General features: G+C 36.1%; 4 protein-coding genes across 5 annotated transcripts; 2 read left to right on the forward strand and 2 right to left on the reverse strand.

Annotated features, from left to right (window-relative positions):
* Nucleotides 1-12669: 12669 nt before the first annotated feature.
* Nucleotides 12670-14022, forward strand: LOC146167400 (uncharacterized). Its single transcript, XM_083385552.1, has one exon. The coding sequence runs from the start codon at nt 12670-12672 to the stop codon at nt 14020-14022; it is 1353 nt and encodes a 450-aa protein (XP_083241678.1).
* Nucleotides 14023-32902: 18880 nt separating this feature from the next.
* Nucleotides 32903-36696, reverse strand: LOC146167401 (selenoprotein S-like). Of its 2 annotated transcripts, XM_083389359.1 has the most exons (6): nt 36549-36696; nt 35911-36051; nt 35418-35524; nt 34530-34632; nt 33890-33937; nt 32903-33365 (listed from the first exon to the last, which is right to left on the reverse strand). In XM_083389359.1, exons 1-6 carry the CDS (start codon nt 36670-36672, stop codon nt 33274-33276), a joined length of 615 nt encoding a protein of 204 aa, XP_083245485.1. In that variant the 5' UTR covers nt 36673-36696; the 3' UTR covers nt 32903-33273. The 2 variants fall into 2 exon arrangements, with proteins under 2 accessions (XP_083245485.1, XP_083245484.1); XM_083389358.1 differs by lacking the exon at nt 32903-33365 and having other exon boundaries at nt 33797-33962; nt 34534-34632.
* Nucleotides 36697-40291: 3595 nt separating this feature from the next.
* Nucleotides 40292-46136, reverse strand: LOC146167402 (ras-related protein Rab-4B-like). The gene is made up of 7 exons (XM_083390738.1): nt 45999-46136; nt 45819-45899; nt 45390-45504; nt 45015-45077; nt 44716-44870; nt 43560-43655; nt 40292-42501 (listed from the first exon to the last, which is right to left on the reverse strand). The coding sequence occupies exons 1-7, from the start codon at nt 46012-46014 to the stop codon at nt 42374-42376; spliced, it is 654 nt and encodes a 217-aa protein (XP_083246864.1). The 5' UTR covers nt 46015-46136; the 3' UTR covers nt 40292-42373.
* Nucleotides 46137-52034: 5898 nt separating this feature from the next.
* On the forward strand, nt 52035-68834 carry LOC146167403 (ubiquitin-conjugating enzyme E2 Q2-like). Its single transcript, XM_083395058.1, has 9 exons — nt 52035-52291; nt 53466-53573; nt 54545-54646; nt 55487-55534; nt 57845-57976; nt 59529-59613; nt 60247-60457; nt 65066-65210; nt 65900-68834. Exons 1-9 carry the CDS (start codon nt 52115-52117, stop codon nt 65996-65998), a joined length of 1107 nt encoding a protein of 368 aa, XP_083251184.1. The 5' UTR covers nt 52035-52114; the 3' UTR covers nt 65999-68834.
* Nucleotides 68835-72089: the final 3255 nt, after the last annotated feature.

Genomic DNA, 72089 nt, shown 5'->3' on the forward strand with positions numbered 1-72089 from the left:
TAGGCTAATAAGGCTATAAACTTAGGCCCTGGAAAAATTCGGCCCTCAATTTATTAAGGTTAAATTCTTGTAAGGCTGATAGTGATACAGATCCAGCATCAGTACAGTACAGTTTTTGCTTAAAAACTAATACCTGAGTCAAGTCAATATGTGCCTTGTGTGTGAGTAGGTAAATAGATCGTATACGAGTTAAGAACTATTTACGTTCCGTGCTATCACTTTTAAGAGGAACACACAGTAAAACCTAAAAAGCAACAATACCTAAAGCAGAAAAAATTATAAACCCATAGAATAGAGACCAATGGCATAAAGCTTAAATACGCAGATTACTGCCCAGTACAGAATGAGATCAAAATCGTCTGAACAAGACCTAAATCTGTCAAAATACGAAATTCATCGTAACATTGCCCTAAATGGGCAAAATAACGCCTGAAACTGTAGGGAGAGAGTATGGGTCGATCGGGCGCTGTGTTAGGTCTGGCATGGGTCGTTTTGGTGTCGACGTTCGGACGCCCTAGTTTGACCTGAGCCATTAGGGCGCCGCTGTATGGCATTAAATTTTTGGCCCTGTTTGGGGTTAGAAAATGAATAGGGGTTAAAATTATTAGGGGAGTTAGTGGTGTACTTATGGGTAAGGTTTTAGGATAGATAAAGGCTGAAGTCCCTTTTAAGCATAGATAGTGATGTTCTTAGAGATTTGAATGTCGATGACATCATTCATAAGGTTGGTTTACACTAGACGCGTCTGGCGTTAACTTAAAACGTTTTCAAAAATTTCGGTTGCGGAAGTTGAAACAGACTTTGACGCTTTTGGTTCGGAACGAGGAAATTTGCCGTTAACGTATTTCCATATAAGCTATAACAGGGGAGATGTGGGACCAGTGACTCGAGAGCTGTTTTCCTCTTTCTATTTAAACTAGTTTTTGAGGTTTTAAGACAATTAAACGATTTTTGAGGAAAAAAAGTAAAATTATATCATGTAATAAAATTTGTATTTTGTTCTAGAATCAAGAACAGGCTTTCTCAACCGTGGCCCTCGGTCCGCTTGGGGGGCCACGGGCATAACTCTCTAGCTAGTTCGTAAGTTTGCAAAACCCAACTACACAAGTGTCTTTATTTATAAAATTTGTTAACTTAAATTTGTGATTTTAGTTATGGCCTTTCTTGTAAACGTATTGTTACTCATTTTTCTGACACGTTCTTAGATTTACTCGTAGGGATGTTCAGAGTAGAATGTTGTATCCTTTCATTGCGTTTTTTCGCAAAGTTTTACGCCTAATCGTACGTTTGCGAGTGGCAAGATTGGGGGATAAAGGTCTGTCCATTACTGTGCTGCTTTATATGTAGCCATGTGTCAGCGTTTTTTCGGGAAGCCAATTACTTGACGATAACTTTCGCCTAATCTTTAAGTTTCCATCAAATGCTGTTGGACAAGCAACTAACTTGTAATGCCTGGTGCAGAGATCTCCCAATTTGCTTAAAGCATGCAAAAGAACATTATATCGTGAAACGCGCAAGGTATGCTACGGGGTTACTCAATGACAATTTTTATGCCAATATTCAGCTAGGTCATGGGTCAGCAACCTACGGCCCGCCAATGTAATTGATCCGGCCGGCCGCCTCTTACTAGACATGAGTTCTGTTCAAATAGGCCTTTTTTGGACTTGACTATACGTAAATGCAAAAAATGTTCGCGAATTTGACTATACGTAAGTGCAAAAAATGTTCGCGAATGTTCTTTCTACGTCCGGTTTGTTTACGTTTTGATGCTGTCTTTTCAAGTAGATCTGCGCTTAAAAAAGGTTAACAAACGCTGAATAGATTAACTATTAAGGTTACTGCCTTTGCTGAAAATAGTTCTATCACATTTTTCATAAGTAGTATGGATAACGAGGTTTGGAGTCGAATTTTAATTTGCGTCAACACTTTACTTACTCCGTAAACGTAATTAAACACATCTTTAGGTGCAAAAAAAACCCGAGACCCGTCTGATTTACAGTTGTTCTAACATCTTAATAACACAATTCTTAGTTAACATTTTGTGCGGCCCGCGGAGGACTTTCCGAGTTTGCTGCCCCTGAGCTAGCTTATGCACAGCGTATTTGCCAAACAATAGTAACGCATTATTAGAATAAAAATCTAGGAATCATCTCGGCGAATGTAAAACATTAGTCGAATACAAAAAATATCTCGGTGGAGTCCAACAACAAGCTTTGCAATGACTAACTAAGTTAGTTTAATTTAAAACGACTGATTTGTTAAATAATTAGTAAGTAGGTGCACTTATTCAACTTTTCTCTTCTTACATTTTGAGTTAAATGCTGTTGTATGTTGAAGGGTAGATTAAACTTCACGTTACGACCTCAAAATCCTATTTACGAGGTAAATAAAAAACCTGCAGATGCAAAAACGTCAAAAGTGACCCACTGGTCCCACAGCTCCCCTACAATGAGTATATGACACTTAATTACATTTATTAAATATTTTTATATAATGTCTGTGTTATTTTGCTGTAGCCTAAATAATTTCAATTTTTCATGTATGTCTTTTTACTACTTTTTGTAACCTCGTTTGTCAAATTAGGCCCTTCCCTGGTAAATAGCCTTAGGCACACAGTACCCTTAATCCGGCCCTGCTCACACCCTAGTGTTACATCTTAATTGACATTTCGTTTTGGCTTTATAAGTCATCGGGATTGGACTTAAACCAGTTCCTTTTGGGACTCACCAGTAGTTTCTTTCGGGCTCACCAGAGTTAATTACGGGCTGACTAGTATATCGTAACTTGACCCACAAAAACGCCTTCTTAGCTATCGACTTGTACTGTTAACAGCGTTGATATTTGCAAGTGGCATTTGCTTTATGCTAAGTGGCTTCGCCGATTTATAGTTTAAAACTGGTTGTTCATTCATCGACTAATACAATTCTAATCACCAGAGCGTCTTGTGGTTGGCTAGCATGTAAGATACGCAACCTTGAAATTATAGTCAGAACTAAAGTGTCAATCAGAACGCCCTTCTGTTGAATAAACAATTATAAATTCAACAATTAAACTCGTGCCCCACAGTTGAATAGCAGCCTAATCCAATACTTTTTATACAACGAAAATTGCTTTTCAAAGCGCCACAGCTGACATTGTAAGATAGCTACGTTTGGAACTTAAAGAAAGCAATATTTGGGCACACCAATTCACCAACTATTCCATTGTTTTGCCCTTGGCTGTGATATTGTTTTACTTATTTTGTTGGTGGTTCTCATGCTGCTCTCCTGCTACAACACTTGTTGGTGGTTCGGGTATGTCAATATTGAACTGCTTTCATAGTGTACCCTAAGTTTCATTATACTTTCTGTATAGTAATACACTTCTATCAACACTTTTAAGTGAATAGGAATCCTTAATTTATACCGCGTCAATGCAGTTTAACTATTTCTGGTGAAGGTCATAAGATTTACTGCCAAAATGATAACAGAAGTTACTTAAGTAAATATAGATACAAATGAATAAAAAGTTTTTACATTTTTAGATAAATCAAAACGTTGTTGCCCGGAACCTTTTTATAGGATTAATTGGCAATTAAGTTCATCTTAAAATTTTTTAGGATAAATTTACCATTCAAAAGCAGTTAAATATTTCCAAAACAAAGCGTTAAGCAACGTTTCGTGGTAGTAAGTCGTCCTTTTTTGTGATTTTTACCCGTTCTCTCGCGCGTGCGTCTTTATCGTGAGGTGTTGGCGAGGACCGTTCGTAATACCCAAATCGTTTGCAAGATTCTCGCTCGTTAATCCCTCGCTAAAACCTAAAACGAACTTGTTGATTTAGCGAGCGAGAAACTGTTCATCATGCCACCCCTAGTCTTTTTGGGTCGGTGTATGTACGGACGGGGCTGCAGCCATGATTAATCGTCTGTCTGGTTTGGCCGTTCGGATAAAGGAGGGCGCACCGGAGTGCGAGGCCACTAATTGTGATTCACAGATAAAAATGGCTAGCCGAAAATTATCAACGGAGCTTCATACCGTATTCGATGATATAGTTAAAATGATCAACCTTATCAAAGCACATATGCACTTTACACCAGACTGCTTGAGAAGCTATGTGAGAAGATGGATTCTCCACATAAATGCTTTCTTTTGCACACAGAAGTATAAGGTGGTTCTCATGAGTAAAATCATTAAACAATGTGTTTGAATTGCGTTAATCACCGCGAAGATTTAACAAACTTACTTATTTGCTAACAAACTTATAGATAAAAAATTGGTTGTAAAACTTGCCTACTTGTGTGACATATTCTGCTCAACAAACTAAATCTTTAACTTCAGAGAAAAATTGGCAGATAAAGTCGCTTCATTTAAAAACAAACTTAAATTTGGAGGAAACGCGTAAACAAAGGGTATTTTGCCATGTTTTAAACCTTAGCAAAGACTTTGAAAGAAAACGAACCTGAGCAAGCGTTCTCCGACCTTATAAGCAGTCACTTGCGTGTTATTACTAGAATTCAAGCGCAATTTGCTAAAGACCTATAGGACTGCAAATAAATGGATCTTCAATACATTTATTTTCGAAACTGGTGAATCAACCTTGACTGTGCAACAAGAGGACCAAGTGCTGGACATTGCAAATGTAGTTGCCTGAAATGTAGGCTACTTATCATGCAACTACTTTACCATTGTTTTGAATAAAGGTCTTGCCAGAATACCTTGACCTAGCCAAAAAAAAAATAAAAAATTTGCTGCCATTTTTCGACATATTACTTATGAGAGTCTGGATTTTCTGTGATTGCAGCAACAAAAGACGAAACCGCGAAACAGACTGGACGTGAGGGATACTCAGTGTTCCCTCTAAGGGGCGCAACTGCGCAATTGCGCAGCTACACAAGACAGATTGCGCAGTAAAATTTCCTTTTGCGCACTCACATCAATCTCAAATTAAAACTAAAATATCTGCACTTTTTTGCCAGAACAGTTTAAGGTTTAAGCATTTCGCATTGGCCATTTTTATGGGGTTACAAAATCATCCTGATAAATATAAATGAGTGAATAGTTCGCGATTTATGATTGTGTGCTAAAAGTATCACAATTTCTATCTTGCTAAACTGAATGTTTTGTCAATTTAATCCAAATATTGGGATATTTTTCACGATCGCTTTGTTGCCTATCTTTGAATGTTTTGAAACCCTATTACAGTTGCACATACAAGTTTCTTTAAAATGATTCTTTCGTGACGTCACGCTTTTTGACTTCATCTTCAAAATTTTCACGACTCGCCCCCATACAAAAAACATTGATCTGCCGCGGGCCCTGCCAACGCAGCCTTAAAATGTTCTTGCGCACCACAAAAAATATTTGCGCAGTAGAAAATTTTCTTAGGAGGTACACTGTTTACGGTTTTCATTAAGTTAAATATTACCTAGGTGGGAGTATATCAAGCTCAAAGTTCTGATTGAGCTTAAAGTTCGTAAAATGTTGTAATGCATTTCCTAGTGTAGGGGGCACGGGCAATGTTTTTTAACCGTAACGCTGATACGAACACTTCTGGCTTACTTTTACCACTGTGTACGACTTAAAAACGTTGTCTATAAGTGCAACTATGGTTTGTTTTATGCTCCAATGAGGTTACCTGCTTCTCTGTGTGCAACCAGAAAGGCGTTTTTGTCATCCGAATTCCTTTGGTAGTCGGTTCAATCGAGTTTCTGCAGTCGAATACGTTTTCAAAAATTCGATGACCTGCTTCTCCTTCATTCTGCGGGACACCATTTATAAAGGGCGATAAAGTTTACTAGATTTAATTGTCATCATACGGGCTTTAAGGCCTGTTTACCCTGCAGCTACACTAAGCTGAGCAAAGCGTAATTTGCATTTAAATTCTATTGTTTTAAGCTTTTCACGCTTTGCTAAACTAAAGCCCAGTGCAGCTTTAGAAAAACGTCACGTTTTGGGAGCGATTTTTACGCCCAGCTCAGCTTAAAGCAGCTGTAGTGTAAACGGACCTTTACTGTCATAAGCCTGCGTAAATTAATTAGTGATGACCCTTTGGTTCAATGCTTTTCAACCGGATGTATCGTACACCCCGGGATGTACCATAATTTTTTAAGGGTGTACTACTTTGATGGGGGTGTACACACTGTACAGGGGTGAACCAGATAACGCATGACAATAGGCCAATGACTATAATTATCTGAGAGTATAGTGCTTCTTAAACTTTTTTAGTTTTGTTCACCCCAAGCATCTATCTCCAGATTTCATTCACCCTTATCTCATGATATGATAAAACTATCTCGTCTATATATAACAGCACACCATGACATTTGGAAGAGTAACTTGGGGTACTTAAGTAACTTATTGAACTACGATCAAATTTGGTTCAAAGGGCAGAGTTTAAACAGTGTAAAAACTGCACTGAATTTTTGGTATCGCTTTTCAACATTCCTAAATACCTAAATCTCAGTGAAAAAGCGATTTCCATCCTTGTTCGCATGCCAATCACGACATAACTTTGCGAGCAACGGTGTTCTGCTCTTGTTAAAATTAAAACCACTATAGAAGTTATCAAGGATGTTTATACGCTTATAAGAGAAGCACTCGAAACAAGGCTACTGCCTTGGTTAGCTCAACTGACTGAAAAAATTCAACAGCAACGCTTGCATTTACTTTTACAGTCCCGCTTATCCTTATTTCGATTAGGATTACCACAGATTCGGTGTATTGGGTGGACTGGGGTGTATAAGTTTTGAGTAAACGCAAAAAAGGTGTAGCACACCGAAAAAGTTTGACAAGAACTACTTTAGTTAACACGGTTTCTTTAGCATAATGCAACTTACTCTTGATTCAGTGGAATGGCTTTGTAGCATGAAATGAGAAAATATATTGAAAAGAAACGATTTGCCGTTGCCAGAATGACCACAAACAGAGTAGACTGCAATCGGACTGTCCTTGACGGATTTTTGGGTGAGGATTTGTTTTAAAACTTCGTAATTATAGATGTATTTTCCATCCTTTTTTCCCACGATATCAACAACATCCGGCACAGGGTTTGTTGTTGCCATTATATTCAGGTGTTTTAACACAACAGGGCAGTAAACTTTTATAGGTGTGGATTAATTCGTGGCACAAACTTAGTTATCGCACTTCATTTGTGCGGAAACAACAGGTAGAGGATGTAACACAAAAACATGTTGTGTAAAAGGTTTAGTGTAGAAGTGTTTTCGATAATCATTTGTTTATTTAATAGTTAATATACATGTATAGTATGGAGTTACATGAATTCTACAATGCAGATACAATATCAACAACAACGTTATTGAAATCACTCTAAAACCTTTTTTTTACGTAGATTCATGACTACAGGTTACGTCACTCATAATCACCCATGTGTGACCCGAACCTGAGCCAGGCAGTATAGAAGCTGCAACATCTAAAACCCAAGATTTACCGAAAAGGGGCAAAACAACTCGCGAAAAATTTTTTCGACACTTATATCGTGGCCTTTAAATCCACCCCTGGCAATGACGTCATTTTTTATCGGATAAACCACTTTCTGTATAATTGGCTGTAATTAAGTGTAAAGTATCAGACATTCCTAGAGCCCAGTGCTCCGCGACCGGCATGGTGTACCGCAAGACCTTGATTGCTATGCCTAGGTGAAAGTGAAAGTTTTTTTTACATGGGTTTCCCAAAAGTCCTGTGCAAAAGTAAGAAAAATCAACTAAAAAAATGTACACCTCGCTAACCTTTTGGCCTATTTATATATTCCAATCGAAACTTTATAAGTGGAAATACATGTCATGTTTAGTCGTGGAAGTCGAAATTTTGAAACAACTTTGGAACAAATATACACAAAAGGGACATTCCGGAAACACTATATCCATATATTTCTCAAAATCGACGAGACATTTTTGTCCTAACTATATCATTTCGTTAAAACGCCTCAATCTACGCCGTTTTGATTATTTTATTTATAACAAAATGACTATGGTTTAGGAAAGGGATGTTCGATACATTTTTACTGATAACGACACCCGATATTTTGGAATAAAAGTATTAAGATCTAATCAAATGCTAAACAACGTAGCCTAATCGCTCTGCTCAAACAAGCAAAATAAATTAAATAAAAACGTTCAAAGCGATTTTTATACCAGGTTAATAAACCAAAATTTGCTTAAGTGTTAAGAAATTTAGTTACCTCCAGTTGTTAACCATAAAAAATGTATGTTAAATAGCATTTCCAGGAGTTTTTATGCAACACACACAACGAACCATTCTAACAACCCTGGGTGACTAATTCTTATCAAATGAGCCAAAAGTTTCCCTGATAAAAAACATCGCCGCCCTGGAATACATTAAAGAATTTTTACACACACCTAAAAGCCATTTTTTATAAATAAAAGCATGAAATAAGGTAAGATTTAAAGTTATATTTTAGCGAGTTCGGGCCAATTTTTTGAAATAGTTAGGTCGCAAAACACGCTACTTTTGTCACAACGAAACATTTTAAGGAATTAATTCCAATAGCAAGTATGATAAACCATGTGCAAAACTTTTTTTCGTTGGTTCTCTGTCTTTATAGTTCATTGCGCGTTTTACGACCTTATGAATTAGGCGTCCTGACAACATATGTGAAATAACCAATTCAATTTCTTATTCACTTATGCGAAACACAACACTAAAACTCTGTCATCATTCTAAAATAGATTAGAACTAAAGCTTTAACTCATTCTTGATTAGGTTAGTATTACAAAGAAAAGGTTATAGAATGTTTGTTAACTACCAAATCTTGTCGTGTAACTTCTAACAGAACACTATATATATTCCATAAAAGTTCGACAATCTATATAAAGCAAATATTATCATTCTTCTAAAGACTTAAAATGGTTTAACGCCTATGGTTTGCTATACTTTTGCAAACTTTTACTCGGTAATTTTTTACCATGGCTTGGGCCGAGCAATCACTGTTAAAACAAGCTTTAAATCTGTAGTTTCAAACAATATGAAAAACACTATTATGTGCCTAATACGCAAACTATTAAATCGTAAGTTTTGCTAGTTGTTTAGGCCAGATGTTGGTATGTTATTTGGAGCAACATGCACAACATGTGCTAACAGAGAGGCGTATGTACTGCCTCAAGATTTCGCATTGAAATTTGCGGCGGTAAATACAACCTATTGACACTTGATTATTAGGCGAAGCTAATCGCAAAGTAATTGGTCGCCCGAAAAAAAACTAACGCCGCATTGAAAGCAAGCATTATAAATGAGTCGCCGATATTCTGCTTTGAACATCTCTAATCGCAATGCTTCCCTCCGTTAATTGTACGGTGGGTGAAACTTTATTCACGGCCTTACCTCTTTGTGTATTACCGCGACAATACGATGAAATACGATTTGGAGAATATTGGAAAAATCGTATTTGGAGAATATTTGCTATTTGCACCTGTATAGTATGTTACTCCAATCCAACATATCAACACACAATTTTAAATTGTGTAGGCCTGGTGTTGATATGTTGGATTAGAGTTGGCACCAGATTTCGCATTTAAATTTGCGGCGGTAAAATAAGTTGTTTCTTAACAGCATTAAGTAATTTTACTAAAGAGAAGCCTCGTTTTAAAATGCAAGTCGCACGAGCCCAGTTTAGGACGTGCCACTTCACACAATGAAAGTCTCACGCGCGGGACAATAAAGCGCAGCAGGCGGTGAGTCGCTTCGTCACTTCACAAGCTGGACAAAGCAAGCGAATATGAACGAATTCTGTATGAAAGTTTATCTGCTGCTAGATGGCTGTCGTTAGCTCCAAAGTGCTAAAACGCAATATTTCAGGTTTTTACCCCCCAAGCAAAGGCCCCTGGGGGTGCAGCCTCATAAACTTTTACAAAGCACCTACATACCACTCTACGCCATGTCTGAAAATTTGAAGGTTCTACGATGTCTACTTTTTCTATAAAGCTTCGGACAAAAATCGGTCTGAAACATACCATAGGAAACCATAGGAAACCATAGGAAACCATAGGAAACCATAGGAAACCATAGGAAACCATAGGAAACCATAGGAAACCATAGGAAACCATAGGAAACCATAGGAAACCATAGGAAACCATAGGAAACCATAGGAAACCATAGGAAACCATAGGAAACCATAGGAAACCATAGGAAACCATAGGAAACCATAGGAAACCATAGGAAACCATAGGAAACCATAGGAAACCATAGGAAACCATAGGAATCCATAGGAAACCATAGGAAACCATAGGAAACCATAGGAAACCATAGGAAACCATAGGAAACCATAGGAAACCATAGGAAACCATAGGAAACCATAGGAAACCATAGGAAACCATAGGAAACTATAGGAAACCATAGGAAACTATAGGAAACCATAGGAAACCATAGGAAACCATAGGAAACCAAAAAAGAATAACGGCAAAAACAAGATATGTCCCGAAAATAAATTTTAGGCCCATATAACTAGACGGGGGTGCGGTTGTTGTATATTTTTTCAGGGGGTATATTTTTAGGGTTTGGTGTTTTTTTTTTAATTTAAAATTTTTTTTTCAATTTTTTTATATTTTGCATTGTATATTTTATATTATACATTTTATATTTTTTCCTTAACTTGTTTCTGCAAGCAAAAACAGATATGGGCCGAAAACTTCCCCACTTAACTTATGGCTTTGAAGCGAAAGGGGTTCAAATATGGCGTAGATTTTGGGAAATGATTGAAACATATATTTGATCAATAAAAATTTACGTAGATAATGCTTACCTCCATGTTATTACATTTTGGTCAGCTAGCATGTTTAAAAAGCAAATATTTTCATTCTCTCTAACTGATTTAACGTCTATGGTTTGCTATACTTTTTCCAACTTTTGCTGTGTAAATTTTTACCATGCCTTGGTCTGAGCAATCACTGTTGAAACAGAGTTTAAATCTGTAGTTTTGAGCGAAATACAAACACGTTTATGTGCCTAATAAGCCACCTTTTATATTGAAAGTTTTGCCAATTTAAATCCAATAAACGCAATATTTATTTATGACGCCATGTTATGACGTAGCTTTGTAACGTCGTCGCTAAGAATGCGTTAAACTTAAGCTTTTTGTTGTTGCGGCCCTTGTATAATTATATTTGTTTAGGCATGTTTGAATGGTTCAACAATTACAACAGGTGCTAATAGAGATGTTTGCACTGCCTCCATGATTCGCATTTAAATTTGCGGTGTTAAAATATTTTGTGTTGTAAGAGCAATAGGTTTTTTTACTTAAAGAGGCCTCTTTATAAAAGGCAAGTCGCATGCGCCTAGTTTTACTAGGAAGCTACTTCGAACAAAAGCGTTGCACGCGCACGACTATAGGGCACAGCAGGGATGCCAGCAGCCGCCTCGTCGCGACGCGAGCTGAATAAAGCAGGTGATATGAAAGCATTCTATATTGAAGTTTTTCTGCCGCTAGATAGGAGTAGATAGCTGTTATGAACTAAACCGATGACGTAACACTTTTGTTTTTTGTCCCCCAATTGGAGGTGCCTAGGGGTGCAGCCTCATAAACCTAAAAAAAAAACATAAAAAAACCAAAAAAAATAGCGGCAAAAACAAGATATGTCCCGAAAATAAATTTTAGGCCCATATAATTCGAGCAAAAACAAGATATGTCCCGAAAATAAATTTTCGGCCATATATAATAAATTGAACTTCCGTAGATAATGCGTACGACCATGTTATTATATTTAGGCCAGCTAACATGTTTAAAAAACAAATTTTATCAAAAGATTCATTCTTTTATTAGCAAACGTTTCGGCAATTTCTTTTGCCATCATCAGTGCAGTAAGTGAGACTAAGATAAAAACGAGTCACTATATAGACGCTCGGACGTTTTAGAACGTTATATAAACAGAAAAGGAAGTCGCAAAGTAACAGAGATAAGAACTGCAACGAAAAATTACATCCGTAAGGCGAAAGTAGGGCAAAGATAAGACAATGAGGTCAATGGGAAGCAACAGATACACGTAAGAGGGAATTAGTAATAAATTAAAAATAAAATATGAACACGACGATGGAATTGCGCGAATATACCATTTAAGTATTAAACAAATACAGGGGTACTGAGACCGTGTCAACATTGAGAGCGGGCTTGTGCTGCTGTATAAGCAGCGACTCCAACAAAAGGAGGCGGTAGCGGTCTCGTGCCGAGCCCAAAATCTCTGGGGAAGTGAAGTCCACTCGGTGGTTAGGATTGCTCTGCAAATGTTTGCAAACTTCGGAGGACGCCGAACGTTGGTGTTCATGCATATGGGTTCGAAGGTTCATGCATACGGGTTCGAAGGTTCGGAAATTTTTACACAAAGTCAAGTTGGAAGCTCGACAGACTGCTTATGATACAATCAACAACAAGCTACAACGTCTTGGCGTACATACCTGGAATGATGACCTCTTTGTTGTGCACAACTTATCGGATACCAACTTAACACCACCCGACTTAACACTGCTGAACAAGGGACTAGACTTCTTGTACTTTCCTTCCAGGATTAACATTACCAACATTCAGGTTGAGTTTGAATATATATACCACGAATTACGCCTAACCCTTTCACACCTTCATTGTATCCAGTTCAAACAAAAGTTAATGAACCTTTACAGTTGCTTTCTGACGACCTTCTTCAATCAACGCAGGAACCACAATTCCGCAATGACGCCAGATGAGGTCGCCTCCGCCCGCAAGCTTAGAACCAACAAGAACATTATTATTACCAAACCTGACAAAGGCAACGGAGTGGTTATTTTGAATCGTTCCTCTTATCTCAATAAGATGGATACCTTACTTAACGACGAGACCAAGTTTCAACTCACCTCCTGCGATGACAACATCAAGAACTTAGAGAGATTACAAGGTTGCCTCCGATATTTAAAAAACAAGAAGACTCTTTCACCCGAGGATTACACGCTAATGCACCCAACCTCCGCCAGAACACCAACGCTATTCGGCCTTCCAAAAATACACAAAGCAGGCGTTCCTCTCCGTCCAATCCTTGACTCGTCAGGAAGTTTCAATTACGACTGTGCCAAATGGCTCTCCAACTCGTTATCTTCGCTGCGCAGTCATGATAACTCTGTCAAGGACACATTCGAATTCCTCACCAGGATCAAACATGACTCCTATGCCAATACATTCATGGCAACATTCGACGCACGCAGCCTGTTTACGAACGTGCCAGTCAGTTTTACGATTGAACTAATCCTATCGCAGATCTTTCGAGATGGGAATGACTCTTTTCATGGGCTAGATCGCCGTGGGCTAAAGAAATTGCTTCATTGGACCGCTGAGACCACAACATTTCAGTTCGATGACCGAATATACAAGCAGTTAGACGGAGTTGCGATGGGCTCGCCACTAGCACCCTTGATGGCCGACGTCATTATGAACTACGTCTTAGATAAGGCTTTAAAGGCCACTCCAGAGAAACACCGTCCATTGACCCTCTGTCGCTATGTAGACGATCTCTTTATGGTGTTTCCGAGTCGTAATTCTATGGAGACTTTCCATCGAGCCATTAACAACATTCACCACAACATCCAATTTACTAAGGAGATAGAGGAGAATCAACACATTACCTTCCTTGACGTCCTAGTGGAACATTCTGGTGACAAACTGAGTACAACAACCTACAGGAAACCGACGTTTAGCGGACTTTACACTAAGTGGTCCAGCTTCGTACCACGCCACAAAAAAGTTCAACTTGTGCGTACACTTATATCACGCGCGTACAAGATTGCCAGCTCGTATGCCAAGATGCACAACGAGTTCCGGAATATCACTAATATCCTACTGAAGAATGGCTACCCCATCAATTTAATTGATGCCAACATCAAGTCCTTCCTCCATCGTTTACACTGTGACACGACGGTGAAAGAACCTATGGAGAATGCTTTGCGATATATTGCCATAAAATTTGTTTATCTAGGCAATATCAACCATCGCATCAAGAAGGAATTGTCGCGGTTCGTTCTCCGGACCACGGAGGAAGAGTACGTCTCCGGGTAATCGACCTACCGCAAAAGTTGTCAGGACAGTTCTGCAGCATAAAAGACCGACAAAAGCCGTTAAATCAATGCAGTGTCGTATATCGCCTGAATTGTTCATGCGGCCATTCTTATATCGGCCAGACACGACGTAACCTTCGAACCCGTATGCATGAACACCAGCGTTCGGCGTCCTCCGAAGTTTGCAAACATTTGCAGAGCAATCCTAACCACCGAGTGGACTTCACTTCCCCAGAGATTTTGGGCTCGGCACGAGACCGCTACCGCCTCCTTCTTTTGGAGTCGCTGCTTATACAGCAGCACAAGCCCGCTCTCAATGTTGACACGGTCTCAGTCCCCCTGTATTTGTTTAATACTTAAATGGTATATTCGCGCAATTCCATCGTCGTGTTCATATTTTATTTTTAATTTATTACTAATTCCCTCTTACGTGTATCTGTTGCTTCCCATTGACCTCATTGTCTTATCTTTGCCCTACTTTCGCCTTACGGATGTAATTTTTCGTTGCAGTTCTTATCTCCGTTACTTTGCGACTTCCTTTTCTGTTTATATAACGTTCTAAAACGTCCGAGCGTCTATATAGTGACTCGTTTTTATCTTAGTCTCACTTACTGCACTGATGATGGCAAAAGAAATTGCCGAAACGTTTGCTAATAAAAGAATGAATCTTTTATCTATTATTTGGGCCACTCTCTTTCTACTGAATATAATCAACAGATCCGTGTTTAGTGTTCCCAAATTTTATCATTCTCTTAAAATGGTTTAACGCCTATGATTTGCTATAGTTTTGGCAACTTTTACTTGGTAGATTTTTACCATACCTTGGTCCGTGTAATCACTGTTAAAACTTTAAATCTGTAGTTTCGAGAAATATGCAAAACACTTTCATGTGCCTAATGCGCAACCTATTTAATCGAAAGTTTTGCTATTTGTTTAGGCCTGGTGTTGATATGTTGGTTAAGGCAACATGCACGACAGGTGTTAACAAAGAGGTCTACGTTACCACCAAATTTCGCATTTAAATTTACAGCGCGGTGAAATATGTCGTTTTGTAGCAGTAATAAGTTATTTTCCAAATGAAGCCTCTTTCTGACAGCCAAGACGCACGCGCGAGTTATTTCACCAGTGACAATAAGAGGCGCAGCATGGTGTCTGTCTTCGTGCTTCGCAAACTCAAAAAACGCTTATTGTTTTAACCTCTCCCCTTCCCCTCAAACCAAATGAAAAAACAATTTATTTTCACCCTATTAATAAAAAAAACTACCCAAACCACAAAATCTCCAAACATTTTGATCATTGTTTTTATCTAAATTCGAAGTACAACCAACAGTTTTCTTTTTAAATTGTGCCCGCATTACCTATCTCAAAATGTGCGCACATTTTGACATTTTTATTTCAAAAAATTTTAATTAAAAAATGTGCACACACTATAAAAAAGTGCGCATTGTTTTGCAGCTTTTCGCGTGCACTTTTTTGCGCACATTGTACAAAAAAACTTTTGTATCCCCGTCTCCTACATTCGGTATATTTAAATCGAGTTAACAGCAAATCGTAAATTCATTCCTGTCTTAGCTGAAATTACGGAACTAAATTTAACTTTCACAGAACATTTCCTCCTTTCATTCTCTGCCGTAGCGAAACAAAATATCACGAGGGTCGAGCGAGAGGAAAATATATCCCTCGACAAGCCCATAAAAAATAGCCTATTCTTCTTTGTTACGGTAAAGTTCACGTTTGGCTGTGCTCGGCTGCTGCACAACAACCTGATTTACACGTTACATGATTTCATCTAATAACGTCTGGCTGATTTAAGGTCACACATAAACCGCGCCCATTTAATTATTGAGAAAACTGACCTGGTCGGATTATGGTTGACTGCCGGACTATAACCCAGGGCAGAGGCGTAGCTACGGAGTCGGTTAGGTACATATATCCCCAAGCGCCACGGTATAGGGGCGCCAAAATAAGGCTTACAAATGCCAAAATAAGACTGTTCCTTCTTTAAAAACAATTGTTCGATTAAAATTTGATTTTTCCCCTATGAAGTAAGGTATATTATGTTAATGTAATAAAAAATGTGGTTAAACATGGAGGAGGGGCGAAAATTTAATAGTTTGCCCCCCAAATACCTGGCTACGCCTCTGACCCAGGGTTAATATTACCTACTTATTTGCGCTCTCCAATCAGCACTAACCCAAACAAAATAACATTTGCCAAAGACATTGCACACCGTCTGCGAATTTTCGTTCTATCATTTGTTTTTCGCCAAAGACTATAAACCTGCCTTTTTATGTCTAGCGTAGCGTTTACATAGTTATTGTATGAAACTCACAACGTTCTGACTTAACGTTTGCAAATAAAGTGTTTGCTGTTTAATTGTAACTAGAAAACATTTCGTACTAATTAAATTTACGAACAGAAATTATTTCTGTTTAGTTTAGACAAACTTCGAATATAAATAATAAGAAGAAACAAAACGTATTCTACAGCAAACTACATTCGGTATATTTAAACTGAGTTGTTCATAAATCATAAATATTTATTCTGCATAAGCTGCAAGTACGAAACACAATTAACATAAATTGAGTCAGCACACAGGCGAGTTAGGGTTGACAAATATGAAGTTTGTCTTCCGCAGAATAGCGTCTCATTTCATTCTCTGCCGAAGGGAACTAAATATCCCCCAAAAATATATCCCTTGACAAGCCCATACAAAATATATTATCCCTCTTTGTTATAGTAAGGTTCACGTGCGGCTGCGCTTGACTGCTACACAAGGCTCAGCAACTTCAATTGTAGCGTCGACTGAACAGGTCGGGTTGCGTTTGACTGCCGCACAATTACTCATGGATGATATTAAATATTAACTTGCGCTCTCCTTTTCACATGAGCGAAAAACACTAAAAACCGGGAATGGAAGTTCTTCAGAATTTTGCCATACCCTGGTCCGTGTAATCACTGTTAAAGCACAATTTAAATCTGTAGTTTCGAGCAACATGCAAAACACTTTCATGTGCCTTATGCGCAACCTACTTAATTGAAAGTTTTGCTAGTTGTTTAGGCCTGGTGTTGATATGTTGGTTAAGGCAACATGCACGACAGGTGTTAACAAGAGGTCTACGTTACCACCATATTTCGCATTTAAATTTACAGCGGTAAAATATGTCGTTTTGTAGCAGCAATAATTTATTTTCCAAATGTAGCCTCTTTATGAAAGCCAAGTCGCACGCGCGAGTTATTTCACCAGTGACAATAAGAGGTGCAGCATGGTGTCTGTCTTCGTGCTTCGCAAACTCAACAAAGCAAGCAAATATGAACGCATCCTGTCCTGACGTTTTTCAACCGCAAGATGAGAGTCGATAACTACAGAGAGCTAAAATGATGACGTCACAATATTTTAGGTTTTTTGTCAATTTTACTCGATAATGTTTTACCCTGGCTTGGTCCGCACAATTACTGTCAAAATAGACTTTAAATCTGTTGTTCGAGCAATATGCAAAACTCTTTTATGAGCCTAATACTCCACCTTTTAAATCGAAAATTTTGTCAATTTAAATCAAATAAACGCAGTGTTCTTAAGATTTATTTTTGTAGGACGCCATGTTATAACGTAGCTTTGTAACGTCTTCCCTAATAATGTATTCAACTTTGTGGTTTGCTTGCTGCGGCCCTTATATAATTTTAATTTGTTTAGGCCTGGTGTTGATATGTTTGATTAAAGGAACATGCGCAACAGGTGCAAATGGCGAGGTGTACACTGCCACCAGATTTCGCATTTATATTTGCGGCAGTAAAATATGTTGTTTTGTAAGAGTAGCAAGTTATTTTACTAAGGAAAGCCTCTTTCTTAAATGAAAGTCGCACGCGCCCAGTTTTACTAACGCAGCCAGTTCGAACAATGAACGTTGGCATCCCTGCTATACCTCATTGTCCTGCGCGTGCAACGTTTTTGTTCGAAGTGGCTTGCCTAGTAAAACTAGGCGCATGCGACTTGCCTTTCATAAAGAGGCCTATCTAAGTACAAAAACCTATTACTCTTACAACACAAAATATTTTACCACCGCAAATTTAAATGCGAATCCTGGAGGCAGTGGACACATTTCTGTTAGCACCTGTTGTAATTGTTGCACCATTTAAACATTTCAACACCAGGCCTAAACAAATATAATTATACAAGGGCCGCAACAACAAAAGCTTAAGTTTAACGCATTCTTAACGACGACGTTACAAAGCTACGTCATAACATGGCATCATAAATATATAAATATTGCGTTTATTGGATTTAAATTGGCAAAACTTTCAGTATAAAAGGTGGCTTATTAGGCACATAAACGTGTTTGCATATTGCTCATAATTACAGATTTCAACTCTGTTTCAACAGTGATTGCTCAGACCAAGGCATGGTAAAAATTTACCCAGTAAAAGTTGGAAAAAGTATAGCAAACCATAGACGTTAAATCATTTAGAGAGAATGAACAGATTTGTTTTTCAAACATGCTAGCTGACCAAAATGTAATAACATGTCCGTAAGCATTATTAACGTAAATTTTTATTGATCAAATATATGTTTCGATCATTTCCCAAAATCTACGCCATATTCCCAAAATCTACGCCATATTTTTTCCCTTTCGCTTCAAAGCCATAAGTTATATATTATTATACACAACTTATAATTGTGTGTTGATATGTTGGATTGGAGTAACATACCAGAACAGGTGTAAATAGCAAATATTCTCCAAATACGATTTTTTCAAATATTCTCCAAATTGCACTTCATCGTATTGTTGCGGTAATACACAAAGAGGTAAGGCTGTGAATAAAGTTTCACCCACCGTACAATTAACGGAGGGAAGCATTGCGAGTAGAAATGTTCAAAGCAGAATATCGGCGACTCATTTATAATGCTTGCTTTCAATGCGGCGTCAGCTTTTTTTCGGGGGACCAATTACATCGCGATAAGCTTCGCCTAATAATCAAGTGTCAATAGGGTGTATTTACTGCCGCAAATTTAAATGCGAAATCTTAAGGCAGTCTACGCCTCTCTGTTAGCACCTGTTGTAAAGTTGCTCCAACCAACATACCAACATCAGGCCTAAACAACTAGCAGAACTTTCGATTTAATAGTTTGCGTATTAGGCACATAATAGTGTTTTTCATATTGTTTGAAACTACAGATTTAAAGCCTGTTTCAACAGTGATTGCTACAAAGCCATGGGAAAAATTTACCGAGTAAAAGTTTACAAAAGTATAGCAAACCATAGGCGTTAAACCATTTTAAGTCTTTAAGAGAACGATAATATTTGCTTTTCAAACACGTAAGCTGGTCAAAATGTAATAAAATGGCCATACGCATTATCTACGTAATTTCTATTGATCAAATATATGTTTCGATCATTACCCAAAATATACGCCATATTTGAACCCCTTTCGCATCAAAGGCATAAGTTAAGTGGGGAAGTTTTCGGCCCATATCTGTTTTTGCTTGCAGAAACCTCTTTGTGCATTACCGCGACAATACGATGAAATACGATTTGGAGAATATTGGAAAAATCATATTTGGAGAATATTTGCTATTTGCACCTGTATGGTGTTTTACTCCAATCCAACATATCAACACACAATTTAAAGTTGTGTAGGCCTGGTGTTGATATGTTGGATTAGAGTTGCCACCAGATTTCGCATTTAAATTTGCGGCGGTAAAATAAGTTGTTTCTTAAGAGCATTAAGTAATTTTACTAAAGAGAAGCCTCTTTTTAAAATGCAAGTCGCACGAGCCCAGTTTCGGACGTGCCACTTCGCACAATGAAAGTCTCACGCGCGGGACAATAAAGCGCAGCAGGCGGTGAGTCGCTTCGTCACTTCACAAGCTGGACAAAGCAAGCGAATATGAACGAATTCTGTATGAAAGTTTATCTGCTGCTAGATGGCAATCGTTAGCTAGAAAGAGCTAAAACGCAATATTTCAGGTTTTTGCCTCCCAAGCAAAGGCCCCTGGTGGTGCAGCCTCATAAACTTCTACAAAGCACCTACATACCACTCTACGCCATGTCTGAAAATTTGAAGGTTCTACGATGTATACTTTTTCTATAAAGCTTTGGACAAAAATCGGTCTGAAACATACCATAGGAAACCATAGGAAACCATAGGAAACCATAGGAAACCATAGGAAACCATAAGAAACCAAAAAAGAACTAGACGGAGGTGCGGTTGTTGTATATTTTGTCAGGGGGTATATTTTCAGGGCTTAGTGTTTATTTTCAATTTTTACTTTATTTTATTTTTTTTATTTTTTTTTATTTATTTATTTTTTTTTAATATTTTGTTTTTTATTTTCCTTAACTTGTTTCTGCAAGCAAAAACAGATATGGGCCGAAAACTTCCCCACTTAAAATATGCCTTTGATGCGAAAGGGGTTCAAATATGGCGTAGAATTTGGGGAATGATCGAAACATATATTTGATAAATAGAATTTACGTAGATAATGCGTATGGTCATTTTATTAAATTTTGACCAGCTTACGTGTTTGAAAAGCAAATATTATTATTCACTTAAAGACTAAAAATGGTTTAACGCCTATGGTTTGCTATACTTTTGCAAACTTTTACTCAGTAATTTTTTACCATGGCTTGGGCCGAGCAATCACTGTTAAAACAGGCTTTAAATCTGTAGTTTTAAACAATATGAAAAACACTATTATGTTCTCAATACGCAAACTATTAAATCGAAAGTTTTGCTAGATGTTTAGGCCTGATGTTGGTAGTATGCTGGTTGGAGCAAGATGCACGACAGGTGCTAACAGAGAGGCGTAGACTGCCTTAAGATTTCGCATTTAAACTTGCGGCGGTAAATACACCCTATTGACACTCCATTATTAGGCGAAGATTATCGCGAAGTAATTGGTCGCCCGAAAAAAACTAACGCCGCATTGAAAGCAAGCATTATAAATGAGTCGCCGATATTCTGCTTTGAACATCTCTACTCGCAATGCTTCCCTCCGTTAATTGTACGGTGGGTGAAACTTTATTCACGGCCTTACCTCTTTGTGTATTACCGCGACAATACGATGAAATACGATTTGGAGAATATTGGAAAAATCGTATTTGGAGAATATTTGCTATTTGCACCTGTATAGTATGTTACTCCAATCCAACATATCAACACACAATTTTAAGTTGTGTAGGCCTGGTGTTGATATGTTGGATTAGAGTTGCCACCAGATTTCGCATTTAAATTTGCAGCGGTAAAATAAGTTGTTTCTTAACAGCATTAAGTAATTTTACTAAAGAGAAGCCTCGTTTTAAAATGCAAGTCGCACGAGCCCAGTTTAGGACGTGCCACTTCGCACAATGAAAGTCTCACGCGCGGGACAATAAAGCGCAGCAGGCGGTGAGTGCTTCGTCACTTCACAAGCTGGACAAAGCAAGCGAATATGAACGAATTCTGTATGAAAGTTTTTCTGCTGCTAGATGGCTGTCGTTAGCTACAAAGTGCTAAAACGCAATATTTCAGGTTTTTACCCCCCAAGCAAAGGCCCCTGGGAGTGCAGCCTCATAAACTTTTACAAAGCACCTACATACCACTCTACGCCATGTCTGAAAATTTGAAGGTTCTACGATGTCTACTTTTTCTATAAAGCTTCGGACAAAACTCGGTCTGAAACATACCATAGGAAACCATAGGAAACCATAGGAAACCAAAAAAGAACTAGACGGGGGTGCGGTTGTTGTATATTTTGTCAGGGGATATATTTTTAGGGCTTAGTGTTTATTTTCAATTTTTACTTTATTTTAATTTTTTTTTTTTTAATTTTTTTTTTAATATTTTGTATTGTGTACTTTATATTATATATTTTGTTTTTCATTTTCCTTAACTTGTTTCTGCAAGCAAAAACAGATATGGGCCGAAAACTTCCCCACTTAAAATATGCCTTTGATGCGAAAGGGGTTCAAATATGGTGTAGAATTTGGGGAATGATCGAAACATATATTTGATAAATAGAATTTACTTAGATAATGCATATGGCTATTTTATTAAATTTTGACCAGCTTACGTGTTTGAAAATCAAATATTATCATTATCTTAAAGACTAAAAATGGTTTAACGCCTATGGTTTGCTATACTTTTGCAAACTTTCACTAGGTATTTTTTTACCATAGCTTGGTCCGAGCAATCACTGTTAAAACAGGCTTTAAATCTGTCGTTTCAAACAATATGAAAAACACTATTACGTGCCTAATACGCAAACTATTAAATCGAAAGTTTTGCTAGATAAGTTTAGGCCTGATGTTGGTATGCTGGTTGGAGCAAGATGCACAACAGGTGCTAACAGAGAGGCGTAGACTGCCTTAAGATTTCGCATTTAAACTTGCGGCGGTAAATACACCCTATTGACACTTGATTATTAGGCGAAGCTTATCGCGAAGTAATTGGTCGCCCCAAAAAATGCTGACGCCGCATTTAAAGCAAGCATTATAAATGTGTCGCCGATATTCTGCCTTGAACATCCCTACTCGAAATGCTTCCCTCCGTTAATTGTACGGTGGGTGAAACTTTATTCACGGCCTTACCTCTTTGTGTATTACCGCGACAATACGATGAAATACGATTTGGAGAATATTGGAAACATCGTATTTGGAGAATATTTGCTATTTGCACCTGTTCTGTATGTTACTCCAATCCAACATATCTACACACAATTATAAGTTGTGTATAATAATATAATAACTTATGGCTTTGAAGCGAAGGGGGTTCAAATATGGCGTAGATTTTGGCAAATGATCGAAACATACATTTGATCAATAAAAATTTACGTAGATAATGCTTACGGCCATGTTATTACATTTTGGTCAGCTAGCATGTTTAAAAAGTCAATATTTTCATTCTCTCTAAATGATTTAACGTCTATGGTTTGCTATACTTTTTCCAACTTTTACTGTGTAAATTTTTACCATGCCTTGGTCTGAGCAATCACTGTTGAAACAGAGTTTAAATCTGTAGTTTTGAGCAATATGCAAACACGTTTATGTGCCTAATAAGCCACGTTTTATATTGAAAGTTTTGCCAATTTAAATCCAATAAACGCAAGATTTATTTATTTATGACGCCATGTTATGACGTAGCTTTGTAACGTCGTCGTTAAGAATGCGTTAAACTTAAGCTTTTTGTTGTTGCGGCCCTTGTATAATTATATTTGCTTAGACCTGGTGTTGATATGTTTGAATGGTGCAACAATTACAACATGTGCTAACAGAGATGTGTACACTGCCTGTAGGATTCGATTCGCATTTAAATGTGCGGTGGTAAAATATTTTGTGTTGTAAGAGCAATAGTTTTTTTTACTTAGAGAGGCCTCTTTATGAAAGGCAAGTCGCATGTGCATAGTTTTACTAGGCAAGCCACTTCCAACACAAATGTTGCACGCGCGGGACAATAGGGCGCAGAAGGGATGCCAGCAGCCGCCTCGTCGCGACGCGAGCTGGACAAAGCAAGCGAATATGAACGAATTCTGTATGAAAGTTTTTCTGCTGCTAGATGGCTGTCGTTAGCTACAAAGTGCTAAAACGCAATATTTCAGGTTTTTACCCCCCAAGCAAAGGCCCCTGGGAGTGCAGCCTCATAAACTTTTACAAAGCACCTACATACCACTCTACGCCATGTCTGAAAATTTGAAGGTTCTACGATGTCTACTTTTTTCTATAAAGCTTCGGACAAAACTCGATCTGAAACATACCGTAGGAAACCATAGGAAACCATAGGAAACCAAAAAAGAACTAGACGGGGGTGCGGTTGTTGTATATTTTGTCAGGGGATATATTTTCAGGGCTTAGTGTTTATTTTCAATTTTTACTTTATTTTAATTTTTTTTTTTTTTAATTTTTTTTTTAATATTTTGTATTGTGTACTTTATATTATATATTTTGTTTTTTCCTTAACTTGTTTCTGCAAGCAAAAACAGATATGGGCCGAAAACTTCCCCACTTAAAATATGCCTTTGATGCGAAAGGGGTTCAAATATGGCGTAGAATTTGGGGAATGATCGAAACATATATTTGATAAATAGAATTTACTTAGATAATGCATATGGCTGTTTTATTAAATTTTGACCAGCTTACGTGTTTGAAAATCAAATATTATCATTCTCTTAAAGACTAAAAATGGTTTAACGCCTATGGTTTGCTATACTTTTGCAAACTTTCACTAGGTAATTTTTTACCATAGCTTGGTCCGAGCAATCACTGTTAAAACAGGCTTTAAATCTGTCGTTTCAAACAATATGAAAAACACTATTACGTGCCTAATACGCAAACTATTAAATCGAAAGTTTTGCTAGATAAGTTTAGGCCTGATGTTGGTATGCTGGTTGGAGCAAGATGCACAACAGGTGCTAACAGAGAGGCGTAGACTGCCTTAAGATTTCGCATTTAAACTTGCGGCGGTAAATACACCCTATTGACACTTAATTATTACGCGAAGCTTATCGCGAAGTAATTGGTCGCCCCAAAAAATGCTGACGCCGCATTTAAAGCAAGCATTATAAATGTGTCGCCGATATTCTGCCTTGAACATCCCTACTCGAAATGCTTCCCTCCGTTAATTGTACGGTGGGTGAAACTTTATTCACGGCCTTACCTCTTTGTGTATTACCGCGACAATACGATGAAATACGATTTGGAGAATATTGGAAACATCGTATTTGGAGAATATTTGCTATTTGCACCTGTTCTGTATGTTACTCCAATCCAACATATCTACACACAATTATAAGTTGTGTATAATAATATAATAACTTATGGCTTTGAAGCGAAGGGGGGGGAACTTATGGCTTTGAAGCGAAGGGGGGGAAAATATGGCGTAGATTTTGGCAAATGATCGAAACATACATTTGATCAATAAAAATTTACGTAGATAATGCTTACGGCCATGTTATTACATTTTGGTCAGCTAGCATGTTTAAAAAGTCAATATTTTCATTCTCTCTAAATGATTTAACGTCTATGGTTTGCTATACTTTTTCCAACTTTTACTGTGTAAATTTTTACCATGCCTTGGTCTGAGCAATCACTCTTGAAACAGAGTTTAAATCTGTAGTTTTGAGCAATATGCAAACACGTTTATGTGCCTAATAAGCCACGTTTTATATTGAAAGTTTTGCCAATTTAAATCCAATAAACGCAAGATTTATTTATTTATGACGCCATGTTATGACGTAGCTTTGTAACGTCGTCGTTAAGAATGCGTTAAACTTAAGCTTTTTGTTGTTGCGGCCCTTGTATAATTATATTTGCTTAGACCTGGTGTTGATATGTTTGAATGGTGCAACAATTACAACATGTGCTAACAGAGATGTGTACACTGCCTGTAGGATTCGCATTTAAATTTGCGGTGGTAAAATATTTTGTGTTGTAAGAGCAATAGGTTTTTTTACTTAGAGAGGCCTCTTTATGAAAGGCAAGTCGCATGTGCATAGTTTTACTAGGCAAGCCACTTCCAACACAAATGTTGCACGCGCGGGACAATAGGGCGCAGCAGGGATGCCAGCAGCCGCCTCGTCGCGACGCGAGCTGGACAAAGCAAGCGAATATGAACGAATTCTGTATGAAAGTTTTTCTGCTGCTAGATGGCTGTCGTTAGCTACAAAGTGCTAAAACGCAATATTTCAGGTTTTTACCCCCCAAGCAAAGGCCCCTGGGAGTGCAGCCTCATAAACTTTTACAAAGCATCTTCATACCACTCTACGCCATGTCTGAAAATTTGAAGGTTCTACGATGTCTACTTTTTCTATAAAGCTTCGGACAAAACTCGGTCTGAAACATACCATAGGAAACCAAAAAAGAACTAGACGGGGGTGCGGTTGTTGTATATTTTGTCAGGGGGTATATTTTCAGGGCTTAATGTTGATTTTTATTTTTTTTTTAAATTGATTTTATTTATTTATTTTTTTCGTTTTATTTTTTATTTTATATTTTTTCTTTTTTATTTTTTGTTTTTGTTTTTGTTTTTTATTTTTTATTTTTTATTTTTTATTTTTTATTTTTTATTTTTTATTTTTTACTTTTCATTTTTTATTTTTTATTTTTTATTTTTTATTTTTTATTTTTTATTTTTTATTTTTTATTTTTTATTTTTTATTTTTTATTTTTTATTTTTTATTTTTTATTTTTCATTTTTTATTTTTTATTTTTTATTTTTTATTTTTTATTTTTTATTTTTTATTTTTTATTTTTTATTTTTTATTTTTTATTTTTTATTTTTTATTTTTTATTTTTTAATATTTTGTATTTTGTATTGTGTATTTTCTATTATATATTTTGTTTTTCATTTTCCTTAACTTGTTTCTGCAAGCAAAAACAAATATGGGCCGAAAACTTCCCCACTTTGATGCGAAAGGGGTTCAAATATGGCGTAGTATTTGGGGAATGATCGAAACATATATTTGATAGAATTTACGTAGATAATGTGTATGGCCATTTTATTACATTTTGTCCAGCTTACGTGTTTGAAAAGCAAATTTTATCATTCTCCTAAAGACTTAAATGGTTAACGCCTATGGTTTGCAATACTTTTGCAAACTTTTACTCGGTAAATTTTTAACATGACTTGGTCCGAGCAATCACTGTTAAAACAGACTTTAAATCTGTAGTTTTAAACAATATGAAAAACACTATTATGTTCTCAATACGCAAACTATTAAATCGAAAGTTTTGCTAGATGTTTAGGCCTGATGTTGGTAGTATGCTGGTTGGAGCAAGATGCACGACAGGTGCTAACAGAGAGGCGTAGACTGCCTTAAGATTTCGCATTTAAACTTGCGGCGGTAAATACACCCTATTGACACTTAATTATTAGGCGAAGATTATCGCGAAGTAATTGGTCGCCCCCCCAAAAAATAACGCCGCATTGAAAGCAAGCACTATAAATGAGTCGCTGATATTCTGCTTTGAACATCCCTACTCGAAATGCTTCCCTGCGTTAATTGTACGGTGGGTGAAACTTTATTCACGGCCTTACCTCTTTTTGTATTACCGCGACAATACGATGAAATACGATTTGAAGAATATTTAAAAAAATCGTATTTGGAGAATATTTGCTATTTGCACCTGTATAGGATGTTACTCCAATCCAACATATCAACACACAATTTTAAGTTGTGTAGGCCTGGTGTTGATATGTTGGATTAGAGTTGCCACCAGATTTCGCATTTAAATTTGCGGCTGTAAAATAAGTTGTTTCTTAACAGCATTAAGTAATTTTACTAAAGAGAAGCCTCGTTTTAAAATGCAAGTCGCACGAGCCCAGTTGGACGTGCAACTTCGCACAATGAAAGTCTCACGCGCGAGACAATAAAGCCCAGCAGGCGGTAAGTCGCTTCGTCACTTCACAAGCTGGACAAAGCAAGCGAATATGAATGAATTCTGTATGAAAGTTTTTCTGCTGCTAGATGGCTGTCGTTAGCTACAAAGTGCTGAAACGCAATATTTCAGGTTTTTACCCCCCAAGCAAAGGCCCCTGGGGGTGCAGCCTCATAAACTTTTACAAAGCACCTACATACCACTCTACGCCATGTCTGAAAATTTGAAGGTTCTACGATGTCTACTTTTTCTATAAAGCTTCGGACAAAACTCGGTCTGAAACATACCATAGGAAACCATAGGAAACCAAAAAAGAACTAGACGGGGGTGCGGTTGTTGTTTATTTTGTCAGGGAGTATACTTTCAAGGTTTAGTGTTATTTTTTTTTAATTTTTAATTTTTTTTTTTTTCAATTTTTTTTTTAATATTTTTGATTGACTTAATTATTTATTTTTATTTTTTAATTTTTTTATTTTTTAATGTTTTTATTTTTATTATTTATTTTTTTTATTTAGTTTTTTTTTATTTTTGTTTTAATTTTTCATTTTTTATGTTTTATTTTTATTTTCATTTTTTTTTTTATTTAATACTTTTTATTTTTTAATATTTTGTATTGTGTATTTTATATTATATATTTTGTTTTTCATTTTCCTTAACTTGTTTCTGCAAGCAAAAACAGATATGGGCCGAAAAATTCCCCACTTAATCCTTTGATGCGAAAGGGATTCAAATATGGCGTAGATTTTGGGAAATGATCGAAACATATATTTGATAAATAGAATTTACGTAGATAGTGTGTATGGCCATTTTATTACATTTTGGCCAGCTTACGTGTTTGAAAAACAAATATTATCATTCTCCCAAAGACTTAAAATGGTTTAACGCCTATGGTTTGCTATACTTTTGCAAACTTTTACTCGGTAAATTTTTACCATGGCTTGGTCCGAGCAATCACTGTTAAAACAGACTTTAAATCTGTAGTTTTAAACAATATGAAACACACTATTATGTTCTCAATACGCAAACTAATAAATCGAAAGTTTTGCTAGTTGTTTAGGCCTGATGTTGGTAGGTTGGTTGGAGCAACATGCACAACAGGTGCTAACAGAGAGGCGTACACTGCCTTAAGATTTCGCATTTAAATTTGCAGCGGACACTTGATTATTAGGCGAAGCTTATCGCAAAGTAATTGGTCGCCCGAAAAAATGCTGACGCTGCATTTAAAGCAAGCATTATAAATGTGTCGCCGATATTCTGCTGTGAACATCTCTACTCACAATGCTTCCCTCCGTTAATTGTACGCTGGGTGAAACTTTATTCACGGCCTTACCTCTTTATGTATTACCGCGACAATACGATGAAATACGATTTGGAGAATATTGGAAACATCGTATTTGGAGAATATTTGCTATTTGCACCTGTTCTGTATGTTACTCCAATCCAACATATCTACACACAATTATAAGTTGTGTATAATAATATAATAAATTATGGCTTTGAAGCGAAGGGGGTTCAAATATGGCGTAGATTTTGGCAAATGATCGAAACATACATTTGATCAATAAAAATTTACGTAGATAATGCTTACGGCCATGTTATTACATTTTGGTCAGCTAGCATGTTTAAAAAGTCAATATTTTTATTCTCTCTAAATGATTTAACGTCTATGGTTTGCTATACTTTTTCCAACTTTTACTGTGTAAATTTTTACCATGCCTTGGTCTGAGCAATCACTGTTGAAACAGAGTTTAAATCTGTAGTTTTGAGCAATATGCAAACACGTTTATGTGCCTAATAAGCCACGTTTTATATTGAAAGTTTTGCCAATTTAAATCCAATAAACGCAAGATTTATTTATTTATGACGCCATGTTATGACGTAGCTTTGTAACGTCGTCGTTAAGAATGCGTTAAACTTAAGCTTTTTGTTGTTGCGGCCCTTGTATAATTATATTTGCTTAGACCTGGTGTTGATATGTTTGAATGGTGCAACAATTACAACATGTGCTAACAGAGATGTGTACACTGCCTGTAGGATTCGCATTTAAATTTGCGGTGGTAAAATATTTTGTGTTGTAAGAGCAATAGGTTTTTTTACTTAGAGAGGCCTCTTTATGAAAGGCAAGTCGCATGTGCATAGTTTTACTAGGCAAGCCACTTCCAACACAAATGTTGCACGCGCGGGACAATAGGGCGCAGCAGGGATGCCAGCAGCCGCCTCGTCGCGACGCGAGCTGGACAAAGCAAGCGAATATGAACGAATTCTGTATGAAAGTTTTTCTGCTGCTAGATGGCTGTCGTTAGCTACAAAGTGCTAAAACGCAATATTTCAGGTTTTTACCCCCCAAGCAAAGGCCCCTGGGAGTGCAGCCTCATAAACTTTTACAAAGCACCTACATACCACTCTACGCCATGTCTGAAAATTTGAAGGTTCTACGATGTCTACTTTTTCTATAAAGCTTCGGACAAAAGTCGGTCTGAAACAAACCATAGGAAACCATAGGAAACCATAGGAAACCAAAAAAGAACTAGACGGGGGTGCGGTTGTTGTATATTTTGTCAGGGGATATATTTTCAGGGCTTAGTGTTTATTTTCAATTTTTACTTTATATTAATTTTTTTTTTTTTAATTTTTTTTTTAATATTTTGTATTGTGTACTTTATATTATATATTTTGTTTTTCATTTTCCTTAACTTGTTTCTGCAAGCAAAAACAGATATGGGCCGAAAACCTCCCCACTTAAAATATGCCTTTGATGCGAAAGGGGTTCAAATATGGCGTAGAATTTGGGGAATGATCGAAACATATATTTGATAAATAGAATTTACTTAGATAATGCATATGGCTATTTTATTAAATTTTGACCAGCTTACGTGTTTGAAAATCAAATATTATCATTCTCTTAGAGACTAAAAATGGTTTAACGCCTATGGTTTGCTATACTTTTGCAAACTTTCACTAGGTAATTTTTTACCATAGCTTGGTCCGAGCAATCACTGTTAAAACAGGCTTTAAATCTGTCGTTTCAAACAATATGAAAAACACTATTACGTGCCTAATACGCAAACTATTAAATCGAAAGTTTTGCTAGATAAGTTGAGGCCTGATGTTGGTATGCTGGTTGGAGCAAGATGCACAACAGGTGCTAACAGAGAGGCGTAGACTGCCTTAAGATTTCGCATTTAAACTTGCGGCGGTAAATACACCCTTTTGACACTTAATTATTAGGCGAAGCTTATCGCGAAGTAGTTGGTCGCCCCAAAAAATGCTGACGCCGCATTTAAAGCAAGCATTATAAATGTGTCGCCGATATTCTGCCTTGAACATCCCTACTCGAAATGCTTCCCTCCGTTAATTGTACGGTGGGTGAAACTTTATTCACGGCCTTACCTCTTTGTGTATTACCGCGACAATACGATGAAATACGATTTGGAGAATATTGGAAACATCGTATTTGGAGAATATTTGCTATTTGCACCTGTTCTGTATGTTACTCCAATCCAACATATCTACACACAATTATAGGTTGTGTATAATAATATAATAACTTATGGCTTTGAAGCGAAGGGGGTTCAAATATGGCGTAGATTTTGGCAAATGATCGAAACATACATTTGATCAATAAAAATTTACGTAGATAATGCTTACGGCCATGTTATTACATTTTGGTCAGCTAGCATGTTTAAAAAGTCAATATTTTCATTCTCTCTAAATGATTTAACGTCTATGGTTTGCTATACTTTTTCCAACTTTTACTGTGTAAATTTTTACCATGCCTTGGTCTGAGCAATCACTGTTGAAACAGAGTTTAAATCTGTAGTTTTGAGCAATATGCAAACACGTTTATGTGCCTAATAAGCCACGTTTTATATTGAAAGTTTTGCCAATTTAAATCCAATAAACGCAAGATTTATTTATTTATGACGCCATGTTATGACGTAGCTTTGTAACGTCGTCGTTAAGAATGCGTTAAACTTAAGCTTTTTGTTGTTGCGGCCCTTGTATAATTATATTTGCTTAGACCTGGTGTTGATATGTTTGAATGGTGCAACAATTACAACATGTGCTAACAGAGATGTGTACACTGCCTGTAGGATTCGCATTTAAATTTGCGGTGGTAAAATATTTTGTGTTGTAAGAGCAATAGGTTTTTTTACTTAGAGAGGCCTCTTTATGAAAGGCAAGTCGCATGTGCATAGTTTTACTAGGCAAGCCACTTCCAACACAAATGTTGCACGCGCGGGACAATAGGGCGCAGCAGGGATGCCAGCAGCCGCCTCGTCGCGACGCGAGCTGGACAAAGCAAGCGAATATGAGCGAATTCTGTATGAAAGTTTTTCTGCTGCTAGATGGCTGTCGTTAGCTACAAAGTGCTAAAACGCAATATTTTAGGTTTTTACCCCCCAAGCAAAGGCCCCTGGGAGTGCAGCCTCATAAACTTTTACAAAGCACCTACATACCACTCTACGCCATGTCTGAAAATTTGAAGGTTCTACGATGTCTACTTTTTCTATAAAGCTTCGGACAAAACTCGGTCTGAAACATACCATAGGAAACCAAAAAAGAATAGCGGCAAAAACAAGATATGTCCCGAAAATAAATTTTCGGCCCATATAATAACGGCAAAAACAAGATATGTCCCGAAAATAAATTTTCGGCCCATATAATAACGGCAAAAACAAGATATGTCCCAAAAATAAATTTTCGGCCCATATAATAACGGCAAAAACAAGATATGTCCCGAAAATAAATTTTCGGCCCATATAATAACGGCAAAAACAAGATATGTCCCGAAAATAAATTTTCGGCCCATATAATAACGGCAAAAACAAGATATGTCCCGAAAATAAATTTTCGGCCCATATAAATAGCGGCAAAAACAAGATATGTCCCGAAAATAAATTTTCGGCCCATATAATAACGGCAAAAACAAGATATGTCCCCAAAAGAACTTTTCGGCCCATATAAGAATAAGAGCAAAAACAAGGTATGTCCCGAAAATAAATTTTCGGCCGATATAAATACGAGGAAAAACAATATATCTGAATCCACCCCTTATCAACCGTTATATTTCAAAGTTGTTATTAATTCGATTGACGAGTGGGCTACCACCACCATTTGTTTCTATAAATAGTTAAAAACACATCTCGCCAGTTTTTCGGTTTTATTTCGAAGAGTAAGTGCACAAAATGCGGGCAAGTAAACAAAAGTACGAAGACGGCAAACTTCGGTTGCGACTGTCACCAGAGGGTGTTTAGAGTCGCAACGTCATAATTAGGTCGGTCACGCGTGAGTAATCTGGCATTAAACAACGGCAAAAATGTCTGCTTTGTTTGGTTTGATAAGCGGTACACATTTACAATGATATTTTAAGAAATTATTAAACGAAAACCGAAACTCTAGGGAGATTAATGATTGCAGGCTGACGTAAACGTATATAAAAGTGCCATGAAGCTTGTACAAAGTAGGTAACATTATTTGGCCGATCGATATATGCATTTTTAGCAACGTGCCCTATGTACAGGGCTGGTTATTAATGTTGTACACTCACTCCTATCCTTTAAATATTAGTACAGATAAAGTTAATTTAAAAAGAACATATTTAGCGTTTTTGTTGCGTTTGCCATTTCAAAAATAACAAAACGGTCATATTATCCTATTTTAACATAGTTCAAGCGTACGAAAAAAAAACACACAAGCAATGTCAGATCACTCACGACGCAAAGACCTATCGCCGCTTAAAAACAATAGAATTCCACGTGCGTCGAGAGTCGGGGTCGTTAAATGGAGAATAAATCTCACAGGAAAGACTAATAATCGCATGTACAACATTTACAGGTATACAGAGAGCACTCAGCACTGTACAGTTGACCCCGACCTCACGTCACACGTGACCTTTAACCTCACCCGCCCCCACGGGCCGGACCACGCCCTGCTCCCGGGCGATATCTAGCGGATGGTGGGGCGCTGCTTGTTCCCGTCAAGGGATTGTAATCTAAAATAAAGGGAAAAAAACGTTAGATTAAATAAAAGATTTTATGGTCGGAGTTTTTATCAAGTAATACATTGTTTTGTTTTTACTTTTCTTAACACATCGGCGCAAGGTTCGGCTTTGGAGACGGTTAAAAATATTTACAGAGACCGAAGACTATATTCTGTTAAGGTTATGGAAGAAGGCTGTTTTGTTTGGTGTCATGCGCTAGTTTACAAAGACTATAATGGTTTAATCACTAACATCAAGTGATTTTTTGCAGTATTTTTTGCCATTTTCATAAAGTATAAGTAAGTAAAGTTTCAGTAAAAGTCATTAGTTGATCAAGTGCAACTGTCGTACTCCTGTAACACGAAACTGGATGTGTGTTAAAAATCATATTAAACAAGTTGTAAATGCTTTCAAAGTGGCCTTTTTAAATGCGAGTGTTTATAACACTTTGGCACATGGCGTTTATTATTAATGTTCCGTGCGTTCTGGAGTTTGGTTAAAGGTAATGAAACATATATAAAAATAGCATAACTTACCAGAAGGTCTCATCGACTTGGCGCCTTTGTTTTTCTTCAGGACGCTAGCTTTTGCTTCTTCAATTGTAATTTTCTGCCACATTTATGATGGTTTGTTAATTGCATTTCAATGAACGACAAACGAACTGTTACTTTAAGAAAACGGGAAGGTTTCAGCTGTGATCATTTAGTTATCAGTGAAAAGTTCGTAAAAAAGTAGTAATCTTTTAAATAGTGTAACAACTCAGGATCACCAGAAACGGACAAAAAACAGGCTTAACTGGAGTACAACAAACAGTGCTTGTGTTTGTTTGATTTGGTTTTAGTGTAATATATACTTTGAAGTAGGGATGTCCGTTCATAACTATAATCAAACAAGCAAAATAGTTTAAATTAAAACGTTCAAAGACAATATTTCTCCGGTTATTACGCTAAAATTTGCCTCAGTGTTAATAAGTTTAATTAACAACAGATATTAACCTAAATGTTTTTGATGAATTTACCTAATTAAGGTAGAAATAGCTGGAGGCACTGATACCAACCTAGTGTCAGCACGCATTTTCTATCAGCTCCGACCAATTTATCCCACAAACCAACTTTAAAGTGTTTCAATTCATTGATAACATGCCATTCCATAATAATAAATTGAAGTGTTGGTTACTTACACTTTGAGAATCTAATCTCCTTTGTGTGTTAGATTGAGTCTTTCCTGCCTTGAGAGCTTCATGGTCGCTTATTCTTTGCAAACGTTTTTCTTCCTCGAGCTGAACAAAATTAAAATATGGGTGTAAAAGCAATGAGTGACTTTTTTTGTATGCAAGCACTAGGGGATGTCTGATACTTGGTTTATTTCAATACAGATTCCAAAAATTATTGTGATTCGATCAGAAACTACTAGTATGCTTAAACAATTAAAAAAGATAAAAGTAAACCGTATTTAGTTATTAGGCAAAAAATTTCTCTAGCGTTAGGAAGTTTTGTTACAACCAGTTGTATTAACGTATTATTTCTGATAAATTTACATTTGAAGATAGGATACCAAATCATGATTATGACTAAAATTCCTATTTTAAAATTGTGGTTTGTAGCGGTTTAGTACCGATTATCAGACAAAAACGATAACTATCGGTTGCTACTCATAAATATGCATTACTGGGTTCCATAGGAGCACTTGACATTGTAGTTGTCTTTTTTTTAGTTGGTGCTACTAACTTGTAGTGATCTGAGTCACCCTGTTGGTTTCTTTCAAGTGTATGGCAATAATGGTGCTAATAGCGGTCTTAGGATGTTATTTTAACCCTATTGTTATATATGCATTTACATAAGATATGAAACAACTTGAATAAGCCATTGTGTGGTTAAAACATTTCGGTAAACAGAAAAAGGCCAAGTGTCAGATAGGATTCACGTGTTTTCACCAACTTTTAAGGTAGAGTAACTATATATATATCAATTGGAAACCACTATGTATAAACACAAGATTGCACATATCATATAAAGAAATATATGAATACTTTTTTAAAATTAATAAAATGTAGGCAAAATTTACCTGCTGTCGTTTTTCAGCCCGTTCTCTTGCTTGCCTGTCATAGTTTTCCTGCATTTTTTGTCTGGCTCGATCCATCGCCATCATTCGCTCTTCAACCTGTTCTGGTGCTGAAATCAAGTAAAAATCTTTTTAATTAAATATTGGATTAATTTTTGAAGAAAATTTTAGAGAATAAAATCCTCAGAATTTTGCAAACAGAAAAAGCGGTGGAATTATATGCGTCACTTTATTGTGTGATTTAAACAAAATAGGTTCCTTTTACAAGGTAATGCACTAATTGGTAAATAAAGGTTGGATGCCAGTCCTAAAAGTAGGAATGACACTATATATTAAAAGCTTGACAAAACAATACTCTAAAAAAGAAGAATGCACAGCAATAAAAGAAAAACAATTATCTTTATGTATGGGTGACTTGCAAAATACACTTTTTACCAAGAGCATACAAAAGTTTAATAAACTTATCTACAAAAATATTGCGGCAGAATAAACTTACTCATTGTGTCAACCAGATCAAATTGGCGCTTTCTCTTTTGAAAGAACTTTTTAAATGCAGGCTCAATGTTTGACCAAACGACCATAACAAAGATGAATGAAAACACCAAATACCATCCATATGCTTCCATAAAGGATATTGCTACAATTGAAAAAATAACTTGGTTAAATTTTACAACAAAATATATCCCTAATTTTGAAATAGTGTTAGGTCATGGTGATTTCCAATTAGGTTGTATCTAATAATGGGAGATACAATTTAAAAGCCTAATGATGAATCAGATAAATATTAATTTTCTTTAGAATTACATTTTTTTGCTCTATTGTTAAGCTTCTAGGAATGGTTGGGTAAATAATACTTTTCTACATTTTTATGGTCAAAGTGTGTTGTCTCAATTTCTTTACTGTGATATCAAAGTAATGCAACTATGCCAATATGGTAGTGAGGATCCCAAAATGTATTTATAATTTCTGTAGAGTGCTGTGAACCCCAAAAAGGTTAGAACCACTGTTAAAGATCGACAGCATCTACCAATGAAACAATTGAATTTTAATAAAAAAAAGTTGCCATAGATTAATATTTGCTCATATTTCATGCGAAAACCTTTGAATAAATTAGTATTCTGGTGTAGACATTACCTGTACCGAAAGCCGATACAATTGACGTCGGATTTTCATTGATGAGATTTGGATGTTCAGCTTGTGGGGGAGGTGGTGCCCCACCTGGCGGCGGATCGGCAGCCAACACGTCACCGTCACTCATTGTTTTACAATTTAACGAAACACCTAAGCAATATATTGGAAAGAATTACATTTGTTAATTTAAGCATCTGGGATTCTATAGGCTTCCATGTATTTGCAAGAATTCTATGTATCTGCAAATTAACATCCAGAACACATAAAAATATTTATCTCTTTGAAGGCCACAGTGAAAAGTGTGGCAATTTCACCTTCCGTTTTTTTGAACAGATCAAGCATTCACTCCACAAAATCCAACATGCACCCTTTCTCATGTACGTTAAGCAAGCGAACTGAATTTTGGCCTTTGTTGCAACCAGCCACTCAAATATTTCAACCTTGCATTAGCTGAGTGGTTCTCAAACTTTTTGTAAAAATTTACGCAACAGTCCCCCAGTAATTTTTTTAATTGCTCACCGTCTCTTAAAAATACACACAAATAAACACAAAGTAACCCATAGTTTTTAATGGTATCAATGGGACGAGTGCACTTGCTACGCAACAGTGTGACGTCACAATGGACAATTCAACTTGAAGCGTGCAATAACGTGAATAAAAAACTAATAATAGTCAACTTGGTTTGGTGAAGTAAGTTGCCTGAAAATTTTATTGCACAAAAAAATTCTTCTTCAGGAGCGTTGTGTTGAATCTTTGTTAAGTGCTTCCCGGTCCCAGAAAATTGTCTCGCGGACCCCAAAAGGACGGCGGACCCTAGTTTGAGAACCACTGTATTAGCTAGATATTGTCAAGATCTGCCATACTTTTCAGACAGGTCTGTAGGTCAAATAACAGTACATAGCTCTAAGACTGCTAGCCTGCATTTTATTTTCATCCGGATTTAGAGTGTACATAGCTAACTTTTCAGGTGTACAATCGGTTTATACACACTTCATATTTGAAATTCAAGATTAATTCACCAATACAAACTTGATGTATTTTTATGTATGCAAAATTACTAACGCAGGTGTGTACAAAAGTTCCCAGTAGACAGACCAATATGAATTGTATGCCCTTACAATTTAGAATTAGCGTGTAGACTGGATCCAATGTTTGATGTAATAACAATACTTGACACACCCAAACACCAACTCGCACCCTAGCCCGAATAATATTAGCAATAATAATCCCCAGAACGAAAATGTACGAGGATTCTCGACCCAAAATTTCATTCAATATCAGGCGCTCTTTCACTATTGTACGTAAATATTAATAAAAAAAAAATTTTCTTCAAATACCGCATACCACAACACATATTGTTTGGGTTAGCGTTTGGTTGAGGGTGGGTCAAGTTATTATTAATAATAAACATAATATTACTTGACCCACCCTCACCCAAACGCTAACCCGCACCCTAACCCAAACAATATGCGTTGTGGTATGCGGTATTATTATTATTTTTTTTTGCATAACTTTTCACGTACAATAGTGAAAGAGCACCCAATATCATTACAATACATAAAAGCAACAATATTCTAAATTCGGTTCTTGACGAGTTTTAACTCGGTAAACATTAGAACGAATATTTTATTAATTTTGTGTGACTCTTCTAGTCGAATTTTACAAAAACACTACTGTAGGAAATTAATTTATATTACGACTTGCTATTCCACTTTCAACTTGTTGTTTAGATTCTGCTGAGTAATCTGATTCTGATGACAAACCAAATACGTTGCACTACATAGAAACTTTATTTAAGTTCAACGTTTTGTTTGCTCCAATAAGTGGCCAAGCAGTGTTTAAAGCAGAGAGTCAAACCGTTTGACTTTTCCGGTTCAGGTTCGGTTCGGGTTCAAATATTTTTTTAAAATCCGGTCCAGTCCCGGTTTCGGTTTCGAGCAATTTAGAAGTTCCGGTTCACCTCCGGTTCGATCATCGTTATTTCAAAACCGGTTCGGATACAATATAAGTTGCGTTAAATCTCAAAATGTGGGTCGATAAATGTAGAGAGTAACGTTTGAATTATAAGTCATTTAATCTAAGTTACGTGACGTATAAAAAAACCAGCAACTCATTACTGAAATATCTAAATTAAAAAAACAACGTTTTATTTATTCAATATTCATATTCATATATTAAAAAAAAAATTCGAACACGGCGTAACTTGACTCGTTATATAGAAAGTTGTGACGTCATGCTGGAGCGAACCGCTTTTATTTACAGGTTCGGGTTCGGTTAAGGTTCAGGTTTTCAAAATATTTGGTTCGGTTCGGCTCCATAAAATCTTACAAGACCCTGTTCAGGTTCATGTACGGACCAAAATTGACCCAAAACCGGTTCATGAAGTTCCTGTTCGGTTCCGGTTCGACTCCCTGGTTTTAAGTAAATAAAATTGCAGGTATGCCGTGCAGTAAAAAATGTTTTTTTCATCAAGGCATTCACCTTATTTAAACTAAAATTCTAGTTGCATATTAATTGTGCATGACATCGAATGAAAACCTCAGGTTTCCGAAAGTAACTTGTTTTAGACGCCATTTCATTTTTTAAAGCTGACGTCATAAAATTATTTTACCACGTAACATCACAAAGTTACATTAAAACATGTCGTTATCAAGAAGTAATATGAAGACAACCACACACTCACTCAGTTCGTTTAAGCTGAAGAGGTAGGTTATACAAAAGTCGCAATAAGAATTATCAATTCGCCGAAAGCGAAAATTTAGCCAAAACTTTATTTTCGAGCGTGCGATAAGACGCAGAGCGTAGTTGGGCAAAAATTGTTTTTCAAAATGGTCTATGACATACTTACTAGAAACATAATTCATTTTCGCGCGAAGCGGAAACTTTTAGTTTGCATTAATGTAGTTAAAAATAGGCAAAAAATACAGTTTGGCTGGACTGTGGACGTGGTCGTGGCCCCTAGTTCCGTCTCTGCATATTTGTCTGCCACAATTAGTTTTCTCCACGAGGCTCCTGTTAGCAGCTCAACTTACTATATTGTCGCTACTCGGGGTGGCGGACCGCGACATCAAAATCGAGAACATTATCATCGACCAGTTGAAAACATCAAGTTGTGCGATTTCGGCTTTTCTAAACTAGTAGAAACAGCCCGACATTTTGTGGGTGGTTGGTTTTTAACCTCTTATGATAGATTGCCAAGCAAGCGTCTTAAGCTGTTCGAGTTCAACTGAAAGTTGCCACTTTTTATTTGCCAGCGCGGTCTTGGGAAACCGCGGTGCTTAACAGGGTTAATTCTGTTTAAAACGAACAAGGCACCATTGGCGGTTTTAACGTTTGTAATTGCACGAAAAATGGTACAACGGCCACCGCGACACGTGCGAAACACAACGAAAAGCGATACCATGAAACAAATAAGCCGAAAAATATGATGGACTGCAGCAGGGCTAAAAAAACGAAGCTCTACAATGCCGTTTTTAATAATTGTGGGAGACATTTAAATAGCCGGGCTGCGGTTATATGGATGTCATACAAGTCATACCATTGTTGAGGGTGAAACGTACGGCCGCCCAATTCAATGTAAATCTATTTCACAATGCTGTCAAGTATCGACTATAAATAAAATTGAAACATGCTTAAGGAGATATTAATTGTCTTGCTAGGCTGATTTTTTTCTTAGATCAAAAGAAATATTTGTTTATATACTAAATTACTCCTGAAAAAAAAACATCTTTCTATGCTGTTTTTTTGGAAAGCAAATTATTTGTGAAATGGTTACATTTAATTTGGAATCGGCTACAGCATAGGGCGATTATTTATCGTATAGATAAGTAACTGATAGTATCGGTCATTGCTGAATAAAAATCAAATAAATAGGATGTAGAAGTAAAGGATAGACCAATGAGTTGGAACCAAGCGAAAACGGTTTGCGCCGTTTTAAAAGGGTAATTAAACTTTCACAAGAAAACAATTGTACAGCGGATTCAAACACACTCGAGAACAATCAGGCAACATAAGCGAAACACTCAAGTCCACTACATTACAACTGTCAATATTAGGACTGATAGGAAAATGGGATCCCAGTGGTATTGGAAATGTTTGAAGCAAATAGAACATCTGACCAAAAGTCAGCAGAGAAATTGACGCATAATTTAGTTTCGCGTCGCATTCGAAGTCAGAAAAGATGGATAGAAAATTCCGATACCTACTAGTGCTGGAAAGGTGGTTGTTAGGTGAGAGTCGAACGTACGACCGATTATAACCGCGACCACCGCTCTACCGACGTTATCAAACAACAGAAAAAAAAAAATAACAAAAAAAACAAAAAAACTTACGCCTGTCACTTAATCCGATACCACAGTTTGTTGTTTCATTTATAAAACGAATATTTTTGATACAATGGCCGCAATATCTATATATAAATTCAATTATAAATGTTACAATAAAAATTGAAAGTAAAGGTCAAGTGACGGAATTCTAAATTATTGAACAACCATTGCCTAAGCTTTTGTTACAAAGCAAAATCGATAGCTTAGTGTAAACGACAAAAGCGGGGCGTACAAACCGACAATACACCAATAAATAAATTACAACTGTTTGATACAAACATATGCAACTTGTATGCTACAAAAGCAATAACTTTAGGAAGGGGAAGGGTTAATTTTCGTCATACCCTAAAGAATTTTTTTTTTGTAAAATGGTAATTTTTTAAAACGTTTGTGTTTTTATTTAGCTAAAGAGTTTAGTTACAGCAGACCTCGCATTTACTGCACTTCCGAAACATAGTGACAACGATGAAAATTGTTTTAGTAATGTTACCAGCACACAAGAATGCTAAAAGTGCAAAAGAAAACAAAGATATTTTTAAAGATTGATAAAACAATTAACAGCGTGGCGAAAAAAAATATATGTTTACACTTACAGTTACTCTTTTACTGTTAGCTAGGAGAACGAAACAACTAGAAAAAGTGTAATACAAGGTAAACTTAGAGCAGTGGTTCTTAACCTTTGGCAACCTGTCGAACCCCTATGCTATTCTACAAGCTTTCGTCAAACCCCAAATTTTCGCTCAGTATTCATTTGGGCATATTCAAATTATAAACTTGCATTTATATAGGTTAAATTGGCCAAATTTTCAATTAACAACTTTATATGACACCTTGGCACATAAAAAAGATTCAAATTTAGGTTGAAATAACAGCATTTATGTTTCAGAGGACGTTCTCGCCGAACCCTTGAAAAAGCTGCGTCGAACCCTAAGGGTTCGATCAAACCCCTGGTTAAGAACCACTGACTTTGGGGCTTCGGAATCTTTATTTTTGCGATGTGCTTGACAAGTTACCTTATCTATATAAAACAGTGTTCCTCAACCTTTTTTTTTCGCGGCGACCCGAATGTTAGTGAAAAAAAACTTTTTATAAGTGAACAAAATATTATTAGAGAACCATCCTAAATAAATTCGAAGTTAATTAATATCAGATTTTTTTGTGTTTCTCTTATAGTTTCCTAAAATTAAAAAAATCTTGATCTGGATGGATCTCAATATATCTAATGCTGCAGTCGGCGACCCAGCCAAATTAAACGACAAACCGGTTTTAGGTCGAGACCCATAGGCTGAGAAACACTGACATAAAAGAAAGATAAATATCTGACAATCTACTTGAAGGCCACCCTGTATATTCACACATATATAGGCTGTAACCTCCAAAAAAGCAAAATATACCGCAAGGCTTTTATTACCCGCTCATTCCACGGACTTTAAGCCAAGTGCAAGGGTGTTCGTTTTGGCGCTGTTTTCTTATTTTTATAGTTTTGTGATCATCGTCAAAGGATCAGCCGCATTTGCATTTGCTCGGGTCGGTCGAGGCCTGTGGACGGTTGTTGGTCTGACTGCGCAGCCTTCGTATACTCGCGTCGCCATATTGGATTCCAGATCCCATTTTTTCCGGGTCGATATCACCTGGAAAATAAAAGGGGCGTGGGTACTGAACTGTGAGAAAATTTACTGATATGCAGTTAACGTACAGTTTGTCTAACCTCCTTTCGTTGTTAGGTCCTCAGTGAAAAGAAACTAGACTAAGGTTTGGGCAAATGTTTCGACTTAGAATTAGGTTTATTTAAAAAATATATTTGTTTTACAAGTACTGAACACGTTTTGTCCTACTATTGTGCATTTAATTACTTGGGCGTACAATTTAAACTGAACTGTTTAAATCATTGCATGAACCCGATTTGTTAAAGCCACAAGTGTACGTTATTGTGCGCAAATGAGCTTTATCAATGCTGAAAATATACTCTGCGCTTGGCACAGCAACAATGGATTTTTATAGTTAATATACTGCCAAGTTTTTCATTTGTAACATGATAAAGCGATGTAGTTCATGAGAACAGTGCAGGGAACGTATTTCTTCTGTTGTATTGATTTTTGGGTATGGTGTTGATGTATGACTGCGTCTATGAATCAACTAACAAGCGGTTCGAACAATGGTTTGCGGTGTACAACCTATAAGGATCTACAGGCCATGTTTAACGCGCACGGTCTGTCAAACGAGTGCGTCAATTATATTGTAATCACAAAAATGACCCTATCAATTAGGAACGTGCAGCCGTTGTATTAAAGCTAATTTTTTTTCTGAAATTGCATAACAATATTGTGTCCTGGCCTTCGAACCACTGTGACTTTGTTAAAGGCATGAAATACCAACTCTTATGTTGTCATTTGAACCTATACATAAAAATAAATAGGACGAAAATTAAAGATTGATCGATATCACTATTTTGGAGCGATTTTTTTATATACCTAAGAAATGTTCAAAACTTGAATTAGTTGAAACTAAAATCCAAATAATGTTTTAGTTTATATACCTTTATTATATTCCTTTTTTTATTAATTATTAAACTATTATTTTGCATAATACCTTTTTACATCGGTAGAATATATTGCTAGAAGCCAAATATCGGCCAATATTATCGGTAAAGCAATATATCAGTCTATCTCTAACGAAGATATCAGTTTACCTGTTTCTATCCTTGTGAGAATGGATTTGGCGCATTTGTTGAAGGCGTCCTCGACATTTTCGCCTGTGAGGGCGCTCGACTCGAGAAAATGCAGTTCTGCAAATTGCACAGGGCAAATTTTAACAAAAATCAATTATCCAATTTAGAGTTGAGTAATTTTAAGGTATGCCTAAACCTAATCAATGTCATAAATGGCCAAAATATCAATACAATTATCTGAGCAGTGGACAGTACAGTATATGTTTTTCAAAAACAATTTTTTTGAAATATAGGCTGTACACAGCTCACAATTCTATGGTGGCATTAATGAAAATCTCAATGACTTACGCATTAATAAACATTAACAAAGTTAACATTTTAAACACCAATACAAAAAAATGAAATCAATAACCTAATTTGGTTTCAGGTCAGTTTCAAGTTCTGCCTAATCAATGCCATGACTGGCCAAAATATCAATTTTATTATTATGTGAGCAGTGCACTATTGTTTTTTAGACAATGTTGGGTGTGCACCCCAGATAAGTATTATGTTGTCATTGATGTAAATCTGACTTGAAAAAAATAATACTGAACCATCGGCAAATAAGTCTACTATTTTATCCAATACAACCAACTTAAATCAATAACCTAATTTCGGGCAAGATCAATTCAAGTTTTGCTAAATCAAAGTTAACTGTATATTAATATATATATTTAAAAAAAGCTGTATACACCCTGCATTCATACAATTTTTAACAGTATTGACTTTTGCATTAAAATTCAACAATTTGGCAAACTAAATATTTTCTAGCAGATCCACAGGAGTTTCATGATAATATTCCAAATTTCCTTTACATAGGATGTAAAAAAGAATTAAGTTGTACACTTCTCAAGGTGACTGTTATACGCCAATAAAAATTTATTAGAAAATATAAGTGTGTAGTGTACAGTGTTGCAGCAATACCATATTTAAATATTAAAATAACTATGCTTAATGGACCAATTAGCTCAACTTTATTTTTATGGTGCAAAGAGGCTAAAAATTGGTATATATACCATTAAAAAAGAAAACAGATAGGATGCTTGGAAATAAAAGGATAACTGATGGTTGTAGTAAACAGTTACTTCAAACATATAATATAGTGTTTTTTGTTTGGAAAACTATTGTTTCAGCTGACCATTTTCCTGGGCAAAGCGGGATGCTTCGAGAAAAGTGACTTCTCGCTCTGATTCAAGATCCTTCTTGTTTCCACAAAGAATTATCACAATGTTTGGACTGGCAAGAGTTTTGGCGTCGGTCAGCCAGTTGGACAATGTGTTAAAACTCTCTCGACTAAAAACAAGATAAAATGTTGCAGTGTACAAAGCTTCTCTCTGTAACATATTGCGTCACTTAAAACTAAAATTTCAGAAGATATCTGTTAAATCTTTTACTCTAATGTAATGGTTCTTAGTATATTATTGCAATTTTTTATACCTGGTCATATCATAAACCAAAATAGCACCAGCTGCTCCTCTGTAATAACTTCTGGTCACTGACCTGTGAAAACACACTTTTAGAGTTAGTGTTCCTTATTTAAAATTAGCTACTCTCACATTTTACGACACACTTTAAAACCAGACTTTTAATTTAAATCACCTAGAGCTATGTAAAAGCATATCACACAGTGTTTTTACCAGTCCTCTACTAATCTTATTTTTGTTTAACCTTGAATGCATTATTCACGAAGAGCATAGTCAAACCTAAGTAATTAGGTCTCTCCTTATAATCAACACTAATTACAGTTATTAAGAGAGAGTAGCCATTAAAGGGAAAAACAATTAAGAAAAAGGTGAAATTTTTTTTCCATACCTAAACCTTTCTTGGCCAGCCGTATCCCAAATTTGTAGTTTAATTCTCTTGCCACCCACAGTGACTACCCGAGTACCAAACTCAACTCCAATTGTGTGCGTGGAATCATCTTTGACTGTAATATAAAAAATAAAAATATTTTGATTTGAGAACCAGTATATTTGTACTAGTTACATAAAACCCCATTAAATAGTGTTTTTCTAGCAACTTGTCAAATTACTTTTGTTAAAAACTATTTTCACTAATTATTTTGAACAAAATTGGGTTATTTATTTCGATTTTTGCACTTAAAAACTGGGGAAATATTAAACTTAAGTTATGTTTTTTTAAATGAATTGACTGGGAGTTAGGTCATTTGAAAATGACTTCTTAACAACACTGTCTTTAATAAACATCACATGTATGGAAAATTCAGCAGTAAAATCGTACACTTATTTTCCATAAGTTGATGGAGGATACATGATTTGCCCACACCTGCACTCCCAATGACCAGAAATTTGAACAAGAAATCTGAAAGATCAAATAATATTGTGTTCTTTATAAAACGTTAATGTGCACAAACCTTTAAAACTAGTTAGGAAAAATGTTAAATCATGAACCTGAACGTACCGTATGAATCTGACATTGCTTGTAGATATGTATCCGAAAAATTACGAATTAAGAAGAGACTGTTGAAATAGTTGTTTCTTATCAAACAATAACAACAATATTTTAAACAACGGCGAACGAACAAATCAATGTTTACAAGCAAACCATATCAGCAAAAAACATAAAAATCCTATATTATGTAGTTTGAGAGTTCTATGTTCAAAATCATATTAGTAAACAAAGCATCGTAAACTTTGCCACTTCTATGGGGTTTCAGTTGAAAATATTTTAATTTGTTATAATCATAGAATGCAATTTTTTTCGCGAATAATCGCATGAGGGATTAATAATGCATTTCCAGAAAATAATATTTTTTTAAACCTTGCAACTTGTAGTTCCACTGCTTTAAGGTCAGACGATGTCACTACCGGAACTATTTAATTTTAAGCACTCTTGAAGTCTTTAAAGTGCGATGGTCACATAGTTATTTGTAACAGGAAAAACGTATAGCATTTCGATTATAGTTTATATCAGTGGTTCTCAACCTTTTTACCTCACGGACCGGTAAAATTTCAAAACAAATTTTGCGGACCGGTGGACCTTCAAAAATTAAAATCAACCCAAAATGTAATTACGACAAAAGTATGCAACTTAGAAGCAAATAATGGAAACTTCAATTTAATGAGAAGTTTGCTGCTGTCTTTTTGATATCATAGGTGTTATACGTGGTTATTTTAAAGTTTTTAACATACATCTGGTCGTAAAGTATTAAAAAGAGTTGTAGCCAACTTTTGAATAGTTGGGCACAACACTTGCAGCATTTGCAACAGTAATATCGTTGGGTAGATAAAGTTATTGCTGGGCAGAGGTAGAGCCACTACAAGTCCGCGAAAAGAATGCTTTTATCTCGTTGATCATACCAACATAGATAAATAAAACGAGGCATGTAAACCTATCTCAAAAAACTTTGTTATATATAAAATACCTTTATAAATATTTTTTATTTATGTCAACGGCGTTTATGTACCAGTACATCGGTATTATGTACGGTAAGTTATCTTTAAACAATTTGTATTGTATGGTACCATAAAATCATGAATATTGCAAGTAGTTTAACATATAATAGGGAGTCCAAAATTCAAGTTTGTAAACCATTAATCTATTTTCTTTAATCTGTCTTGACAGGTGTGGACTAGCAATCAAACAGCTTTAATAGGGGCCTTGCAAGTCATTTGTTTTCAAGCGTAAAGATGGTTTTCGGAAATTAGTGCAAATGCGTTTTTGTTCTATTGTCATTGGATAAAAGAATAAATAACCAGTAGCCTAGTCGGAGCCAAACCTTTGCACAACGTTGAACTGCCGAGTAGGATAAATCACTGGCCCTTATGTCAAGTAATATTGGATCGTATCCCGTCCCGATGCCTGATATTAGTTTCGATGTTTGCTGGGCGCCCTACTTTTAATTGAACGCTGTTTTTTTTGTTAGAAGTGGGGTTAGAGCAGTGTTTCCCAACCTTTTTATACTAGCGGCCCTCTTGGGATCCATATTATTCTATATCGCCCCCCTCCCCAATGCCTAAAGCAAAAAAATCTATAAAACCATAGTATTAAGACCAACGATCGACACAATACAGCCGAATACGCAGTGATAGCCAGTACAGCATAAGATCAATCGTCTGAATAAGACCTAAATCTGTCGGAATAAGGCCTAAACTCTTCCGAATAAGGTCCATATTCATCGGAATAAGGCCTAAATCCATCGGAATAAGGCCTAAATCCATCGGAAGAAAGCCTAAATGGCCAAAATAACGCCCGAACCTGTGGGTAGAGGGTATGAGACGATCGGCCGTTTTGGTGACTACGTTTGGGCGCCGCTGTTTTGGCACAGAATTGTTGGTCTTGTTTGCGGTTATTGGTGGGTAATGGTATGTGTGAGGTTAGAAAATGGGTTAGTGTTTAAATTGTTGGGAGTTAGTGATGGACTTAGGAGTGGGGTTTGGGGTTAGTTAAATTTAAAGTGTTGTGTTTTATTCTGACGTTGGTGTTTTTCTTATCTCGGTCTTATGGCTTGAGTCCCCATTAAATAAGAAAGCAAAGTATTACGTAACAATAGTCGGGAAATTACTATTCAAGTTTGCAGTACAGAAGTTGCAATTTAAGGTTAAATGTTACATATTACAATGCTGTTTGTTACTATTTTTGTTTGAACTGTTTATAAAATATTTCGGATAGTACGTAGGCCTGTGTGGGGCACGAGTTTTAATTGTTGCATTATCTGATAAGCGAACAAACAGTTAAACTATAGAAGGCGGACAAGTTAGCATATAGTAGATGCTAATTGCAAATATCAAAGGTTGCGAACAGCAAGACGATAACTGAGAAGAAGTTCCTTTTACAAGCGGAAAGCGGTCTTAAATAGCTACCGACAATCAAACTGCTGACCGCCGAGATAATCGCGGAACAGGACATTTAGCATTTACACTTTGGTGCGAGTAGACAATAAATCTGGGGCATAAACCGTTACAGCGTAAATTGCACAATAAACACAAAATCTCTTAATCGGTAAATAGTCGTGCGCTACACCTACTTTTACTTTACGCCCCCTTATGTGCGGTCAGCGTCCCTCCCAAATGACAAAAAAACCGCCCCCGCCCCTTGTAACTAGCCAACGTTGGGAACCTCTGGAATGGAGCTTTGGTCGGGGCTGGAAATAATGGGTGTTAGTGATGAAGTTTGGGTTTAGGGTTTGGTGAGAGGTTGTTTAAATCTTGTTCTGGCGGTTTGGACCTTACTCTGATGGGCTTAAGGGGGAACACACAATAAAACCTAAAATGCAATACTTAAAACAGAAAAATCTATAAAACCATAGTATTAAGACCAACGACATAATAAAGCCAAATACGCAGTAATATCCAGTAGCCTACAGCATATAATAGAATCGTCTGAATAAGAACTAATCTGTCGGAATTCGTCTTAAATTCAACGGAATAAAGCCTAAAGGGACACGATAACGCTTGAAACTGTAGAGAGAGCCTATGGGACGATCGCGGGTCATCGGTCGGGCACCGGCCGTTTTGGTGTCGACGTTTGGACGCCCTAGTTTGACCTCGGCCGTTAGGGCGCCGCAGGTTTTTGTCATTGGATTTTTGATCCTGTTTGCGGTAATATGGATGGGGTTAGAAAATTGGTTAGGGTTGAAATTAACCGGGGAGTTAGGATGTACTTAGATGTGCGGTTTAGGGTTAAATAAACTGTTGTATAGGCCCGATTCTGGCCATTTAGGTCTTATTCCGAAGAGTTTTAGACTTTTCCAATTTCGACGGTACCGTATTACAAATATTAGGCACTGGTATTAGTCGGGGAAATTATTGCATTATCTTTACGTAACAATGATGCAACAATGAAACAAATACGTAACAATTAGTTGTCTTGTGTCGCATTAACTACTTCAGTGCGTATTGCACGTGTATACATTGTTATTTTTCTCATTTATTTGTTTTTCATTCGTTTGGTCATATCTTGTTGTAGGTCGCACAATAAAACTTGCATTAAAAGTTGGTCGCGAACTGAAAAAGGTTGGGAAGCACTGATTTATTGTCATGACAGGGTGTTACAAATTTGTCCACTGACAATGGGTCGCCGAAATGGTGTCAGGTTTTGGCGATTTGGTGACATAATGACAACTTGTTAACTATGGTTAACAGAAGACAGATGTTTTTTTGGAACACAGCGTTTTATTGCTAATTTGATAGTCATAACAGGTAAGTTCAGGCGGTATTTAATTTGTTTTACATGTCTTTTTAAGATAAAAACGATTAGGTAGTTAAACTATAAATCGATTTACTAGATCAAGGGTTCCCAAACTTTATTAGTCTGTAGCCCAAATGTCTATATAATAGCGATTCGTGGCTCACCACGTGCTCTAAATTTGGACACAAACATATTCAGTGAAAATTTTACTCAAAAACAGTTGAAATGGTTTCTATCAATTTTTTTATAAGAAACATGATCCTGAAATTTGGCTACAAGATTCGGAATTCTTGGCTCTGTTGATGGCAGGGCACAACAAATATTTTGCTCAACTTCAAGACGGTTATGCTGCTTGGATTTCATATTTACAAGTACTGCTATCTCCAACACAGCAGCTAAACCCTATGTACTGGGCCATGGTCCACAGTTTAGGAACCACTGTACTAGATAAAAGAAAAAAAAAAAAAAAAAAAAAAAAAAAGTTATTGTTGCGTCCCTAAGTTTTAAAAATTATTCGTCCGACCTTTAAAAATATATGACATAACAAATATGGCTCAATAACTTCGTTCAACAAAGATTCTATTGTTTCTAGATTGAACACAGCTGTTGCTTAAAAGTGTTTAATAAAACGTCGTAATCGAATTAAATTTGATAGTTTATTGTTCGACTTGACTAGAGAGAAAGCTGCATATTTTTTATAGTTATCGTTTGTTATCTTAAAACAGGGCTTTGGCGTTAAAAAGAAACATGGTGAATATAACATAACGATTTGCTTTCGTGTTTTGTAGGGTTTCTTAAAAACTACACCATTTTTATATCTACATTTTAATAAAATCATTATTTTAATATTTGTAGTTTAGTAAAATAACATTTTTTGAAGCTTACTTGCATTATTTGTTCCAATAGTTACCTTAGTTGATTTATTTTCATTTAGTTCTGCTTTTTCTCAGTACCGGACTACCGGTAATTGTGTCATATTTTAAATAACTTTGGTGGAGTTACTATAATGTCAAGTAAATTCCTTTGTTGCTTTGTTTGATGTATTTTCTGCAATTTAATATAGTTCTCTAATTGCTTTGGTGACTTTTATCATTTTAAATTAAATGTATAGCATTTAGCTGTCTATAGTCACAGTGTGGGATAGATATGTTAAAATGTAAATTAATACAGAGCACCTGTAATAAATTTAAAACATTAGTTGGAAGTATATTTGCTAGTTAAGTTTTTGGGCGCTGGTGTAGAATCCCACCACTGTTTTACAGTATCAAATCAAGTTATCAAATTGAAATTTCAAGATATAAATCCAATTAATTTAGGAAATATAAACGCCCCGACGGAAATGTTGTAGGATTCTATACTAGCACAGTTTTTTGTTATAATTAAGTATAGACTTCGTACACAGAAACCATGCCTGTCATGTTAGTTGGCATTGTTAGGTTGGAAATTCTACAGCAACTCAGTTTTTTTTCCAAAATTACAGTATATACTTAATACACCAATCCAGGTATGCACACAAATGTTTAAGTATCGGGTGTGCACAGGCCACAGAATGCTGACTGGCCCTGTTTCAATAAAAACTAGCTTGGCTGGCATTTTTACTAAGAAATTTACCATAGAGTTTTTTTCTTATAAATCTTATATATTTTCCTGCCCTTATTTTAAGACCAGATTCATATTAAACCAAAGTTTAAATCATTTAAAAGAATACTTTTTTAAATCTTTCTACATTTTTATACAAACAAAAAAATAGTTTTTTTGCGCAAACTAAGGTTGAGTTAAAACTGTATTTATTAAGTAAGATAGTGTGTGTTGCTGATGCCAAAGTTGTATGATAAAAAGTACCTTGACTGTTTTTCTCCACTTTAAAACACCAGTACTTTTGCTAGTTACATTATCTTGCACTGATTTGACCTACAGAGAAGTTTTGTTGTCTGTTTTTATCGTAATCAACACATTTAAAGCTTTATGGCATAAGACCGTGTAAAAAATATAATCCTTCATTTAAAAAATAACGCTGCTTTGTACCTGTGTTAAAACTAATGTAGGTTGTTATCATTGGTGGAGCTTTCCACAGTCTGGAGAAATGCTTTGTGGCGAAGATCCTTGATTGAAAGGCAAAATAGAAATTTCATTCCAGTTAGTTGCCCTTCCTTTTTGACAGATTTTAACAAATTATTTAAAACTGATTTTTTTATTTAAAAAAAGTTAGTTGTTTGATACTAGCCACACTAATATAGACATCAGAAGTTTTTTTAAAATGCAAGATTTCTAAGGTTTTCTACTAAAAGTCATTTATTTCTAGAATTACCCGATTGTTTAACCTTAAGTGCAGGATGTAAAATTTTAGTGGCAATTTAAAAAAAGGAAAGCCGTCCTAAAACCAACCGATGGCGTCATTAAAAGGAGCTCCTCCGTTGGCCTCATTGAAGGGAGAACTTCGTCACATCGCCACTGCTTTTTCCAAAGATCACACTGTCTTTCAAGTGGTCAACGCAAACATTGACGAGGTCTGCTGCAAGTTTATTTGTCCCACTGGAAAGCATGAGATAAACTGCACTATTTCTGTAAGTATGTCAGCACCTTTGCCAATTGAACTGACTGTATAAAAAAAAATCGATGCTTATAGCGACTGTTCCATCTAATAAGACAGCTTTGGATAACTTTTGGAGGCTAACCACAACACAACCCTGTTTTCACTGTTCCATAACTTTGTGAACTCAAAAAATATTTTTTGATATCCATTAATATGCTGCCTGCTTGTGCAAATTGTACTATATTTGATATTTTGGCAAATTGGGATGACCGTCGCATGGGCGTCACAAAAACCTGCTTTGTGTTATCATTGAATGAAAAATTGTACCAGGTGTTTTGCTTGCAACTTAAAATGACAAGGCAGTCCATAAAGTCAACACAAGATACATTTTACCAGAATAATGTTATAAATGATTTCTCTGTTGAATAAAGTAATGTAATTTTCTGAATTGCATAAAATATATTTATATTATACATATGGTAAAAAATGTCTTGCCATCTTTCAAACAAATATATTAAATATTATGAAAGGCTAATGGTATATTAAGCCTTTTCTTGGATAGAACTTTTAGTACCAAGGTTTGCAAGTATCAATTTAAAGTCACTATTATGACAGACAATCTATAATGCCTAAGAGCAAGTTGGTATATGCTTGGCTTTTTTAAGAATTATTAGTCTGCTGTAAAGGTCATAATGGACAATGAAACTCTTATCTATTCAAAACAAAATAAGTCACAAGATACTTAAAAGGGTAGCAAAAACAGATTAAAACAGGTTTTAATTAAGGAACTTGTACCTTTGAAGAAAAATTTTCTTTTCACCATATATATGATTTTGTTGCAATATAGTTACCAGAGCGAAGAACAAGACATGCCATTTTTTAACATATTTAACATTGTCAAGCCACCCCCCAAAATAAAATGATATTCTATATATATATTCAATAAAAAAGTTGTTCTGTTTTTGCCTTGTAACTTTGTTTTCCATTGTTGTGCTTTCATAAACTAAATATGTTTAATGTGTATATATATTATTGTTTTAAACATAAAAACACCACAGCCTGATAGAAGAGTTTTATGAAACACATTTAGTCAATTCTCTGCCTGCCTAACATTAGAAAGCTTAAAAATTACATTCTAAACCAGTAGGTAAAAATGCTGCACACAGTTTTTTTGTTTATACACATATAACTCCTTTTTGTTTTAGGAATCCTATCCTGCTGCAAGACCTATGTGGTATTCAGATTCTGAAGATAAGATGGTTATGCAAGTTATGAAAGATTTAGCAGACATGAAGATTACTTCGCAATATATGGTACCTATTTTTCCAACCAAATTCTATCAGACTGTAGCTTGAATATGAAATTGAAAACAGTGGTTGACCAATACAGTTTATTGTTAATATCGACTCACATTTTTCTTCCAGTTGTGACTAGACTAAATCTTTATTACTTCATATTATCTGCTGGTATAACTATACTGTATGCACTGTGAGCCATTTAGACGGATTATTATTTGACACAAGTCTGTACTTAACATGATTGCCAAAATTTGGACCAAAATAGTTGTTTCCTCCATTTGAAATGTATGTGTGTGAGTGTGACAGTTTTTTATTTTTAATCAAGGTACACTGCTGCACCCTGAAGAATAAAGTGAACACTGGTTTTAAATGCTATAAGCTGCCCCTTACCCACCTATTTTTTTTTAGTTTACAATACCCTTTGTATTAATTCACCTTTCTGTAACCCTTCCATTTTTGTTTCAAATGAGGCCCCTTTGCATTTGCAATCTTTTGTTTAGCCAATGTACTACTCAGTTAGGGATTTGGTTTGGCATTCATTTAAAATTTACATATTAGGTTAGAAAAAAATGAAACAAAGAAAAGTTAGAAACCATTTGAATACTGATTCTAAAAGTGTGGTTAATTGAGCAGTATTGCAACATTTGAGACATAAATACAATCTAAAATTGGGAGGTGGTTAATGTGAAGGAAACCCATTTGAATGAACTGCGCTATATCAATTACTTCCAATATGTTTCTTGTAATATTACAAGAGTCTTTTTAGAGTGACATAAAGCAAAAAAGGTAACTAAAAGCAGGGCTTCTAAAAATAGAGGTAGTGTGTATAGCTATATTAATTTCACACATAGTTGAACATCTTAAAAATACCTTAAAACAGGTAAATGTCAAAGTATAAATACTTATATATATTGCTATCTTTTAATATTTCCCAGCTTTATTTAGGAGGTAAACACAATAATAAATCATCATTATTGCTGTTTCAGATCACCGAAATGATCAAGTTTGTAGTTACGCAGCTGTGCAAGAAGTTCTCAATTTCCTCACCAGCACAACTACAGGAACTTGACAAGACTCCAAAACCAGTGGTGAGATTAGCCTGTCCTTCAAGTTGTGTGTTTACTTTCAGATTTAGTAGAGACAAAAAATATGCTTACATTTACTTTGGTATATTTTCTTAAATTATATGTTTGCTGTTTGATAAAACAAAACATACCCTATATGGTAAATAAAATGAGCCAACACATATGTATATATAAACCTTTTCTAAATGTTTTAGTCAAAATATAGCTTTTTATCTTAACAAAAGTGAAATAAAAAGTAAAAAAAATACCTGGTATATATATATCTAGAAAAATGTAAACATGTTATAAAAACAAACTGCTTGCCAGTTGATGTGAATTTATTTGTTAGAAGGTTGCTCTCAAAGTATTGGCAATTTAGGTTTTGTTAATAAGAAACTCCTGAGATAATAAGATAGTATATATTGGATTAAAGGTGATAGCATATTATTCTGACCAATTCAGTTTTCTGCCAGATTTCACAAAAAAACGCCATACATTCAACTAATTTCCTTATATTCATTTTTTACTGCACTGAAGGTCGATATATTTACATCTTTAGAATAACGGTTTTAGTTAAAGTAATGCAAGAATTTTGGGCAAAATTTTATATATATATATATATATATATTTTTTTTTTTTTATAAGTGTTGGTTGCCAGTCTTTTTTTTAAGTGTTGGTTGTCAGTGGCACAAAAAGTAGTACAATGTCTAAGAGTCTTACATTTTGATTTGTTTCTCTGTTTTACAAATTAGAAACATCGTTTTCTGTACAAAGAGCAAAACCATGTCTACCGCATAGTTAAAATCACTCCTCACAATATTGTGAAAACAATATTTTCATTACCAGAAGCTTTTTATTTTGCAGCAACGTTCAATGGATGTCGTCTCTAGTTCTGAAGACGAAGATGATGACGTAAGTTTACTCCCTATAAAAACCTAGTTGTTTCCTTTTGAGTTTTTAAAAACAATTAGCATTGTGCTGCAGTTTCAGTAATATATCTCCTGGGTAACCCTTTTTCATACAGTTGTTGCAATTGTGCTAAGCCCATTTTTATTGCAAGGTAATAGGCATGTCAAAAAAGAGCATTCGTTGTAGAGCAGTAACTAAAAAAATCACTTCAGTAAATTTATACAAGGGCATACATCAGTGTTGTAATGACTTAAGTCAATGACTTGATTTGACTTGACTTAGGTCTTTTGGACCAATAACCAGGGCTGCGGAGTCGGTTAGAAATAACCCGAGTCCGACTCCGGTCAAAAAAATAAACCCGAGTCCGACTCCCGAGTGCGGTCAAATGTGCGATTTTGTCGAGTCCCGAGTCCGACTCGATTCTGCAGCCTGTGTTCCGCCAAAAATACGTAACTAAAATGACGTGGATATTCAGCAATCGACTTATAGGGGTGTCGTATAATTATTTCACTCAGAATACATGGTTGGAAAATATTCCACCATAACCTATTCCGCCTTTACAATTTACAGTTGGCGGCCATATCACTTTTAAAGTTTGGTACTGCGCATGTCGGACTCGGGACTCGGGTAGTTTTACGTGGTCTTACTCGAGTCCCGAGTCCCGACTCCAGCAAAGCAAACCGACTCCTCGAGTCTGACTCCGCAGCCCTGCCAATAATTTTGGTTGAAATTAGCATTTTTTTATATAATATCGAGTTATTGTCTAACTTTTTGCGTAATATGAATTAGCTTACTTTATGTTGTGTTTAGATTGTTAGTTGAGGTTTTTACTTCTATAATCAGACAAGTTTATCAATTTTATGGTTTATTGCTCTATTTTTATCTCAGTGACTTGAATTAATGATTTGACTAGGACTTGACTTGGAAAATGACTTGGACTGGGAAATTAGCCTTATTTGAAACGACTTTACTTGGACTTGAGTTATTTTAAAAACGACTTGACTGGGACTTACAAAAAAAACATTACAAAATGACTTGTTAACACCACTCCACCACTGGCATGTAGGGCATAACCTTTTGGCATTAATATTTTGTCTGGTGTGTTGCTAACATTCGTGCTTCAAGATTTAATTAACTGCAGCAAGATTAAAAAAAAAACTAGAACGATTGCGCATGTTTGGTATTGTCCTGTAACTATGACAAACAGTTGTGGTCTATGTGTGTCGTGCGTAATTTGCTTTGTGTCAACGGCAATACTCTCACGTATATGCGTCACTGCGTCACTTCTACTCACACGTGTAGTTTTTGTCGTTGACGGAAAATTATAAACTTTTGTTTTTTGCCATAAGTAATGCTTTAAGTCTAGATCAAGAAAAACCACAGAAGTTGTAAAAAAGATCCAAAACAACTTTATTCAACAAGAACAGAATACTATAGTTACCGAAAAAACACCAACAACTAGAAATGTCGGAGCAGGCTTAGATCCCGATATTAAAAAAAATAATAATCATAATATTATTATTTCATCAACTGCCTTAAGTCTAGTTTAACAACTGTAATATTTTAAAGTTAAATAAAAATAAAAATTAGATTTCTGTGAGTCGTCTTCAAACTGTCGAATATATTTCCTGTGGTTTAAATATTACGTTGACGACCTTTTTCATGATCAACCAAGTAATTTTTTTGTTTAATTAACAGCTATAAAAATAAAAAAGTCGTTTTTGTGAAATTCCAACGGGTTGGAAAAACCATCTGGGAAAATACAAATTCACTTATTCGCGAAACGTTATGACGTCATTCCAACAATGTCACACAAATGACGATGGGATAAATCTGTGCGCCTAAAAATGTTCATGGTGTGCGAAAAATTTGCCAACCGCCGACTTATTTCATGCGTTTTCAGGAAATTTTTCATTACGGGCAAACGTTTTTTATCAACTTTTAAATATGACATCAAACCTTTTGAGCATAATGGTTGGAGGTTGTAGTAAGAGTTAATAAGAATAAAAAAAAGCGACAATAAATGCTTGTGCAAAATTACACGTGTGAGTAGAAGTGACGCAGTGACGCATATACGTGAGAGTATTGCCGGTGACACAAAGCAAATTACGCACGACACACATAGACCACAACTGTTTGTCATCAGAGTATTGGAACAATACCAAACATGCGCAATCGTTCTATTTTTTTAATCTTGCTGCAGTTAATTAATTCTTGAAGCAAGAATATTAGCAACACAACTGGCATTTTTGATATTCTTATTATACCTTCGGCCTTTTTTTTTAAATATGCCCTTCGACTTTGGTTTTGCAGGACGACGCTGCTCTCGAGGAGGATGTTGCCGCAGAGACGGAGGAAGCTCGTAAGGAAACGAGCGGGATTGCCACCGAGAACCTCGCCGTCCTCACCAGGATAAAGCAGAACCAGCGCAAGGACTACATCGACGTACGTAGAAAGTCATAAAATTTGTAAAATTTTATGATATCAAAAAGTCCTTGAAATATCATGTGTTTTTTGCAAAAATATCTCAATAGTCCATGAAATTATTTTGTGTCCTGCTTGATTCATGTGTTTTTTAAAGTGTCGTTAAGCAACAATTGAACATTTTTTTGTAGACCGTGGCACTATACTTTATGTTTTCGAATTATTTTTACAGAACTTTGAGCGATCCCATTTTAAATTTTTAAAAACTTCAAATTTTTTTTAAAAAGTCTGACTTTGTTTAAAAATTGTATGACAACCCCGGTAGAGCGTTAACGCAGGAGTCAAAAAACTCTTTTTTTTCTTTCGTAAGCTTACTGATACCAAAACGGCTAAGTTTTAAGTTTTTACAGCCAAAAAGGAATCTGACAATTTTCCACCGAGGCTATGCCAAAGTTGCAGCAAGCATTGGCGCATGCATTATTCATTTGACGAACGCATAAGGTGGATAGTGCCTCGAAATATCTGAATTGCTCCTCTAAAAAGTTTGGCATTGCCCAACGTGTTAACAACTACATAGAGCGTTTGATGATTGACGTCCGATTTGACGTTTCTAGCTAATTCGAGTTAAACTTATTAAAGGGAAATGGTGATAAGTAGGGCGATTATTTTTGAATTAAGAAATAGCAAATTTTGACCTGCAAAATTAAAAACCTGTTAGAAATACGTAATAAGAATATCAAAGCCCATACAGAAGTAGGTATCATTTTGGACGTTTCGAATAACTCTTTATTCATTTTCAACATCAAGAAATACATTGATTTAAATAACCTAGGCGTCGTTAATCACACGTTTTTTTCTACCGTATATTGCTCAAATAAGATATAGTACGGTTAAAATGACTTTGAACACAAAGCAAAACTAATTTTTTTGATAAAATTAAACGATAAATTTCAAAACAACTGAACGACGAATTTCAAAAAGCTGACTATAGTTTTTTTTAAATTTTTTAAACGATTTATGTACATTTTTATTCCATTTTGACTTGAAAATTTTTTGACAAATTTTGACCTAACGTGTAAATTTTGACTTTTTTGGCAAGTCAAAAAATAATCGCCCTAGTGATAAGATTAAATTTCAAACTTTAAATAGTTTGTTTACGGTTTGCCATTTTTTTATTAGCTTTTTGCGCGATGACACAGCGCTGGAACGCGCAAAATCGTTCGAATCTTTGCCGTGTACATTTTTTTAAAGCAGTATTGCGATTGTCCAAATAAATTGTGAAATAATTTGGGCCTGAATAAGTATCATGTAAGTTCGTAACTTTGGTAAATCTCTTCCGCTTTTGGTTTCGTTAATTTGAATTTAAATATTATTTAAAAACCAATTTAAAAAGCATTTACTTGAATCCCTAAACAATTGGTAAAAACCTAAAAAGTTATCCCAACCTACACAGTGATCGCTCCATTGGTACCGACTCTATTCATACGACGCCCTAACCCAAACGACAATACTTGGGCTACTTGAGAACGCCTTGTTAATAGTTGATTTATCAAGACGAGTGCTTGTCTTTCAGGGCCGCGTCACTGGTTCTGTGCAAGCATCCGATCGTTTGCTCAAGGAACTGAAAGCAATCTACAAGTCGGAGAGCTTCAAGAAAGGTAATGTTTTTTACCGGATGCGCTTTCTTTCTTTTTGGTTTGGCTGTAATCTAGTTACTTTTAAGTTAAATTTGTAATACGCTTAACGCCTTTAACAATTCTGCACAGCATTAAAACTTAGTGTATTGTACCTGTAATGATGTAGCTCTGAATAACACAGTAGTTTTTAGCTTGTGGCACACTAATAAGGTTTTTACTTTTAACTTGCCAATTTTCCAACATAGCCTAAATTAGAAACGCACAAAAAGGCGCGATTTACTTTTGTCAAAACGTTACACGAACTTCGCTCAAACGCAGGTTGCGATAGCGACTATAGCGTTAAGTCAATGAATTGACTCAAGTGCGCCTTATTGTTTTTAAATGACTTTTTTGACTTCGCCTTAAGTTATTTTACAAAGCACTCGACTTGAACTTATGTTATTTTACAAATGACTTGACTGCGACTTGCTTGGACTTGAGTTATTTCACAAATGACTGCGACTTGGCTTATTATTTGTTCAAAAAGACTTGCCTTAAGGACTTGTCATTTTACAAAAAAATAACTGGGACTTAATTTGGTATTTGTCTAAGAATACTTGCACTCGTGGTATTTTACAAACGACTTGTTTACAACACTGCCTGGCATCTGCGCAGGCTGCTACAGCGTCGAGCTGGTGAACGACAGCCTCTACGAATGGCACGTCCAGATACTCAAGGTGGACCCGGACAGCACACTCTACTCCGACCTGAAGAAACTCAAGGCGAAGGGCGGCCAGGCATCTGTCATTATTAGCATCTCGTTCCGCGACAACTTCCCCTTCGATCCGCCCTTTGTGCGCGTCGTGTGTCCCGTGTTGAACGGGGGGTAAGTTTCGTGGATCAAATTGTGATGTTTTTGCTGTTAGTGATAGGTTTGCTTTGAGATTGACCGATATCGCTTTTTTGGAAGATACCGAACAGATTTTTTATGTTTTTGCCAACCGATACCGGTAACGGAGTTTTTATATACCTAATTATGGAGTTTTGATATACTAGATACAGTCATAACTTCAATTAATCGATCGTATAATACAATTACATTCATTTTATCTTCATATTTAATTAAAACACTTATTTTGCATATTAACTTTGTATAATAATGTAAACAGTAAACAAATCAGTCTGCCATGTATCTGAAAGCAAACGACGAATTCCGAAGTTCATTAAATAGAAAATTTGCTTGTTTTTGAGGAAACACTACATAATAATTTCATATCGTGCCAGAATAGGCCCAAACTTACCGATCGATAGCAATTGAACAGTAGGAGTGAATATCGGCCTGTAATATCGGTCTATCTCTAGTTTGATTGGAATGTCCGTAAATATCGCACCTAGGCCCATATCTGATGCTCTTGCAAAGTTCAGTACTCGTCCGATATAGTAGGAAAATACCGGTTTCAATCCGATAACGATTTATACCATCATTTTTAGCCATGGTTTGATAGCTGCAACGCTTTACATTTGCACTTCGCATGTATTTTTCCCCAAAAAATAGTATATTAAAAATTAAGGTAACAAAGGTTCCCAGCGCTACAACATTTTTTTGCTTAAATATTTGAGCATAGTAATGACGCCACAAGGTACAGGATCGGATCGCGGTACTTTTTGTCCAACATAAAGCTTGTTTGTCGGATTGATATAACCACTATTACAACATGTCACGCATCTAACATTTGGAGAAACGATTTAGACGCATTTGATGGTATGAATGTCGCGGTGTAAGGTAAAACAGAATTTTTACTAAGTTTGCGCCTAAATTTTCGCGATTTGAAGTTTGTGTGTAATGCATGGTTTTTCAATTGAGTGGCTCTTGTTTGGTGCAAATTTTTGAACAGCTTTTTTATGTTTTAGCTTTGATCATAAAACTGTTTTTTGAAGAAGTCGGATTTGTATTTGCAATCTTTTTGTATGGCCTAGTCTTTTTGTAGGTTGGTTCGATATACCGATGATGCTTTCAATTTCTCAGTAGTTTTTTGGATTTGGTTGTTATGTCGATATAGATTTGAAAGAGATTACTTAACTTTTTTACTACGTTTCCAACATAGATCCAGGGTTCTTTGCGTTGACTGTATTATTTTTGCTTGTCACTCAAAGTGTGAAAAACCACTGCTTTGCTTCAGCAAAGCTAACCTAAATCATTTGACCGTCAAGGATTTGATATGCAAGCAATGCGTTGGCCGTTAAAAAAATAGCCTTCTGTGAGACTCGAACTTACGACCTCAACCATTCGCTGTTTTCAATTCGATAAATTTGGCTTCATGTAGATTTGTTTTGTCAAAATCAAATGGCAGTGGTGTAGATTTCATGAATTGAGCCACAACGTGTTTACTCTAATATGTGGAAATCCGGAAAGAACTGGTTGTAGCTCTTTGTTGACAGCACGTTTATCTGATACTATGACAGGCGCCCAAGCCATGTGCTAGCCTACATGGCTTGCTGGCAGGTTATATGACCTTTGTTCTATTTAACTGCTCATTTTACTTGGGATGCGATCCTGATATGCGGCGAAAGTGAATGCCATGTGACTCTAACTTTCCGAGAAACCGTACTGGCCAGGGTTGTGAAATTGTTTTGACAGGTGGTCGAATGACAAATAGAAAATATCTTGTAAGGCTGGGTCTAAAGGGAGGACTTAAATTCTTGAAATACAAAGTGTGTTTGCCTTCAAAAGAAAGGTCTAAATATCCTTGTTTTGACTATCTTTAAATTTTAAAATTGCTTGACGTAGTTTGCCCAGCTCTAGTATGGGATAGCCACGCTTTAATATAACTGATGAGCATTCGCAATTGTTTTTGAAAAATTTACACAGCAATTGTGTTTTTTTAATTACTAAACTAACAACTGACATCACATATCCGTCAGGCAGAGATTAATTTTAAAATCGAAAAGAAAAATCGCTCGTCAACATAACTTTACCAGTAAATGAGTGTTCAAAGCGAAAGTGTTGGCTTGTGTATTTACACTCTTGATATGCGTCAACATACTTTGTTCTGGGATTTGTCTAGACCAGGGGTGCACAACTTGCGGTCGTTGACTATATTTTTTGCCGCCGGCCGTACGTCGATACAAACTTGTGTCCATCAAATACGGAAATTGGAATTTTGAAACAGGTCTAACACCAGACAGGGTTTTTATGTTATAGGCCAGTAAGGCAACAGTTTACTGGTCACCAGGTTGGCTAAGAGCATTGTGAGCAGGGGTGGATTACCCACCTGGACATGCCCCTCCAAAAAGCTATATTTTGCGTCAAATTTTACAATGTAAATTCATTTTTTTCGCGATTTTGCATCAAAAAAAAAAATAGTATATTAAAAATTAAGGTAACAAAGGTTCCCAGCGCTACAACATTTTTTTGCTTAAATATTTGAGCATAGTAATGACGCCACAAGGTACAGGATCGAATCGCGGTACTTTTTGTCCAACATAAAGCTTGTTTGTCGGATTGATATGAATTCATTTTTTTCGCGATTTTTTATCTGTTTTTATTGTGTTTTGGTCCGTTTAAACTTCAAACTTTAAAGTAAATCCGTTCATTCCAAACGACGTGTAAATACATTGCGCCGCGTTTAAATCTATGAAGTCCAATTTGTGTTACTAGAACATAAAAGCCCTCGGTTTATCAGCGAGTAGTGCGCCAAACCTGGCTGTTATAGAACGGTAGCATCGCTTTAGCTGATCGCTAAACTCAGTGAATCTCTGTAAGTCCACGAGCCACGTGTATAGACGAACTTCCCGCGACGCGACGCACGCGCTACACTTTGTGACGTCACAATGGCCTCGATGATTACGTCGGCCAAAAGAAGAGTCTATTGGGGCGCGACACGCTCCACTTTTGAGGGCGATTTGCTGATCACGTTTTTTATTGTTTTCTTCACTGAACCGTTTGACCCCGTCGTTTGATAGTTTATACCAATTGTTTAGGCGGCACGATGTTTTTGGCTAGTTTTGTCCACGAAATTTTTCCCTCGACCTTTTGACACCGTACCTCTGTGAATTGTCACGACTTCTTTGGAATAACTTTGTTTGGGTATCTTTTTATATGTCTTCGATTACTTGTAAGTTGTTGCTACATGGGCCTAAGTGGCCTAAATAACATCCAAATCCACAGGTAATGAGTATGAGACGATTAGACGTCCCGCCGCCGTGTCGGCTTTTCTAGTGTCCACGTATATGCGCCATGTTTTAAACAGTGCGTTTGGGGACGCTGTTTTGACACCGTACTGTTTGCCCTTAAAAAGGGTTTTGGTAATGGGTATGGGTAGAATTTAAGTTTAGAGTTGAATTTTGGGGGAGTAAGTTGTAAAGTTCCAGGAGATTTGGGATTATGTAAAACGTTGTTTAAGCCTAATTTTGGCCATTTAGACTTTTAGCTATTGGTCCTATTTCGATCTTATTCCGAACCTTGTTTTGATCTTAATGTTGTTCTAATTTTGGTCTTAATGCTGGAATCAACTTTCAGTCGCCAATTCTAACAATAATACAGACATTTTGTGACATTTTATTATTTTCTTTTGGCGCAGCTGGCCACCTTCCACGGCGCACCGGTTAAGAAACGCTAACTTAAGTGTCGCGATTCGATACCAAATTTTTGTCAGAATTTAGAATTTGTTTTGTTTCAACGATTATTGTATATCTTCAGTTGTTTGGGTACACTATGCACGGATCTGTAATGTAGCTTAATAATAAATTTCAAAGCCAAAAAGGTCGAGTAGATCGACAGCATCTTGATTAAGACGTTTCGATACGAGCTTGTATCTTATCGAAACGTCTTAATCAAGATGCTGTCGATCTACTCGACCTTTTTGGCTTTGAAATTTATTATTAATCTTCAGTTGTTATTTGTTAACCTACTATTTTTTATATAAATCTACCATTTAAGGTAGAAATTACTGTGTTGTATCGCAAATCATGACTAACTTTATAATAATTTGGTATTGCACAGGTACCACCCTAGTAACGAACGAGTAACGATACTTCCACTTTTTGACTCCGATCTGATATAATCGGACATACCTAGTAATTGTAACACACCTAAATAAAACACCACTGAAAATGTCATAGCGGTCATTGAAGCCAGACATTCCAAAAAACTTTGCCCTGCGATTACATTTCGAGGCGTTCATTTTAGTCACAACCGCAGAAGGCATATTACACTTTCTTGCAAAGCATTCTTTTAGCTTCATCTATGAAAATGTTCTCAACACACTTTCTACAAAAACAATAACATCACAACTTGACAGTTGTCGCTAATACATTGCTCGGAAATATCAGCTAAAAAGCATATAATGAACAGTTCTATGGATAGTGTACATTCAGCACCGCATGGTTACCTGTATGCCCATTTAAACCCACAAAAAAGTTTTTTAAAAAAGTTGCGCGGTACATAAAGAAAAACCACAGAAGGCACATTTTTTACAAAGTATCCTATTTGCAGCTTCGTCCTAGCCGGTGGTGCCATCTGCATGGAGCTGCTCACCAAGCAAGGCTGGAGCAGCGCCTACTCCATCGAATCGCTCATTATGCAAATCATGGCCACCCTGGCCAAGGGAAAGGCCAGAATCCACTTCGGCGCGCCGCCAGTAAGTTTTCTTTCGGTCGAAATCGAGTTAGGAACGACCGGATATCACAATTTTATAAGCGTTTCGCGCCTTTTTTCAATGTTTCGTCCGTCGTACACAAAGTGCACATGAGACTGAAGTTTGCAGAGTTCTTACAGGAGCTTTTACTGAAACTGCATAGCGTTCTGTTTGCTATAATTGTATGTCAGCAAGCCAAACTTGCGATTATATATGAAGAAAAAATATTTTTTGTAGTGTGTCACTTTACTTTTTTTTATTAAGTTTAAAAACCCGAGTAAAACCAGCAACAGACGTTTTGTTAAAGAAATATATATTTCGCCTATACTGGCATCGTCAGTTCCTATATGTAGAGTGAAATACATATACATAGCAAATTAATAATAAAATTAATAAAGCAGAAACCTGCTGCCTATGGTTTTGAATTTCATAAATATCGCCCTTTTACAGAACCAATCAATACTTTACTAAAAATATTAAAGCCAATATATTTGTGACACTGATGATTGCAAGAGGTATTGCCGAAACGTTTGTAACAGCAAAATGTCGATGAAATATAATGGCTTTAATCTCTTTAATTGAAGTTACTGAATAAAACTGTGTATTGTGTTCCAATCAATACTGCTTTCTTATTCTTAATACAAACGAGTTTCGCAGATATAAACAATACAACACGTGCTTCTTCCTTGCAGACCTCGTACAGTCTTTCCCGTGCACAGCAATCCTTTCAAAAGCTGGTTCAAATCCACGAGAAGAACGGCTGGTACACTCCCCCGCCCGAGGACGGCTGACGGCCAGTAAGGGTGCTTCCCCGTTTTACTGATGATGTCACCGCTACACTGTGCCCGTGACGTGCCACGGCGCCGTCTCCCCTCCACCGTTATGGGCCAGGCGATTCGGGATAAATAATGGCGGCGCGTTCACCAACGCGTTGCATCTGTGTTCGTAGGGCGCCCGTTTTCAGGCGTTTAAGCGAGTTATTAAGTCATTCAATTTTTTGAGACTTCTAAACAGTTTTTTAGCAGGATTTAGTCAGACATAATTTTTTTTAAATAACCCTAGCGTGTATTTCTTTCTAATTGATTTTTTCAATATCTTCTCGCCCAAAAATAAATCACGAACTTTAACCAAATTTGGCTTTTCGCTTCTCTGGCCGATTTACATTTTTAGTGCCGATTTCTTTTGGTTTTTCACTCCCTAACACACGCTGTGCAATGAAACTTTGGCCGCATTTTGAGCACATTTTGCTAGGGGTTGTCCGCCAACTCGAACTCGCAACGAGTACGACCTTTTTTACTTATTCGAGTCTAGTAACTGTGCAAATGCCATTTTCCAGTTAACGAACGTAAATGTCGTGTTTTGTTTTTTTCAAGCCTGGAAATTTTCCATACAATTCATAAACTTAAACGCTTCTAATAAATGCCAGATAACATAGCATTTCGCATTGATCCCCAACAAGTAATTCAGGGTTGCTACAACGTTGGACCTTTAAATAAATTTATGTGTAACTTCAATAATATGTTTAGAAGGTTCCGTTGTTGAACCAAACGATGGCATTTATACTGTTTAGTTTTCGAATTGTATTCAGAACTACGTCAAGTGATCCAATTTTAGTTTTATAATTTTCCTTGATTGTTTAATTTTTTTATAAGAGTGTGTGGCAACCCTGTACTTGTACATCTGAAAAAATTCCAACCATTTTTTAGTGTTTTGCCAAAACTTTTGTTTTATGCCGGCTGAATCTGTATTCAGTGTACCTTACTTTCGTCCAAAAAAGTCTAATCTAACAGGGTTGTAATTTTCTGCATAATTGAACACTAAATCTGTTTCGAAATAACACCGAACTGTAATTATTGGAATTTCCTAGTTCTTTAAGATTGAAGTTCACTATAGTTGTTGATATTGTAAAGCTTTACAACAGTGTTTTTTAAACTTGTTTAAACTTTTTACGGCGGCCCAAATCCTAAGAATAAGAATAACGGCGAAGCTTTGGCGACCCGATTCCCTTCACTGAACTTTTCTAAGCTTAAAATGTACAAAACATAAACATTAGAAATAATAAGTTCGAATTTAATATCTATATAATCCAAGTCTTTGTTTCCGCAAATCTTGTTTAGAACTAATCTCAATATATCTAACAATACCGATATAAAAGAACTGCAGTCGGCGACCCCAATTGTGGGCTGAGAAACACTGCTTTACAGTATAACAGTGACTTTTAGTTAAAATTTCAATACTTTTTTTTCTGCAATTTTATCGCGTTTGTCAATTTGGCCGTAGTCAAAGATCCTGGTTTGCTTAAATCCTGTGCTTCGCAGCTTTATGTTCCTGCAAACTTTCTATATGCCTTTGACGATTCGGAGCGTTGCTATTTTCGAATATTAATTCGAAATCGTTGAACAGTAACGTTTTCTACTCGGCCTTAATAGTTTTTTTTCCTTGTGGTGTTACCATCTAGAGTTTCTCGCTTATTTGGAACCAATACCAGTTCAAGTCCAAATTCAATGAAGCAATAAGAGCACACCATTTCTAGGAATGTCCGATATAATCGGGTCCGAGTCGATGTCAAGTGAAAGAATCTGTCCCGATCTGGTACGATCTCAAAAAGTGTTCTTATCGTCAAAAAACAGTATAGTAAAAAAAACATACCATTCAAAAACGTAGTACAAAAACAGCAAAATGTATCTCTCTTCTCTATTCCTGACATGACATGTTTTTTAGTGACCCGAACCCCGCAACCAACATTCGTATCACTTTGCGTTTTACGCCGTTGCTGATTTTTATTTCCTTCTACGCCTCTTTTCTGTCTTGTCCGTGTTGCTTTTTAAATGATAGGTAGAAACTTTAAAAGAGTCCGATTAAAATTAAACCTAATTATAGTTTTGTTGACTGTTTTGCAAACCATTCGTTGATAACCTTTTTTCTCTGCTGATTGTTTTCGCTTTCATAGAGTCCTGACAAAATCCGAGCTGCCTCTGGGCTACACTTGCTACAATGTGCCGAAAAATAGAATATGTTTTCTAACCTTACCTTTAAAACTGCATATTTTCTTTCCCATATCTTGTTCAAACGTTCTTTGAAAATGAATAATCCCAAAGAAACTTTGCCAAAAAACTCGTCATGTTAAGTCAGCGATAAAGGGCCACCTTTTTTAACGCGGAACCTTAAAAATAACTTTTGTTTAGCGTGCACCAAGATCGACATGACATTTTTCAGAGTTGTCGTTTTAAAACAAATAGACTCAAGAAACCTGCTGTTTCCCGTCCAACTTTTGTGCAAATATGAAACTGAAATCCAGACTAAGTTCACGCGTTTTTTTAAAAAAGTTTCAATAAGCTTTCACGGACCACCCAAAACTAGTCCAAGTACCCCAAATTGTCAACGGGCCCAGTTTAACACCTCCTGCTCTAAAACAGTAACTTTAAAAAGTACAATAAATCGATATTCCTAAAGGCCTGGTACGCGTAGCACTGTTGGCAAGCAAAGAACGGTGAATGTGTGTTGTCATGTGCGAAAATCATAAAAAAACTTGTTCATATCTAAAATATCACAGCCAAATTACGAGACAATTTTTACCAACCTCTCAAGCAACGCGGTGGCTTCGACATTTGCTTTTCAGCTTGTTTATGTTTGGGTGATTTTCATTGACATTTAAGACGTATAGTGATGACGTACACTGCTGCGAGACGTCACTCGACCCGTGACGTGCGCGTTTGGTGTCCCTGCGTACAACCCGAGTATTCCTTGGCACTTAACTGGTTGTAGGTTAGGCGTTCGGAAAAGGATCTGGATTTTGTAATTGGAATTTTTCCGAACACTCGACCGGCCTGAAACTGTCGATAGATTTGTTTTTGCTTTTTTTTTTATGCCTGTGCGATGTACAGCAAAATCTCTGTCACTTTGACAAACCTTAACCGTATCTCTCAACTGAGAAAAAACACTATACAAACGAAACGCGCGTACGGTTACAGTCGGTATTTTAAATATAATTTTTGCGACAGATTGCAACGAATGTGTGGGCTTACGGGCGCCGCTGGGCAAATTAACGTCCCATGTGTTTATAAAAAATATATATTTGGCAAGGTTATATTACAATACTCGGTTTTATCCAGCCAACAGGTGGAATAAAACCAAACGGTACCGGGGAGCTGCTGAGCTCGTTTAACCAGTTTGCCTTCGTCCATCTGTAAAAGCCTTTTCTGTATTTCGCTTCGTCTCCTTCGTTCCAAAACGAAGCAATGGCAATACGTATTCGATTTTTTGGCACAGTTCGACCGCCGTCGTAAATGTTTCGTTTTTACACGACAAGGCAGAGGTCATTTTCTTTTCGCTTTTTTTGCGTTTAATCCATTTTTTCTTCGCGGCCACTTATTCCCGTTATTACTACCACTCTCTGTTTCTTTTCGCTTGTTGTACAGCGCTTCGTTCTTTATCATTACAAGATACTGTATCTGTCTTTGTGTGTTTTTCTTTTTCTGAGCCTGGTTTGAACGACAATATTCATCTAAGCTAGCCTTTTCCTACCAGCTTTTTATCGCTTTAAATGAGAACAATTTTTAGCTTTACCAATATGCAGCGAAAGTAACAGAAAAAACACGAAAACAACGGCAATGTTTTTTCCAGGTCTATAGCCTACCATGAAAATTTGGTAGATCCCTTAACTTTTTTTAACAAAATACATGGATACTAAAGCTATAAGTTTTATTTAAAAAAACATAAAACCCAAAATGCAAATAAGAAGGACATTTGTACGGTTAGCAGTGTTTTTAAAGGATTATTCCGTTGTTTCCGAAAAACAATATAAATGCTTTTAGAAGAGCACATATCAGAGCCCTACTTTTGGGAGTGTCAACAATTTTTCCTGTAATACTTAATTTGATTTATGAAATTAAATTTATCTCATGCCAGTCTCAAATACGACGTTTAAGCGCTACACAGGATGGTAGTACCAGCACCTTTAATAATAATGATACTTGGGTTTTTAAGGCTAGTAATAATATTAAACCCAAAACAGCGTATGGGTTAGATTAGAGTGAATTGCTCTTTCTTTTCCAGTTCTTTAAAAAACGAAATTTGAAAGGATTCTGTCTAAAAAAACTGGACAAATCCCTAAATCCTTCCATGGTGTCATTTCGACTGCAAAGCATCCAATTAAATCGCGTTTGCAAAGTATGTTTTATTTTCTTATTATGCGGCCCCAAGAAAATTATGTTTAGCAATAGACAAGAAAGTGCAACAAAATAGGGGCATAACTTAGTGGTATTTTTTATTATTGTTAGACGCAGCGATAGTAATAGGCTAATTGGCTTTTTGCCGTTGTGTTCATGCAAATGTATTCTCTCTGCACAAGTACGAAACCATCTCTGCAAAGTGCGAACCCAGGCTAAGATCAGCAGCTAGCTATTGTTCGCTTGAAGACAGAAGATTAAAATGTTTAACCCAGCTTTAGGCCATCTAAATTTATCGGATCCGCCGGATTATGACAAGCTCGATAGATTTTATGCTATTCTGGTAATTTTCAATGTCCCAGTTTCCTAACCGTACACTAATTTATAATTTTCACTCAATTCAATTCGAGTGGGTTTCAATCTCGCACCAATTAATAGAAATGTTTTCAAATACTATGAAACGCCTGTTCCTCCGATTGTTTGAGTTTTCTATTTTTATCCCCACTGGCGAAAATCAGCTGATTGTTTACTTTCGGCCCAGCGTCACATCGGTTCGGTGTCGCTCGAACGACGATCGTTAACATTTCGGAAGTGCTGGTTTTCAATGGGAGTGAGTCCACTTACTGAGTAAAACTTAAAGCTCTTCAAACGTGCAACGTATTCTCTCCTGGCTTGGCCCTGCTCTTGCCTTGAAACTTTGCGGTTTGTCTGTTAATTGGCTGGCTAATCTTTTAGGATTTTTGAGTTTGTCAGGAACAGCAGGCTTTTTTTGGAGAAAAAAATAGTAAAATACATAATAAGTTTTATTACGAGTTATTTTCATAACGCGATGGTTTACTCAAAATTTACGTAATTGTCTTTCGTAAGACGAAAGGTATACGTGATATTAAAAGTAAAGTACCAATCGAAAGTTCTTAGCGTCATGTTGAGGATTTTGTTACATAACTGTATTACAATGCAACGGGTAAACAGTTGTTTTAATTTAAATAATGTAATGTATTGGACAATTTTTTTTTCGATTTTATATATTTGTCTAATAAAGTATATAAGATTTTAAGTAAGGTTGAGAGTAAGCCAATATTAAACGCTATTTGGGTGGTATTAGTTTAATAAATAAATTGGAATATAGGAATTAAAAATGAATTAATTATACAAATTAAGTATGCTTAATAATACCAGATTTTATAAAATGTTTGTTACATAAGATGTTTATCTAGCTCTAAACCAGTACTTGGAAAGTATTGTAGATCTTGACGAGATCTCGCTGGTGCTCGGCCGAGAAAATCTGGGTGACAGGGAACAAAGGTCAAAAAAGTGCACCTTCAGGGATTTGCGGGTGCACTTTATAATTTTCCGTTGTATTGCATACATGGGATAAATAAAGGTGCACAAGCAGTATTTTAGCAGTTCAGTATTTTTAGGGTGCACTTTAAATGTTAAAAAAACTCGCGGATGCACTTGCCATACTTTCCACAGAAACATTTTTAAGGCAAAACAAGGTGCTGGTGTGAAATCCTACCACATTTTCCGCCCAATATACCCAATACCTAATCCACTATATCCAATACCTATAGGGTTTTGGTCCAAGTTAAATTATTTTGAATTTATGTGGTATTAGAATGGGTTCTAATCTAAAGATTTCTTTTTGTTGTTTAAATTTTTTTAGACTAAAATATTCACCATACCAGGCTTGTAATTGGGTGCTGAAAGACAT

This window comes from Ascidiella aspersa, chromosome 1, assembly GCF_963924565.1.
Source record: "Ascidiella aspersa chromosome 1, kaAscAspe10.2, whole genome shotgun sequence".
Lineage (NCBI taxonomy): Eukaryota > Metazoa > Chordata > Ascidiacea > Phlebobranchia > Ascidiidae > Ascidiella > Ascidiella aspersa.

Coding starts and splice junctions, on each gene's coding strand:
- LOC146167402 (XM_083390738.1), bottom strand. Junction 45,505..45,818: donor TCAACTTATGGAAAATAAGT/GTACGATTTTAC, acceptor TTTATATTACAG/TCAAAGATGATTCCACGCAC. Junction 44,871..45,014: donor TTGGTTTATGATATGACCAG/GTATAAAAAATT, acceptor TCTTGTTTTTAG/TCGAGAGAGTTTTAACACAT.
- LOC146167403 (XM_083395058.1), top strand. CDS start 52,115: ATGGCGTCATTAAAAGGAGCTCCTCCGTTGGCCTCATTGAAGGGAGAA. Junction 55,535..57,844: donor CTGAAGACGAAGATGATGAC/GTAAGTTTACTC, acceptor TTGGTTTTGCAG/GACGACGCTGCTCTCGAGGA. Junction 65,211..65,899: donor TCCACTTCGGCGCGCCGCCA/GTAAGTTTTCTT, acceptor TCTTCCTTGCAG/ACCTCGTACAGTCTTTCCCG.
- LOC146167401 (XM_083389359.1), bottom strand. CDS start 36,672: ATGAGTGACGGTGACGTGTTGGCTGCCGATCCGCCGCCAGGTGGGGCA. Junction 35,525..35,910: donor TGATCTGGTTGACACAATGA/GTAAGTTTATTC, acceptor ACTTGATTTCAG/CACCAGAACAGGTTGAAGAG. Junction 33,938..34,529: donor ATTAGATTCTCAAAGTGTAA/GTAACCAACACT, acceptor AAGAAGCAAAAG/CTAGCGTCCTGAAGAAAAAC.
- LOC146167400 (XM_083385552.1), top strand. CDS start 12,670: ATGACGCCAGATGAGGTCGCCTCCGCCCGCAAGCTTAGAACCAACAAG.